The sequence below is a fragment of the Mercenaria mercenaria genome, chromosome 4 (genome assembly GCF_021730395.1).
Source record: "Mercenaria mercenaria strain notata chromosome 4, MADL_Memer_1, whole genome shotgun sequence".
NCBI classification, from domain to species: domain Eukaryota; kingdom Metazoa; phylum Mollusca; class Bivalvia; order Venerida; family Veneridae; genus Mercenaria; species Mercenaria mercenaria.
Genome location: NC_069364.1, coordinates 89,718,369 through 89,790,457, shown reverse-complemented (window position 1 = coordinate 89,790,457; position 72,089 = coordinate 89,718,369). Strand labels below are relative to the sequence as shown.

General features: G+C 34.9%; 2 protein-coding genes across 2 annotated transcripts; both read left to right on the top strand.

The window, feature by feature from the left end:
- Positions 1–13,605: 13,605 nt before the first annotated feature.
- On the top strand, positions 13,606–15,090 carry LOC128556693 (adhesion G-protein coupled receptor G2-like). Its single transcript, XM_053542324.1, has one exon. The coding sequence runs from the start codon at positions 13,606–13,608 to the stop codon at positions 15,088–15,090; it is 1,485 nt and encodes a 494-aa protein (XP_053398299.1).
- A 19,369-nt stretch (positions 15,091–34,459) lies between these two features.
- LOC128556506 (uncharacterized) lies at positions 34,460–66,251 on the top strand. Its single transcript, XM_053541918.1, has 5 exons — positions 34,460–34,509; positions 48,940–48,998; positions 52,348–52,451; positions 55,044–55,177; positions 64,412–66,251. Exons 2-5 carry the CDS (start codon positions 48,945–48,947, stop codon positions 65,899–65,901), a joined length of 1,782 nt encoding a protein of 593 aa, XP_053397893.1. The 5' UTR covers positions 34,460–34,509; positions 48,940–48,944; the 3' UTR covers positions 65,902–66,251.
- The last annotated feature ends 5,838 nt before the right edge of the window (positions 66,252–72,089 follow it).

Below are 72,089 nucleotides of genomic sequence, written 5' to 3'. Positions count from 1 at the left end.
AAGTCTAATTTGTAAAAATACCTTGCCTTTCTCGTTACACTTAGTACATTGTATGAGTGGAATCTGTATTGATCAAACCAGTGACAGGACAGATAACATGTAAAATGAAATTTCTCTTAAAAAAAGAAAAATTGTAGAAACTCACATTTTCAAAATTGTTTAGGTAAAACATTTGGCATGCTTCAATTAATTTAATCAATCAACTGAAGTAATCATTAAGCTGAAATAGCTTAAAAGTTACGTAATTCTGTTATGAATAGAAATGACTTTGCGGACACCATTGGCGTTTTTGACATTTTCAGAAATTCTTTTGTTATAAGACAGCCGAAAAAATACCTGCTTAAGGACGTTAAACATAGTCTACATACACTTTGGTATGACAACCTGTTGTCAAAAGACAAAAAATGATCAGCTACTGAATTGCGTTATTTTCTCTTCAGCAAGTCTTGAAGGAAAACAGTTCAAGATCATTACCGAAGGTAATAAAAACTTTTGGCATTTTAACGGACACGACACAAGGCTTGTTACATCTTTTTTCCAATCAGACGATGATTTTGTCAAATTTGTGTTTGAAAAACAAGTGGATGGATCATATAAAATAAAGGTACAATTTCATATTTATGTCTTTTTAAAGGTAAAGTTGTACAATTGTTTTCGAATTGAAAAGCACGTCAAATACCCACAATAAAAACTATGCAGATTTTCATTTTAGGTAAATGATTTTGCAATGACTAAGAAATTATAGTTTTTGTTTAAAAACTATAGAAATAGATATATATATACATATATGTATATATTTTAGAGACTAAAAGAGTGTTATCAAACATCATTGTGTTCAATATGTATGCAATAGTTATGGTTACACACAATGCAGTTCCTTGATTGTTCTTTACCACATTCATAAAGTTTAAATATGTTCCCTTTGAAATTAACTAAATGCAAATAATTCAGTGATAAAGAAAATGAAAGAAAAGTAGAGTTATGGTTCTTGTTTACTGCACTTCCTCTAAACGTCTTCTGTAATAAAGAAAAAAGGGTTTGACACGTATTTATTACACCCGTATATCATGTTACGCCGCTTTTCATGTAATTACACAATAGTGAATCATTGAAGGTTCCACGTGTACCGCCGTATGAACACATCTGCGGTTTTCTTTGTACTTTTAACATGTGAAAATGAAGAGTTCCGCTCAACCCGGGGCTAGAGGGCGTGGACGGTAGCATGTATTTCCACTACCGACCTTGAACAGGCTAAATCAAACCGAATCTGCAATATTTTCATTTTTGTCGTGTTGAGCGGCCTGTGTATTATCGACTTTTTCTGCTTCATTTGCAAAATCCTTTCGATTGTTTTGGAGTTATTCAAACGTAAATCTAATAAAAGGAAATAATTCTAAAAGTAAGCAAAGTCGAGTTATAGTTCTTGTTCATTGATTTTTCTCAAAATATCCTCTGTCACTTTGTGAAGATTTAACAATATCCTGTCGATAGTTTTAGAGTCACGTTCCAGAAAAAAGTGTAATAGATAATTTCAAAAGGGGGATAATTACAAAGTTAGCAATGTAGATTTATTTTCTTGACAATTACACTTCCTCTCAATGGTATTTGTCATTGTGTCAAATGTTATCATTATTCTTTCAATAGGAGTTAAGTGCGACCAGAAACCATGATTTAAATCATAAAAGGGAAATAATTAAGATAGTAATCTACATAGAGTTATAGTTCTTGTACACTGCACTTTCACTCAGCGGTCTCAGCCTTTGTTTGAAGCTTCGTTGGTATATCTTCGTGGGTGTAGAGTTATTTTCAACAAAATCAGAGTTTGGGAAAATCATATAAAAGAAGATTATTCAAAATAAAAAGCAGTAAAAGAGTTATGGCTCCTGTACACTCCACTTCCTCGTAATGGCTTCTGTCATTTTTGTGGAATTAAGAAAACCTCTTAACTAGATTTGGAGTTATGCCCGGAACAAAAAGTGTTACGGACGGACGCATGCACACACGGACGCGCGCACGGGCGTTGACCATTACCATATCAAGTTGCATGGTATATTTATATTTATATAATTTGTTTCATTTTTAACACTGACGACGATCACATGCGTTACCTCGTCACCATGGAGACGCAGAACCTTTACAGGATACAAACAAAAGCAACTGGTCGATATGTTCGTTTAGACTCCGACAGATATGTTTCATCTAGATTCAACATAAAGGATGACAGATCCTTATTCATGTTGGCAGAATAGACCATATTATGTAACAGTCATTTAAACTATAAGGGAGTTGGGAAAGTCTGCAAGGAAGGATTTTTCTGATGATTGACATCCTAGTAATATTTTCATACAAGTATGAAAGTTGTTGCAATATGCAGCAAAAGGAAACTACGCGCCAAACAAAGCAGTGTATGTAGTACTGATAGAACAGGAGGTGGTATAACGATACTTGTGTTTTTGTTGTAGACCATAGGCAAACAGGTATTCTGATGGGGTTTCAGGAATATTGGAGAAAAATCACTGTCTTTATAGTAGTTTTGCGCGGAGTTTCCTTTTGCTGCATTTTGCATTTTGCATCATTTTTCGTACTTGTCTTATGTATTTATTAGCCAGAATAATTGCAAACTATGTAATCTAAGACTTGTACATGTGACTTGATAAAGGCCCTGGGCCAAAAGTTATTTATATATACAGAAGTAGTTGTATAAATCGTATTTATATACAGTACTAATAAAAGTAACACAATCAAAAAAGGTTAGCATAAATTAACTTAAAAAAGTAGTATCCGGAATTTCGTTGGAATAAAAGGCCTATACCCCCTATCATACTAAATAAATGTTGCAAATAATCATGCCTACAATATAATAAATCAATACTTTAAGTAAAATAAAAATATTACACACAAAAAAGGTTACCTTCTTTTTGGGGCATTCATCAAACTTAAAACGAAAGGAATTTACGAAGTGATGTCCGACACAAATTGCTTACTTTTTTGCTCTTTAATTTCTATCCTGTTTCTTATTTCTAGTGAAAACTATTTTCCCCGTTTGTGTTGTTTAATCTGATGCTATTATCATTGGCCAGATCAGACATTAAAACTAAAAATATGAAATTTTGGAACTCGAAAGGAAAAAACTTCATTTACGACATACACTGCATGCTGCACTCATAAAAAGCCATCACAAATGAATCATCGGTCATCAGTAAATGCAATTTCCAAGTGTGTATATCTATGTATATATGATACATACTGGCAAGGTAACCCCATTTGTATTTCTACACTATATATAGAACACAGTAATTGTTTTGTTTGTTTGCGTGTTTTTTTTTTTTTATTTTGTTTGTTTGTTATCCGTTTTTAACAACAAACTGTTGTAAGAATTTATTAATCTTTTATCAAAAAATAAATGAGGCAAAATTGTCACCTCAACATTTACTCTCATTCAAAAAGGAAACTTCTAGAATAACATCGGAAAGACCGATTTTCTGTTCATGTATATGGGCCCGATAGTATATAAAAACTTAAACGTTCAAGATAGTCACATCAACATTTACTCTCAGTCAAAGAGGAAGCTTCTAGAATAACATCGGAAAGACCGATTTCTGTTCATGTATATGGGCCCGATAGTATATAAAAAACTTAAACGTTCAAGATAGCATATGTAAGGAAATAAACTGATGTCATTAAATACTATGCCGTATGCAAAGATATTTTGTCTATTTTTAGCTCAACTGTTCAAAGAATAGATAGAGCTATTGGACTCACTCATGCGTCGGCGTCCGCGTCTGCGTCGGCGTCCGCGTCCCGATTTGGTTAAGTTTTTTATGTAAGATGGTATCTCAGTAACTACTTCTGGGAATGGATTGAAACTTCACACACTTATTCACTGTGATAAACTGACTTACATTGCACAGGTTCCATAACTCAATTTTGCCTTTTTACAAAAGTATGCCCCTTTTTCGACTTAGACATTTTTGGTTAAAATTTTATATGTAAGCTGGTATCTCAGTTCCCAGTAATGGGAATGGATTGAAACATCACACACTTGTTCACTGTCATAATTTGACATGCAGTGCACAGATTCCGTAACTCTTCTTTGCATTTTTACAAAATTATGTGCCCCATGTGGTTCTGGAACGATCTGTGTATGAAATGAATTGGATCCACTGCCTTACCCTTGCATGATCGTAAGAGGCGACTAATAGGGTCTTAACACTTGGTTTTGCAGTAACTCTGTGATTCAAGCAGGTATGCAAATTTTGATTCCATACCTCATCTTTTTATTTCGATGTAAATGAGATGTGGAACCATAATTTGTAGTCCTGTTTGGCGCCATATAACCTATATTGTGTTAATGCACCGTAAAACCCAAATAAATAAATAAATACAAAATTATGTCCCTTTTTGACTTAACAGTTTTCGGTTAAGTTTTTTATGTAAGCTAGTATCTCAGTTACTACTTATGGGAATGAATTGAAACTTTTTAATATTTCTTTATAGTGTCGAGGCCAATGTCGGCTTTGTTTCTTCTACATATACTATATATAGTAAACAGACTATTAAACACCTGTTGTCTTAAGAGGCCATTAAGGGTCATATTGCCTTTGTTTACAAGATGGCTACCACATGTTTATGAGTCCTCTGTTTTACAATTATTTTCTTATATTCTTTTCAAAAATTTAAATATTTGATTAAAACCTAGACATTACATTTAATCTAGTGTTTTTATTACCATATACGTCATGTGCACTATTGAAAGTGGTGTTTTTCTTCAAATGTAATTATGCAAACTGTCTCTTTCTGGACGGCTGGTTCATCTGTGTTTTGTTGTTGTTGTTTTTGTTGTTGTTGTTGTTTTCATGAACTGACTCAGTCAAACCTAGCCTGCCATTATTCTGCTTGGTTGCATTCTTTGCTTCCAAAGGATCTTTTTGCAGATTTTATTCTTTGTAAAATTCAAAGCCTATTTTCGCGAACCGTGCATCATTCTTAAGGTGTCCGAGCGTCTTAGAAGATCTTTAATTAAGTCGACTTTCGGCAAAAAATGTATTTTCCATAATAAAGGTAAGAATCGTGCAAACTCGCAGGTTCGGAAACATCCTTTTAGAAAGTTTACAAAAATGGCATGGAAATGATACTGTTATGTTCAATAACTTATCCTGAAAGTTTATGATGGTCAACTTACAAAGAAAAGTACCGAGTCAAAATTGTTTTGACAACAAATTCAAAGGTAGTCAAGGTACAATCTTATATGTTAATAAAAGTAAAGTGAAAAAGCTTTATAAGAAAAAAGTAGACCGCACAGTAATGTTGTAATTGTTGTCATAATAAAAATATTGTTTTTTATGATATCGCCTGTATTTGTTCGTCTTCTGCTACATGTATATGTACATTTATAAAGTAACGATTGGTTAAATATCGATTCGTCTGAACTATTAAGGTTTAGCAATACATGTTTTGTATATCACAAAACAACAGAAATAATTAGTAAACGAACAACATCTTTAAAAACAACTTATCTGTCCAATACATGTTATACTGTTCTGTCCTATAGAATATGATACCCCCTTTAAAAAGGAATGCCATTTGTAAAGAAATAAATGTAAACAATTGTCAAAAACGATGTTTTACCTAGTTATGTTAAGTTTAAACACTGGTACATTGTTGCAAATGCATCAACACGAAGACATGTAACAGCTTTTTAAAAATGGTGAGATTTTAAAGACGCTGAACTGTCCAGAAGTGTGGCCCCTTCATGCAGTCTCTTTCCAGAATTCAATACATGTATGAGTAAATTGACAATGGTTTTGTAGTATAATATACATTTTTTATAATTATGCTGTTTAATTTTCATGTAAAACAATGTTTTCTTTCTATGTTTTGGTGATGTTCAAACTTTTTTCTCTGAAACATGGACCTCAGTCTTAAAACCATTTTAGTTTCTCTTTTAGCTCACATGTCACGTAGTGACAAGGTGAGCTTTTGTGATCGCCCTTCGTCCGCCGTCCGTCCGTCCACAATTTCTTGTGAACACGATAGAGAACACATTTTGCAATTAATTTTAATCAAACTTGCACACAACTTGTATTGACATAATAATCTGGATATTTTCGAAAACTGGCCAGATCCTATCGTGGGTTCAAGAGTTATGGCCCCATTAAAAGGCCAATATTTGCTATTTTGGCTTCTGAACACAATAGACACCACATTTTGCAATCAATTTTAATTAAACTTGCACACAACTTGTATTGGCATAATATCTCAGTTCCTTTTGAAAACTGGTTAGATCCCATTATGGGTTCTAGAGTTATGGTCCCTTAAAGGGCCAAAATTTGCTATTTTTGACTTGTGAACACGATAGAGACACATTTTATAATTGATTTTAATCAAACTTGCACACAACTTGTATTGGCATAATATCTCGACTTCTTTTGATAACTGGACAGATCCCAGCATGGGTTCCTGAGTTATGGTCCCTTAAAGGGCCAAAATATGCTATTCTGGCTTTTGCAGCAATATAGAGACTTCGTTTATAGTTTGATTTGATACAAACTTGGAAAAAAATCTTTAATTACAGTAGATCTTGGATTCCATGATGAATCCGGCAGATCCAATCATTCGATTATAACCACACTTACACACAAATTAAGTCACAATAAGATCTCGGTTCTTTTCGAAAATCGGCTATATTTCACCATGGGTTTTATAGTTACTGCCCCTGAAAAGGGCAAACTTTTCTATTTTTGTCCTTTCAGCCATATAGAGGTTTTATTTATGTTTTGATCTGATACAAACTTGTACAGAATGTTGATCTTGATGATCTCTAGGCCAAGTTCGAAAGTGCGTCAGGTAGAGTCAAAAACTATGTCACCATGAAAATCAAAGGAAAAGTTTGTTAATACCATAGAGGCCACATTTAAGACCCTATCTGCATGAAACTTGGTCAGAATATTTATCTTAATGATTCCTATACCAAGTTAAAAAAACTGGGTCATATGGGTTCAAAAGCTAGGGCACCAGGTCAAATCAAAGGAAAAACTTTTTAACACTGTAGAGGCCACATTTATGACCATATCTTCATGAAACTTGGTCAGAATGTTTATATTGATGATTCTAAGGCCACGTTTTACAGGTGAGCGATACAGGCATCATGACCCTCTTGTTTATCTTTTTTATACGCCCAAAGGGACGTATTATGTAATACCCCCGGTATCCGTGTGTCTGTCTGTCTGTCCGTCCGTCCGTTAGCAATTTCGTGTACGCTCTGTAACTCTTGAACCCCTTGAAGGATTTCAAAGAAACTTGACACAATTGTTCACCACATCAAGTCGACTTGCAGAGCGCATGTTTTGGATGGCTCGCTTCAAGATCAAGGTCACCCTTAGGGATCAATAGTCATATGAGTGTGTTTCGTGTCCGCTCTGTAACTCTTGACCCCCATGAAGGATTTTAAAGAAACTTGGCACAAATGTTCACCACATTGAGACGACATGCAGAGCGCATGTTTTGGATTGCTCGCTTCAAGGTCAAGGTCACCCTTAGGGATCAATAGTCATATGAGTGTGTTTCGTGTCCGCTCTGTAATTATTGAACTGCTTGCAGGATTGTAAAGAAACTTTGCGAAATCATTCATCACATAGAGACGTCGTGCAGAGCGCATGTTCTGAATGTCTCGCTTCCAGGCCAAGGCCACACTTAGGGGTCAAAGGTCATACCTTCGGGTGTATATTGCTCAGGGGTCAAAGGTCATTGTTGTGTAACTCTTGAACCCAATGAAGGATTTCGAGGAGACTGGATACAAATGTTCACCACATGGAGACGATCTGAAGAGCACATGTTCTTGATGGCTAGCTACAAGATTCAGGTCGAACTTAAGGGTCAAAGGTCATACCTTCGGGTGTTTATTGCTCCGCATTCCGTGCTCTAGTTTAATTGTTTATCTATTGTTTCTGTTTTTCTTTTTTTATATTGATATTGATGTTCTGGTGAAAATGATAAAGCTACTTTAATTCATTACCTTTTATTTGTCTTGTTAAAACAATAAAGCTTTTTTCCTTGAATAATTTTGTTTTCTATGAATCTTGTCTAGTTAACAAATATGTGCAGTTCTAGGCCTGACATATCAACTGAACCAGAGTCTAACAATCTAACCGTATTAAGTGTCGATGCCGACAAGGTAACTGGAGGTTGGAGTCTCGACGAGGGAGTGATATTTGTCGTAGAAAATGTCGCAATTTTTGGTCAAAACATTCAGAAATATGATTAAAAATTTGAAACATGTGTTGTCGGATGACTAATTCAGAGAATGTAAAACTGTTAAATCCTCTTTAAAGGTTTGTTTGAATAAGATTCTAGTGTACTTGATGATACAACTATTTTATTTCATATCCTCCGTTAAAAAATTACCATCTTCTTTTCATGATAATTGGTATCAAGCTGAATGTATATTCAATAATATTAGCTGATTTACTATGTAATCATGTTTAAATTTAATTCAGATGTTAAATGATTACTGTAATGTATTACTTAAAATGTGATATAAGAATACTCCAGTGTGTAAGAACACTACTTTCGAAAGATCAAATGTAATTAGAATACGATTTCAAAATATACCTGATGATAAACGAGAATTCAGATGAAACATCAATTAAAAGATGGAATATACATCCAGAGATCAAGAAAGAAATGTAAAAAGATATAAATTAATTTGTTTAGTTAGTACGAAAGTGTCGGGACAAGACCCATAATATCCTTTTCTGTTAACTTTTAGAAACTGATAATCGTATACAATATCTATTATTTGGATATCTTTGTATTTACATACCTTGATAAGCGTGATTTTTTCTTTCGCTCTAATACTCATTTAGGAATGAGCGAGGCACCTTGGCGGCATCGTGGAAATCAGTATTCAGGTGGCAATAATGATCAGAATTTAAAACTGCAGTCTGATCGTTTATTCGTAGACGTTATTCTGCAAAACTATACGGTGTGAATAAGCAACGTGTTTCAATGAATGAATGCGACATTTTTATGGTGCTGAGAAGTGACTTGCTGACATAGTTGTATAAAGGAAAACCATTATGAAATTTGAATGTAAGAGGGAATACTCTTAACACCGCTACATCTGGATAAATTAATGATGAATAATCGAAGAATGTTTGCAGTATATTTCTTTAAGAAATTTAATCATCAATGGATCATCCTATCTAACAAAAAGTGTGAAAATTTTATTAAAATCTACACAAGTGACAAAAATCTAGATATATTTTATAATACGGTTTGCCATGTAAATTCATTAACATATTTATTTAACTTTTATTAAAGAAAAACATTGTGTACTCATCTTTATTGACTTTGTTTCTGTAATGTAGTCATTGTTATACTGTTTGATAAATAAAAGCAACGGTCTATTAAACCGGAAGACATGCAGCCGTTGTTGAATAACAGTAACTACATCATATAAGCAAGGCCTTGTTTAAAATTGAAAGGTTTAAAAATGAATAAAATAAGAGGTTCAGCGATTCTGTTTCTATCGCGACACCGTCTTTCGGACGAAAGTCGTTTGACAATTAGTTATATTTGTGTGATAAGTTGAACAATATAAATGTATAATGAATGTTTGACTTCAACTTTATGATTTTTTATCTGGCTTGATTTAATTTCAACTCATAGAAATAGCAGAAATGTGCGTGCTTGATAAACGAGGACTTGTGAATAAAAAAGCAAACAACTAGCAATACGCGTAAGTAATCCAGTTTGACGGAGTATTTAAAACTTTAAAAAAAAAAAAAAACAAGGTCAAGCTGTAGTTTCCATCTTTCCATTTGGGGACTCAAAATGTTTTCATCATTTTATTTTCAATATTCTTATTTCATTATTATGGTAACTTGTGATGTATACACGACCGTAAGTTGCACTATGTAATTCTATGGAAATATTTCCCCTGCCGGCAAGTGGCATCTTGCGCAGTGAAATCTAAAAAAGGAGAAAAAATCTCATGTGTACAAATTCACATTCTTGAATAATGTTCGAACCTGGTTTCATGACTCCACATGAAATAAAGTTTTTAAGATATATGCATCAAAAACATTTTAGCACTTCATGTGTATGTTTCAGTAAGTCAAGACAAGGAACACCAGATGAACACCAGATGCACAACTTCACATGCTCTATAGCAATCCCCAAATGTTTTATGACTCTAGGTTAAATACTTTTTGAGATACATGCGGCACAGATATGCATACCATCAATGCATAATTTTGACTTTATCAAGAGCCTTGTCTGACTGGAGAAATCACAAATAAAATCCAAGCTTCACATGCTGAATAATATTTCCATTATGCTTGATGATCCTAGGTTAAAACATTTTAAGATACGTGCGACAAAAACTTTAATACCCTTTAATGCATATTTTGACTCAGTCAAGGGACATAACTTTGGTTTAGCTGAATGAAATCACAGACAAAACCCCAAGTGCACAACTTCACACGCTGAATAACATCCTGTAAGGCTTGATGACTCTGGGTCAAATACTTTTTGAAATATGTATGACACAAATCTGGAAGGACGGACGGATAAAAGAGGGACGGACGGTCTGGCATAAAAACTCTAAGTGCCTCCACTTCCGACAAAAAATGCATAAACCCTGTTGCAGACTGTTTATAACTTGAAGTAAGGTTTCCCTCCCTATTTGAAACAGGGCGTTCATGGTTCATTGTTGTATTAAAAATGCTGGATAAGATTTTGAAACTACACATACGTTTTTTTTTATTTTATTTTTGTTGTTGTTATTTTGGGTTTGACGCCGTTTCCCAACAGTACTTCAGTTATGTAACGGCGGGAAGTGTTCCTGGATTCTGTTTTAAAATACGGGCGACAAAAACTTTAATAACCTTTAATGCATATTTTGACTCTGTCAAGGGACATAACTTTGGTTTAGCTGAATGAAATCCCAGACAAAACCCAAAGTGCACAACTTGGACGGACGGACGGGCATAAAAAATTCTAAATGCCTCCACTTCCGACAACAAATGCATGAACCCTGTTGCAGACTGTTTATAACTTGAAGTAAGGTTTCCCTCCCTATTTGAAACAGGGCGTTCATGTTTCATTGTTTGATTGAAAATGCTGGATAAGATTTTTAAACTATACATACGTTTTATTTTATCATATTTTGTTTGTTTTGGATTTGACGCCGTTTTCCAACAATATTTCAGTTATGTAACGGCGGAAAGTTAACCTAAACAGTGTTTCTGGATTCTGTACCAGTACAAACCTGTTCTCCGCAAGTAACTGCCAACTTCCCCGCATGAAACAGAGGTGGAGGACGAATGATTTCAGATGCAATGTCTTTCATCAAATCATCACGGAGAAGATACGCCTCGCCCAGGGCTCGAAGTCCGAGATCCGTAGATCTACGCTCTCCCTGTTGTGTTAAGCGGGCGGGCTTACATACATTTAAGAATGTCTTCAGCTGGACACGTTATTGTATTAAATTATCTGATCTTTATAGCTTTCAAACTCAGCACGGACAAAACATGGTAACTACTAATGCACATATGATAAGGCCAAGTTAAATTTAAGTTTTGTAATGGCACTTCAAGACATTTAAATGGAAAAAAAAGCTTGATGATCTATTTCAAACCTTTCTAAAAATCAACACTGAACATCATCAATGTTAAAAAACTGTTAACTGCAATATATCTTAATATGAACTAGTTTATCTCCGTCTGAATTGTTAGTGCAGAGACACAGATCAATCAACTGTCTTTGCCTTCAAGAGGACAATAATTTAGAAATTTTATAATGTTACGACAATCTTGACACTTTCGTGAGAACCATATCGTAAATCAGAGAAAATCCTCAGTCTATCTGTTATCTGAACGAATAAAGAAACTCGGCGCTTTGCGCCTGGATCACATAATGACGCTGGACAGTTTCTGGCTTTCCTCCTTTACATAAACCAGACAGTCAAAACACATTTTTATTAACAGACAGATGATTCCTTAATCCATATACCCATCAGTATATAGCTAATAAACAAACAGCCATGAAGAGCAAAAGACGTTTTGACAAAATGCAAAACAATATTACTTAGAAATCGTTTCAAAGACATTCGTAATCTACCATTTTTTTTTTTTTTCTTTTTTTTTTTTTTGAATACCTAGAAAGTGGTTTATTTTCACAGTATTGTGAATATTCATTTGGAATGTAATAGTAGTTAATTCATACTGTAATCTCCATCTCTCCACGAGCGAATGTTTTAGCTTTATCACTCTTTTACAATGGTACTAAATCCTATGATGGTCCTCATCCATCACATTGTATACTCCCTGTTGCAACTGGATTACGTGAAAATGAAACTTGACGCTCGCTTAGTGTAATGATTAATAACACTGACAAAAACATTAATTCCATAACTATTTTGAGACACTTGGTGATTTTATATCGAGTCTTGTCAGCAATCAGAACTATGAAGTAGAAATTATCACTGTGAAACTATTAACATTACATCATTGAAATGCTACACTGAATCAACATGATCAGTAATTTACATGAAACGGCGGATGGATTTACAGTGGTAAAATCAGACATTTCAGAAATGTCCGGAAACGTTTGCTTTTATGTTATTACGGCTACATTTGTCAACATTTACAGTGATAAGATCAGGCATTTCAGAAAGGTTCGGAAATGTTTGCTTTTATGTTATTAATTAATGTATGTAAAACGATGACTATATATTTATCTTTAATTTGCTTTTTGTGGTAGTACAAGTTATACTGCTGTGCAAATGTGTAACTGAGCGCGAAAACGCCTGTTTTCAACCAGCGTATATATATATATATACTATTTATGATTTTTCGTTTGAGATACAATATGATATCTATTCTGATTTTTTAAAAACGTAACATGGACTATATAACAAAACGGAATGGAAACTTACTTTTTCTTTGTTTTTGGATTTTCTCAACATTTGGAATGTCACAATCAAAATTATCTTCTGAGAGGAGTTCAATTCCTATTAGGAGGATTAAAAGGGAAGACATTTACAATGAAACTGTTTATAATTTATCTGCGACATTCTATAATTATTCGCCTAGCGAAACCTATGGACTAACAACAGGATATTGCGTTAATAAAGGTCACTGTTGGAGCAATGTTACGAACAAGAACTGTCATTGCGATAATTTGTGCGGACAAGTTGGAGACTGTTGTAATGACATGGGTAAAACAAAAACAGTTTCGGAAAGAGTTTTCCTGAGACATCAGTTTCAATGTGTAAGTTTCAACACCCGGGACGGGTATACGTCAGCTTTAATGGTCTCTAAATGTCACGATTCTTGGGTTGAAAATAAAACTAAACAGTTGTGTGAAGATTCAGCCTCAACAAATAATATATTGCTGACTGTTCCTGTATATAGTACAGGTACCAACAATGTTATCTTCCGTAATATGTACTGTGCATACTGCAATGAAGTATCGGAATTCAAATTTTGGACGTTAGAAAGTTCATGTTTAGATCAAAACATAAGCGACAAATGTATTATTTTCGACTTTAAACCAAATAATACGAGCTTTTTTCCAGACCATTTTTGTTTAAACACAAACATGATCTCAACATGTTCTAGAATTGACAATTTAACTTCTCCTAGCAGTCAGATAACTGACCTTTGTGATTTGGGTTCAAATGTAATCGTTTATGACAAAAACAATACAGCATATAGAAATAAGTATTGTGTGATGTGTAATGAATTAGATGAACAATCACTGTTTTGTGAACCTATGCCTAAAATATATTACAGATTGAACACTGTACCTAGTTATCGTCTACTCGTAGATTTTAATTCGCACCAGTATAAAACAACAAAGGAAGGAAATGAAGTTACAGATTCATTCGAAGAATGCTCAAGTCAACATGAAGAAATATATGATCCGGTATCAAAAACATGTAGGAAATTGCACTGTCCATCAACTTTCACTGCAATTAAAGGAAAATGTGTCCGAAATAATAATTTTCCTAACAACACAAACACAATGAAAAGTCAATGTGCATTTATCAAACTGAAATCGGATGAATATGAAATACTGAATTTAACACACATTTTAGTGTTATCCTTAAACAAGACTGTCGGGTCATCTCTTCTTTTTAGAAACGGCTCTGAAATTTACGTTTGTGAAGAAATGTTTACAAGGCAAGCGATTAGACATATTTCAAGTTATTTTGGTGTTATTGAAAACTATGTCTCTTTCGGTGGCATAATTTGTTCAATAGCATCTTTAGTACTAACGCTTTTAGTTTACATAATGCTTTCAGAACTACGCAATATTCCTGGAAAGAATTTAATAAGTTTAATGATAGCACTGCTTTTAGCACAACTTCTTTTTTTATGTTCAAATCAGGCTGTTGACAATTACAAGGCGTGTAAGGCCTTAGCTATCATTATCCACTACTGTTTTCTGGCATCTTTCAGTTGGATGAATGTTATAGCCTACGATTTGTTCAGAACATTTTCACATTCATGTCAACTTGGCCGTTTGTGTACTCACATGTCGAAAGTGTTCTACCGTTACAGTGTGTACGGTTGGTTAATACCTGCAGCAATCGTTACACCTGCTGTTTTGTTGGACATTTTCAGTATCAATAATAACCAATTTAAACCAAGATATGGAGAAAATGTTTGCTGGATTTCTTCAAAGAATGCTTTAATTTTGTTCTTCGTAGGACCCCTAGCAGTCTTCAAACTGATTGATTTTGTAGGATTCATATGTACGTCGTTTTATATATCAAAGACAAGGCGACAAGGGTCGATGGCAAGACAGTATAATGTATGTTCCTGTTTGCTATACTTGAAATTGTCTCTTATCATGGGACTTACCTGGTTGTTTGCCTTTGTGGCTGTATTTTCTAATGATACAATAATGTGGTATCTTTTTATCATTTTTAATACACTACAGGGTGTTTTCATTGCTTTGAGCTTTCTGTGTACTAAGCGAGTTATAAAACTAATTTCTGGAAAGTTAGAAAGGAGGCAGAATGTCGATTCGTCATCTGGGACACTCATAATGCAGTTAAAAAGATCAAACATAGAATAAAGTCCAGATCCGGCAAATGTTTTTATTTTTATTTTATCATTTATTTTTTCACCTTCATGTACATCATACAAACAATAATAATGACGTTTACATAATGCATATACAATGTTACCAACATGTTTGATGTATGTGTCTATTGCTATTATTTCATTTCTATAGGTTGATGCTAATATACTATCACTTGTTAAATGTAAATCAAGAAATTATTTTGAAATCTCACATCAGTCTCACACCAACCTCTTAAAGACACATACTCAAACAACCTCCCACACAATCATACACGCACTCACACATATCCAGTTATACAGCAGATATAGTGTTTCATATCTACTTTTTGTATCCATTTGTCATAGTGTAATCTACAAGTTTTAGGGGGAGTTTTATAATATGTAGTTATTTATAGGAGAATCCATTCCATTTATTGTAATATTCATTTTTATATATATTTTTATCATGTTGTAACGCTATTAGCTTTTCCGTTTCCAATGTTATCTTTAAATAGTTTAAGAACTGTTCTAAATGTGAGACATTTTTATTTATTTTATTTTTGTAAATAAAATATTTTGCTGTTAAAGTGATACCATGTTTAGATTCGCTTTGTAGAACTGGTTATTAAAAAAGCCACTATTTCGTATTGAAGGCGAAATAACGAAATTTCAGAGGCGAACACACGAACCTTTTTATTAATCACTTTTCGTGTCGGCGGGTATCAAAACTTCGTGTTGTCGCCCTTCTTTTGTCGTGTCTTCGTGTATTTGCCTCGAAAGTCGAAAGGCAAACACACGAGAAACAAGCAGTTTTCGTTCTTTCGACCTTTCGTTACTTCGACCCGCCGACACGAACACACAACAAATGTGCAATTTCGTCCTTTCGTGTATTCGCCTTCCGGTAGGCATGCGCATAATAATTACACATATGCTGCTGAAATGAATATGCTATCTAAATAATGTGTTTTACCATTTATAAAATAATATTTGTCATAAAACGAAAGATAATGATTTATATTCCATGAAAGATGTCATTGTGTAGATATTTCATCACTAGTATTAAATTTGTACATACATTGAGCTTCTGTCAGTCTTACGGGGCATATCATTACGCCGACTTGAACTTTGAATGCTATCTAGATAATGTGTACCATTTATACAAAAAGTCTCCTCAATTTATGATAGAAAATGTTTCATATGCAATGAAACATGTCACTCTTTAAGTATTTTAGTTCTGGTACTAAATTCATACAACCCATTTTGCGCCATTATTATAGTGTATTAAGGCAGAACCTACACGAAACATTTGTCGTGTGTTCGTTTCGGCGGGTCGAAGTAACGATAGGTCGAAATTAGCTCAATATTTGTGTATTCGCTTTTCACCTTCCTAGCCGAATACACGAAGTAACGAAATATTGAAGGCGAAATAACGAAGTTTTAATACCCGCCGATACGAAAAGTGATTAATACAAAAGTTCATGTGTTCGCCTTTGAAATTTCGTTTATTTCGCCTTCAGTGTTTCGTTACTTCGTGTATTCGCCTCGAAAGTCGAAAGGCGAACACACGACAAATAAGCATTATTTCGACCTTTCGTGTTTTCGTTACTTCGACATTTCGCCTCGCCGACACGAAATGGCAGAAATCAGCCACCATACAAATCTCTCCAAAATGTTTGTATATGTGGACATTCCCAAAAAAAGATGTTCAATGGATTCCACATGAATCTGACATAAATCACAAAGATTTGATTCGATAAGTCATTGTTTGTGGGCCTACTTTGCAAATGTGTGGCTCTGAGGCTGTGTTTGTGCTGCTCTGTGCTTCCGAGAAATCTACCATTACCTATTAGCTTTAGTAGAAGTTTATCTGTCGCAATTATTCTGTGTATAAATTTGTACTGGACGTTTCTAAATGTACTATCTATCGTTGCTGTAAAGATATTCATATAATTATATTGATTTCCATACTAAATTTGTTTTTGAAGTAATATTCTCCCTCTTCGCTTCGGCTTTATTTGCGAGTGTTTCTTTTTTCATCTGATGTTCATATAAGAATTTATTTGCCTTTTATTGTGTCCGTAAACCTTTTCAGAATAATTTTGCTTTCTGAAGTTAAAGGTACATTTTATAGCTTGTTTTATATTCCGCTGGTATACTTTTTATTAAAGACATGTGTTTGAGACAGTCGTGTTCAGGAAGGCTGTACAAATTTTTAACGTCTTCATATGTATAGAATTTATTTCGCCGAAAATCATATAAGTGGTCGAGATACAACACACCTTCATCAAACCATGTTCTATTGAAAAATGTTTTGTCGTTGACTTTTATTTTCTTGTTATTCCATATTATCTCTTTACTTGAGTTTGTGCATTCGGACAGAATACCGATTTCATTCCACGCTATAATGATATCTTTTAAAAGAAGGATTTGTCTTAAAATAATTTAATATTTCTCTTTCATTTAAATTACGTTCAAATATCAAGTTCGCTCCTATTTTTTCTAGTTTATCCTTATAGATAGCTTTTATAATTGATTTGTTATTATTATCTTTCTAACTCAGCTGACCTTTAATGCTCTGTTAAACGTAATAAGGTCTATCATTTTTATACCCCCATTTAAATCGTTTTTCATTATTGTTTCTTTTTTATTTTGCCCGGATTTTTATCCCATAAGAATAGGTTTATTGTTTGTTTTGTTGGGATTTGTAATACAGATCATAGTAAATCAATTTTGGTAGAGCAAAACTTTTTATAACAGTAACTTTTCCCAGTAACATCAGTTTCCTATGCTGCCACTGTTTAAGGCAATTTTTAAAGGTCTAAAAAAATTATTGGTATTTACGTGTATCTGTATAAAAGGTAATTCCAAGAGATTGCACAGAATCTGATGCCCATCTGATTTTTTTGTCTGTACAGTATCTAACATTTGTATTGCTTATTGAACCAGCTTTTAATACTTGACACTTTTTAGCACACTTGAGCCAAAGACTCATGGTGAGCTTTTGTGACCGCTCAATGTCCATCGTCGTCCGTCGTCAGTCGTCCGTCGTGCGTCGTCCGTCGTCCGTCCGTCAACATTTTCTAAAACAAATCTTCTTCTTCAAAAACCATTGGGCAGATTTACACCAAACTTCACAAGAATGATCCTTGGGTGGCCGTCTTTCAAAATTATTCAAAGAATTGAATTCCACACAGAAATGGCAACCGAGAGGAAAAACTTTAAAAATCTTCTTGTCCAAAACCGCAAGGCTTAGAGCCTCGATATTTGGCATGTGACATTATCCAATGGTCCTCTATGAAGATTGTTAAAATTATGTTCCTTTGGGTGAAAAGAGGCCCAGCCCCGGGGATCCCAAATTTTACATAGACTTTTATAGGAAAAAACTTTAATAATCTTCTTGTCTGAAACCACAAGGCCTACGCCTTTGATATTTGGTATGTAGCATTGCCTTGTAGTCCTCTACCAAGTTTGTTCAAATTATTACACTGGGATGAAAAGAGTTTTACATAGACTTATATAGGAAAAAACTTTAAAAATCTTCCTGTCTGAAACTGCAAGGCCTAGGCTTTTGAAATTTGGTATTTTGTCTGAAAGTTCAAGGCCTATGCCTTTGATATTTGGTTTGTAGCATTGCCTTATGGTCCTCCACCAAGTGTTCAAATTATTACCCCAGGGCGGAAAGAGGTCCCGTCCCAGGGGTCCAAAGTTTTACATAGACTTATAAACGAAACAAATTTAAAAATCTTCTTGTCTGAAAGTTCAAGGCCTAGGCCTTTGATATTTGGTATGTAGCATTGCCTAGTGGTTCTCTAACAAGATTGTTCAAATTATGCGCATGGGGTGAAAGAGGCCCCGACGCGGGGGTCACTTATGTGAGTTATATAGGAAAAAATAATTAGAAATTATCTGATCAAATTTCCTAGACTGTTTAATTATAATTACCTGATGACCAAGTAATCAGGAGTCACTTGACTGTGACCTTGACCTACTGACTTACTTTCTTGTTTTTTAAGATACAACCTTGAAATTTGTATGACATATACAGTTTTGCACACCGATCTTAAAACTCACTTACAGTGACCATGAATGTGACTTACTGATCTACGTTCTTAATATTTTAGCATCAGTTTGACATTTGAAACATGTAGCTCATATTACTCATGTGAGCGACCCTCTTGTTTCGTTTAGTTTAAGCCCGGAAATATTTTTAATATTGTCTAATATACTTATTAACGTTTCAAAAGACTTACTTGATCCATCGGTTATAAAAGTGGCATCATCTGCAAATAATACATTTTTAATTCCAATATTATTGATATGTATGCCTTTTATAACATTAATTTTAGAATACTATTTGATAATATCTCTATACAAATAATAAACAGGTAAGGGGAAAAGGGACATCCTTGTCGTACCTCTTTCGACAAAACATTCTGACATATGACCGTTATTTATAATGCAACTTTTTTTTTCTGACATTTTTCTTCAAGAATATGTATGTTAGGACCCTGGTAAGTTATGCAGCCTCGGTCACCGTGTATATGCCTCAACCAACACTGTGCTGCTGTTTCACTTTAAGTCAAAAAAATATTTGACAAAAATCCAACAACTGCCTTTATTATGTCTTATGGGTTGTTACTTTATATGAGTGCCTATTTAAGCTATATCACATAACTTTAAATGATGATATCGGAATGATTTTCATGTAAGCGTCCTTTGCCTTATAAAGAAAATGTATATGTAGACATATAAATACAAACCTTATGTAAAGTGATAAAGGAACGAAATATCGAGAAGATTAAAACTTAACTGTTTTCCACTTTTTTATTTTATTTTTATTTTATTACGAATGGGAATGGTGATATAGTTTAATTAAGATTAATAACTTCATGAAATTTTAATAAATATAATTTAAAAATTAGTAATAGTTTCGGTCAGATTTACTCTTTGTTATAGTAGAAATTCTATTTGTTATTTTGAATATGATTTCGTTGCCTGAGGATGTCCTGAAATCAATCTAATCCTGTATGAATATTGATGGTTTGGCAGTTCTTAACTATGTCTGTTATCTTTCATATGTGTCAGTCTATCCACGTGTTGATATAAAGATTGTTCCTACACCTATGATTATGTTCCTGTTTGACTTTGACTTTGACCGCTGTTCTTGTGTCTTTCGAGATACTGTCGTTAAAAGCACCGGCCTTTAGAACGTAAACACAAGAAATTGTTTATATATCAGAAAATTATTGCTTTTATTAAGAAGGCATTGAAACTTAGTTAGTGACAGATTATAAGTTATTAAAACATATAAGAATTAGTTGTTTTTACTACTTTTTTCCATTTAAAATTGAAAAGCGTTTGTGACGGGATGCCTTAATTATAAAGGTTTATATTAACGCCCGTTATATACATATTCCTCTGTGGTGTATTGGCAAGACAGGAGGAAACTTTTTATTGCGGCGGAGACACGGGATCGATTTCCGACTTGGACATGTTTTTGTCTTGATTTGGCAGTTAAGATAGATCGTTTAGAAACAAAAACTTATGTTCTAAAATTCATAATATGACTAAACTTCAATTTTTAACAAGAACGATAATATTTAGCCAAACCCTGGAGGACAATGCCTTTTACGACGCGATTTTCTAATTATTTATATAATGTAATTTTCTCTTAACCAACCAATATTACTTTGTTACATTTCGATTGTGATCGCAATTTCTTGTCATATTAATATTCATAGAGATATTGTTGTTTGCAGACGCAAGGTTCCAATTAAGCATAGTAAATCAGATAACTGGATTGAATTGCAAATGAGATCAAACCGGCAGATGAACTATGATCAAAGTACTTTAGAAACGTTCCGTAGTTCCCAACCATCAAAGCAGAATTTTAGATTACTATAGCACTGTGCTTAATCATTATCTACTTTTCATTTTGCCAAGAAATCTAAATAATATTTATCTAGAATCTCTGAATAAATTCAAACGTTCTAAAAATCTAGGAATTAAATCATTCGTATTACAAAAATATGGTAAAACAAAATATTTAGGTCTAAATGAAAGACAACATTGAGCAAATGCAACGTTATATGCCATGACATTTTAGCTAGATTATTTTCTTCCACATTATATAATTTCGAAATAAACCAGTGTGTTCATGTATTTTACATTAAATCTGTTTTTCTGTACTTTCTATAACAAACAGACGTTTCGATATCTAGTTTATTGTGGTAAGTATAGAAATATCATAATTATAGTATGTACTGTTCTTTAAATGCTATTTCATAGTGAATCAAATAGCGAGAGGTTGCTGTTTTGATGTTAGGGAAAATGAATTCATAGTTGAGAATAAATATACGGACAACTGGTTACAATACATGTGTTGTTCATGTTAGTTACTCATTCTAGTTCATGAAGTACAATAAGATCAGTGAAATGATGACAAGTGTTGTTAGTTTTCATATCTCCTACTACTGCAACGATTGGAGTAAAGCTTTCGTTAAATGACAGAATATGGTTCTTACAACTATTTTGCCATACTTTCGGATCGAGAATTATCTCTCTCCAATATCTACCGGACAAAAACCCGCATATATGTCTATATTGTATTTATGTTATTGTACACTTTTAAAATTAGTGATTATTTCAATAAACTTATTTTCCCAATTATGTTATTTTTTTTTCAATAAATGTGTAGACCCTTAACGTATTTAGGTATAATAAAATAAGTATTGCATTCCTGAGATGATTACATTTTATAATATTGTATCCCTGAGAGGGTGAAATTAAAAATGTTCACCTCCAGATATATGAATATCGACAGAGGCGAAAGTCTCTGCAAAAATATCAGGGTCAAGCTGTGTTTTTATTTTAAAACTTAAATCATGTTTTGCCTCCTGTTTTGACCTTATTTTGAATCTAATGAAGATGCACATGATAAGGTCAGCATCAGACCGAAATGACATGATAAGCATAATATAAATCTACGCCCAATCGGACTTAAAGGTCACCTAGAGAAGAAATAAAATAGAGCAGTACATTAATGGACTTTAACAGCTAGACCCATGATGGATAAAAAAGAGATTATACACATGCATCATATAATTAGCCTGCAAATATTTTCACTATCGATTTATACATTATTACAAATTTTACAACGCAAAATGAAAAATTATAGTTTGATTTGACGTTTGTGAATTCTATCAATGTATAGACCCTTTCGTCGATTAGGGTAATAGGCATAGTTAGCTTCACCTCATATATATATTAGAAACACTAGCTGTTTGAATAGCTACGAATGGCGTAGTGGTTGCGCGCTGGCCTATCATATAGGTTGCTGGGGTTCAATAGTCTTACGATGCTATTTTTTCCATTGAAGACATAAAGATGTAATTATATTCATAGAATGGTTTCCATGTTATTTTTTTTTTATTTCATCTTTATAATGCCACCCTTCGAAGAAGGAGGGGTATATTGTTTAATGTCGGTCGGTGTCCGTAGACCAATCGGTTTCCGGACGATAACTCAAAAACTCTTAGGCCAAGGATCATGAAAGTTGATCCGGAGGTTGGTCATGACCAGCAAATTATCCCTATTGATTTTAAGATCAGTAGATTAAAGGTTAAGGTCACGGTGATCTGGAACAGTTAAACCGTTTCCGGACGATAACTTGAGAACGCTTTTGGGCCTATGATCATGAAATTTAACAGGGAGGTTGATCGTGACCAACAGATAATTTTTATTGTTTTTGAAATCAGTAGGTCAAAGGTCAAGGTCACAATGACCCGGAACAGTTAAACCGTTTCTGGACATTAACTTGAGAACGCTTGGGCGTAGGATCACGAAACTTAATAGGGAGGTTAACATGACCAGCAGATGACCCCTATTGATTTTGAGATCAGTAGATCAAAGGTCAAGGTCACAGTGACCCGGAACGCTTAAACCGTTTACGGACGATATCTTGAGAACGCTTGGGAGTAGGATCACGAAACTATAGTAACTACAAGGTAACAGTGACCCGGAACAGTAGAACATTTTTTGCCAAATTACTAGAGAATGCTTTGGTCTAAGATCACATCTGATACGGAGGTCACTTAAAGTTATGTCTGGTAAATGACCCATAATTATTGAGTTGAGGTCAGTACGTTTGACATTATGCATTGTGTAGTGGCCTTCTATCAAGTTTGTTCAAATGATGTGCCTTTGGTCAAAATTGGTCATGCCATGAGTTCACTTGTTTAACATAGACTTCTTTATGAAAAAAGTAAGTTTTCTTGTCTAAAACGGAAATGCCGGTAGTTTAGATATTTGGCTTATAGCAATGTATATCATGCTTGTTCAAATCATGACCCCATTTATTGTATCAAGGTCATATGCTTAGATATTTGGTATGTAGCATTGTGTAGAAGTTCTTTACCGCATTTGTTCAACTGTGCCTCTTGGGTCAAAATTTGCCTGACATCGGTGTTACTTGTTTATTTAAGGAAAACTTTAAAAGATCTTCTTTTCTAAAACCTGAAACCCCGGAGCTTTGATATTTGGCATGTAACATTGTGCAGTGGTCCTCTACCGAGTTTGTTCAACACCCTCCCCATGCCCCAATCCTGGGCTCAGAATTAGCCCTATCCTAATGTTCACTTGTTGTACGATTTATTTAGAAAATATCTTCTTGTTTACAACAATAATGCCATGAACGTATATATTTTGAACTTTTGCTCCTCGTACTTACATTTGTTGTTAATACAGTGTAAATAAAGTTTCTATTCAATTTATTTTTCATATTGTTTTGTCCAGAGCCATACCTAAGTCATGCTTTGGATTATTTCAATAAAACATGGTAGAAATGTTAACTGCAACAGAAAATACGGTCCTGCAAGTATCAGTTCGACTGCCAGATGAAAAGTTATTTCATTTACATATATGGAACTATACAGGCGGAATTTACGCCATTATTGTATTGTTTTAATTTATGCTACCCTTGAAAAAGGCTTTTTAAAAAGCCGAAAGCGTTCGACTTTTCACTGTTTCAACATATATTTTCTCTCATTTTGAACAAACAACTTTATTTAGCTTGAGTATCAGTAACGTTCACCAATGAATACGTTTACAAAACTCAATGTATATGATCCCCTGATTGTTCCTCAATGTGTATCGACACTTTATACAATGTATGAAGCTCAAACTAATTTTACCTGTTGTGTAATTTAAAATCATGTGTATTATTTAATTGGCACAATATATCCAAAAATATATTATTATTATTTATCTATTTTATTTCATTTTGAATATGAAGAAAGTAATATTCCGACGAATATTGTAGTGCCGTGTGCAGTCAGACAAATTAAATTAATGATGGTGTGCGATGCTTCTAGAAAAAGTAACAGTGTATCAGTGATAAAAAAGAATAATTGCTCTACACACCGACGATATCAGCTTGGAGTCGCATACAATTGTGTTGCTGTTGACTGGCTGTTTACGTTATACAAAAATAGCACTTTGCTTGTAAGCCTTAAAACACAACGGTACTTCATTGACCTTTTATCATGCAATATCATCCGATCAAAAGATACCTTACACAGTAAGCTTCCTAGTCTAAAAAATTATTGTCATTCAAACAACGATATTACTGGATATCAAGAGCTTGTCTACTTCCGAGCAAAAGCGAGCTTTGTACGTCTGTACAAGGTGAATAGAGGTGAATCAACAGGAGACATTTTATCATTCAATACTTGATTGTTTATCAATTTTCGAGATGCACTTTAATATGACATGAACGTATATAAAGAAAGGAAAAAATTAGACTTCTACCAGCTGAAATAGTGATCTGTCATCTTTTTTGTTGAATCTTGACGAAACGTTAAAATCGATATCTAATCGAACGTATCGACCAGTTGCTTTTGTTTGTATCCTGTAATAGCCAGTTGTTTCCATAGTAACGATGTAGCGCATGTGATCATCGTCGGTGCTGTCTTTCCCATTAAGGAACTGCAAATACGCACCAATGACGTCAGAACCGTCGTATATGTAACTTAGCACCCCAACAGACTTAAAAGTAAAGTGATACGCAATTGATAAAAAAAATAACATGTATAGTTTATATAATTATGTGGCTGTTTCAGTATTAGTAACATGATTTCTTAACCTTAGCTGCTAAATTTCTAAAATGGATTGATCCATTATTCAATTTGGGCAATACCACTTATTCGTTGAAGGGGTGTTCACGGAAAATTTACTGACCGAATAGCGAACAGTGCAGACCATGATCAGCTGTCTGCTTTGGTCTGCACTGGTCCCAAAGGCAGAATCACTTGCCGCCAGCAGGCCAAAGGTTAACATCGGTTAACTTCAAGGTTATAACAGGATTAAATTAACCTATGATTTTAATGTCACTGCAGCAACTGTAGTTAATAGTTTCATGAATAAATAACCAGTTCTTAACTTGGAAAAGTACATTTGATAATTCTGTAAGGAACGTAAACCAATCCCTCGGGATTCTGCTAATGGTATAATTTGAAAGTGAAAACTCCTTGTCATGTTTTTGGCATTCGAGTAACACCAGTGCAGTAGCAGTATTTCAAGTGTAAGAGACTTTGGTCGAATTGACTTCGTCTAACATTAGCATAAAAAGAAAGAAATTCAATATGTAGAAGAAAAAGCTTATGTGAAATTTAAAAAAAATGTTATGTGTGTCTCATAGCATAGAATTTATTAAACTCGTTGAAGGATATAATACTCTCATTTTGTCACAACTCGTTTCATGATTTCAATACGAAAAAACAATCGCTTGAAATTCCTTCTGCTGATCATTCAAATTTTGATAACTTCAAAATTATAGCGTTTCATTCATGACGTTTCAATGTATCCGTATTAAAGAGTTCTACAAAAGCCGGTGACAGTGGGAAGTGAAAGGTAACATATCTTATTACCTTTGACGAACAGATTCAATCTCTTTCCTTAGTAGTATTCTATGCGTTCAAATGAAATATTTAAATGGATGTTAGAATTGTTGTTTTTTCTTATAACTGACCTTTATTTTGTATGATCCGTCCATTTGTTTTTCAAACATGAATTTGACATAATCATCGTCCGGTTGCCACATAGCTGTAACAGGTCTATCAGAAAGAAATCCGTCACAATGCCAGTATCTACCGTTTTCTTTGGCGATAATTTTGAACTGTTTTCCTTCGAGATTTACTGAAAAACATTACAGCAGCGTTACTGATTAAACAATGTCTGAATACGTCTGAAGATACCGGGGGTACTTGACAATTTTAGCTTATCATTTTTAACATTTAGCCTACTAATTTTCTAAAATGGACTGGTCAATCATTCATGCAGAATCACTTGCCGCCAGCAAACTAAAGGTTAACAATATTTGCTTCTTAGCACTTACAAATCAATATTACTTTTACATAAAAGCGAAATTGTTAGGGACATTAAACTGTTAGTCACATGAGCACGAAGTGCTGAAAGGTAAGCTAATGTTAAATACGGCTTCACCCTGGTGGTCACATGGTTAATATAGACTTTTATAGAAAATTTTATTAAACTCTTCTTGTGCAAGACCATGTGCCTAGGGCTTTGATATTTGGTATGTAGCATCATCAAGTGGGCCTCTACCAAGATTGTACAAATTATTCCACAAGGGTTAAATATAGCCCCGCTATGGTGGTCAGATGTTTTATATAGACCTATCTAGGGAAAGAAATTGAAAATATTCTTTTCCAAAACCAAATCGCCTAGGGCTTTGATAGTTGGTATATAGCATCGTATAATAGTCCTTTACCAAGATTGTTCACATTTTCCCCCAGGGATTAAAAATGGTCACGCCCCGGGGAGCACATGCTTTGAACCGACTTGTCTTCAAACAATATCTCCTCTGAAACCATTGGATGGAAGTTGATGAAACTTTGGGTTGTCTTCTTTCAAAGTTGGTCAAATGGGTCTACTTAGTTGCACATAAGGGCCTCAAGAGCTGAAGATAGAAAAATATTCCAACAACAATTCTGAAAAAGGTATTATAAGTGTTATCAAATATTTGATACTTTTACAATTAGCCTGCCTTTGCGACCAGTGCAGACTAAGGTCCATGCAGACAGATCTTGGTCCGCACTATTTGCTATTCAGTCAGTAAGTTTTCAGTGTACACTCCTTTGAATAATAAGTGGTACTGCACAAATTGAATGATGGACCGGTCCATTCTAGAAATTTTGCAGGTAAAGGTTAAGCATTATTATTAACTAAGATGTTGATGTTATGTGTTCCGCTCTCCATGTTAGCAAAAACAAATCGCGATCTCTTTAGTAATACAAATAGCTTTTGTTCCACTGTTGACTAAATTTGATCTAGTTCCTTCAAATCTCTAAAGAAGATAAACAAAGTAAACATTGCAGAACAAGATACAGCTTTTTCGACAGACTGCTAAAAGAGTCATGTGGAGTTATTTTTTGCTTGGAGCTCAAGCTTTTCACATATGGATCAATGAAGTATCTGACACTTTACCATAACCTGAGGCCACTAAATTTTATAACCAATGCCTCGTTCACATTTGGCCTACGATGCGTCTGCGGAGCCCGTAGACAACCCGTATTCTCCTCTCCGTGCGGCTTCCGTGCGGAGGCAGGAGACAGCAGTGCGATTTTCGTACGGATTCCCGGGCTCCGCAGCCTCTACGATATTGTCTAGCGAAATGTTATACAAATTTGAAAAAATCGTTAGCCCGTAGACATGTCGCAGGTGGCACTGCAAAATCCCCGCACGGGCATCGTTAGTAAGCCGTGCGCTAATCGTGCAGCCAACGCACGATTTTCCGAGGGCATGGTGCCCCCCAAAAATCGTACGGAGATTGTAGACTCGTGGGATCTCCGCACAGCCCTCGCACAGCTGCCGCAAGGTTTCCGCTCACTGCCCGTTCAGTACCCGTGAAATTGCACGGATATTGAGTAATTACCGCGCGGCAACCCTACAGAGGCCGTCCCATTGCCGTGCAGGGGCCTTGATATAGGCAAAACATTTTCCAGATGGTTATATTTATTGGCCATCTCCAGCATGTTTTCATTTTCGTCTCTTCAGAGAAATGTTAGTACCAGAAATATGAATTTGTACACAACACACCTCTTTATACTAGGATGCTCAAAAATGTCAGGGCGGCTGCACGGAAACCCTACGGGCGTCGTACGATTTTCGTGGGAAGCTTTCGATGACTGCACGGCAACTGCACTGAAATTGCACGATTTCCATATAATCTCCGCACAGTGTCCGTACGGATTTCTCCCGGCCTTTCTCCGACAGCCTGTACGATGTTCGTATATAAAGTGAACACATACACCGTAGCCCGTAGCCACCTACGATGCCCCAAAAACCGCAAGGAAAATCGTAGACTGATTTATTGCACGGCGCCCGGGTTAAATGTGAATTAGGCACAAGTTAGCATTTTGTTCTGGTATGTAACGTTGAAATTTAATAAAAATGTTCACACAGACTGGATTGGCTGGATGCTTTATTTCTATCTGATATTTGTTTGTTTTGAGGAAATATGGAATATATCTCACTGAGAAGTGAGAAAATTTCAAATATTTTCATGAGCGCGTGGTGAGATATTCTATATTCACGAAAAACAAACAAATTTTCTTTTTATGTTATGCTTAATTACGTTGAGATATGCATTTTGCAACAAATTTTAATCTCAGCGCGGGAAACAGACGCACGTAAACGAACATGACGTCAGACGTGTTGTGACGTTAGAAAGATGCACACGACATAAAGTTCCATTTTAATTTATTTCTTGCTACATAACGTTATGAAATACTCATTAAATAAAATAATTTGAATCGAGAAATATACTATAAAGAACAAAGTGCGGCTACAATTTTCATCCTGTTTTAAGCAAATAATTTAAAATTTATACACAATGTACAAGTAGATCGGCAAAGCATTATCATTTGCAGTGAGTGATATGCAGTGAGTGATATGGATTATATCTCACTGATAAAACACAGTATTTCATCAGTTAGCATAAAATAAAAGTTCATATCTCAATGCTCTAAAATATCCGCACACGTTTTCATCTCAGTTTTATTGTTTAGGAATATTCTTACTTATGTTGGAAATGAAAGTCTTAATTAAATGGCGTTTGAATTAAGGTTTTTTTTGGTAAATTGTTGATCATGTGGATTGTTTGTAAATGCCAAAGCGATGAATGGAAGCCTATTATTCAACATATCAAAATATAACTTGCTCTACAAACAATACTTCTTTTAACCAAATATTTTTCAGTGTTACTAAAAGAACGGATAAGAAAATATGAGTTCGATGTTGTCAAATTATAATATTACATATTTCAGAAATTATAGCTCATCCTTCAACGTCTACAATAACTCTACTGTTGTTCTTTTTTATTAAATACTAGTAAAGCGAGGAAGATGGTACTTTCTTACATGTACTTGGTTTAGCGAGGCAGATAGTTCCTGGTTGTTCCTTTACATTGTTATATCCTTTGCAGGCAGTGCAGCTCCTCGTAGCAGCGTTGTAAAATACACTGGTACATGCCGAATCTTCGTCGCAAATTTTGGAACAATATATTTTACTTTTCGCTAATAATTGAACAGTTCTTTCTGATTCTACGCATATTTTACCGTTCATACTTGATTCCGTGTAGAAGGTCGACGTCTGAATGGTGCAGCGTACAGGTATGAAAACGTCATACAATAATAACAAAAATAAAAGTCTATGAAAGAAGTGATCTTTCTCCATTTTGAAAACACAGATGACAGTTAAATCACTAAAATATATTTATTTCTGTAAGAATTATATTCAATTTTCAATATTTATTGCAGTGCCGAGCGGTTTAGGCCAGTAACAAAGCAATAGATATGAGGTAAAAGTCCTTAAATACATTTTAGCTCACCTGAGCAATGCTTTGTCTTCTACCTGTCCGTCAACATTTAGCTTGTGTATGCGATAGAGGCTGTATTTTTCAACTGATCTTCATGAAATTTGGTCAGAATGATTACCTTTGAATAAATCTAGGCCGAATTTGAAAATGGGTCATCTGGGATCAAAAACTAGGTCTCAAGGTCAAATCAAAGAAAAACCTTGTGTATGCGATAGAGGCTGTATTTTTCAATTGATCTTCATGAAATTTGGTCAGAATGATAGCCCTTGATGAAATCTAGGTCAAGTTCGAATATGGGTCATCTGGGATCAAAAACTAGGTCACTAGGTCAAATCAAAGAAAATACTTGTTTTTGCTCCAATTTTAATGATAATTGGTCAGAATATTTTTTCCATGAAATCACTAGGTCAAACATGTTTACACTGTTATGGTGTATTATGGTGTGTTTCTCAGGTGAGCGACCTAGGGCCATCTTGGCCCTCTTGTTTTGTAAGCTGAATTTTTATATTTGATTCAAACAAATCATGTTCGTGAGTTAATAGAGCCCTGTAATTATCGAAGACAACATTGCTTCCGGTGACGGTGAATGCCGACAGGAAATCATTGAAGGCGTTTTTAAGTACTTGTCCTTTTAAGAAACAGCGTAACAAAGAAAATGTCCATCATGTCCATTTAGACATCGTAAAAGTAAACAAAAATACACATAAAATAAAACTAAATATATCTTATTGAATATCTAATGTTCTGATCCATTATACTACAGGAGAGGAATGTATGCCGTCAGAGGCAACACTGTCAATAAGCCCTTCCGCTTAGTTTCAATAAAAATATACACAATCAATTAAAGCACTTTCGGCAGTGTCAACATTGTCATTAAAGAAGTATCGACAGTTGTTACAGGCAACAAATCTGCAGTGCGTAAATGAGACTCTCCACACAAACTTGGATGGGTTTAAACCATTTATGAATAGTGATAATCCGTGTATATCTGGTAATATAAAACTGGTTTTCAGTTTTGTGAAGAAAAATCAATAACTGTGAGTCCTTGTTTCAGTGCTATAACACAGAAGGTGAGTAAAAGGTTACAACTTGCGTTACAATTCACCAAACTGTGTGAATTTCCTTTTATAAATATCAAAAGACTTGTCACGATGAATTATTGTCATTTTTTTTTATCTTATATTATTTATATGCTTTTTTAATCGAGAATAAGATTTAGGTGTAAGTGTAAAACATCTAAAGAAAAAATATTTTATCTTTGAAGTCAATATCATTAACCCTTATGATGCTTGACACGATTGATTCTGCCTTTGCGAGCAGCGTATATTATGATCAGCATGCATATTCGTGCAGTCTGATCATGATCTGCACTGTTTGCAATTCAGTCAGTATCTTTTTGGTAAGCACCCCTTTTAACAGTTAATGGTACTGTCCATATTGAATGGACAAATTCATTTTAGAAATTGAGCAGGGTAATGGTTGGTATCAAAATCTCAACCTAAACATCAAGGACACTGTTTCTTCTAAGGTCAACAAAACCGACCATTCAATGCCAGTTTAATTTTGTTGTAAAATGAGTACGTATATCTTTCTTGTGCTAGTAACATTTGTTTTTGAAATAATATTTCGTAATTACTTTGAACAATATATAGTCTTAGGTCTATATGGTATTTTAAACACAAACAAATATTAATAGTTAGCATCGATGGCGAAAAGCAAAATATTTCAGGATATCTTAACAACAAACAAATATTTTCAAGCAGAAATTTCGTAAAATTTCTATACAAATATATTCTGTGATTATATTGTAAAGTACCCGATTCGTACAGTGGGAAAAATGTTTTTGACCGGTAAATTGATATTCTTAGAGGGTTTTTTTGTTCTTTTTAAATCTTCTAAACAATCTTTCTACCCTCATAGACATTTACTAGACTGATCTTGCTGAAAAATAAGTAACAGTTTGTAAAAAAAAACAAAAAAAAACACGAATAAGAGGAATAAATGCGCAGCAACGAACTTCAAACACCATGTATGATTCTTTAAAAGAATTTCTTTTCAACTGTATAGAACACAAAACTGAGTAATTTTGGACGACAGTATATCAATTGAGATCACTTTCCATTACAAAACTTAATAATTAATGGGCTTTTGGACTTTTCTACCTACATGTATTTGAACGTGTGATATTTTGATAGAAATCTTTAAATCATACATTTTATATTTACTTAATCTGATTTTTTTATTGTTTTTTTGTTTCTACATTGTGGTGGTACAAATCAATACAACAGGGATATGCCTTTGTTGCACTAATCGCTAAAATGGCAACATTTTAAAAGAATATAAGAATGTCAATGTTGGCGCTTTAATCTTGAATTTATACATTGTATAATTGCTACTCAAATATTTTGTTATAGTTTGAAACTAAATACTTGAAAATTGATGTAGGCAGTAGCAGTTATAAAAATGTGAAACTGGCAGTAGCAGTAGCAGCAGTCACGGTAGAGGAAAGTTAAATCGCCAGTAGCAGTAGCAACAGTAGCCGTAGCAAAAACGTGAAATTGGCAGCAGCAGTAGTAGTAGCAATAGCAATAGCAATAGCAATAGCAGTAGCAATAGCAGTAGCAGTAGTAGCATTCGTAGTAGCAGCAGTAGCAGTAGCAAAAACTTGAAATCGGCAGAAGCAGTAGCAGTAGCAAAAACGTGGAATTGGTAGTAGCAGTAGCAGCAGCACAAGCATGAAATCTGCATTAGCAGTAGCAGTAGTAGCGGTAGCCGCAGTAGCAGTAGTAGCTGTAGCAGCAATAGCAGCGGCTAAAACGTGTAATTGGCAGTAGCAGTAGCAGAAGTACAGGTAGCAGTAACTGTAGCAGAAGCAGTAACAGTGGCAGCAGCAGCAGTAGCAGCAGTAGTAGCTGCAGTAGCAGCAGCAAAACATGAAATTGACAGTAGCAGTAGCAGTAGCAAAAGCATTAAATCAGCAGTAACAGTAGCAACAGTAACAGCAATATCAGTAGCAACATTAGCCATAGCAAAAACATGAAATTGACAGTAGCAGTAGAAGTATCAGCAGTAGCAGTAGCGAAAACGTAAAACTGGCAGAATCAATGGCAGCAGTAACTGCAGCAAAAACGACAAATTGCCAGTAGCAGTAGCATAAACAGTAGCAGTAGTAGCAGTAGCAGTAGGAAAACGTGAAATTGGCAGTAGCAGTAGCAGCAGTAGTTAAAACGTGACATATGCGGAAGCAGTAGCAGCACTAGCAGTAGTAAAAATGTAAAATTGACAGTAGCAGTATCAGGAGTAGCAGTAGCCGTAGCAAAAACGTAAATTTGGCAGTAGCAGTAGTAGTAGAAGCAGCAACAATAGCAGCAATAGCAGTAGCAGTAGTAGCAAAAGCAACAGCAGCAGCAGTAACAGCAGCAGTAACAGTAGCACAAACGTGCAATTAGCAGTAGCGGTAGCAAAATCATGAAATGAGCAGCCGCACCAGTAGCAGTAGTAGACACGTAAAATTTGCAGTAGCAGTAGCAGAAACGTGAGGTGGGCAGTAGCGGTAGCAGCAGTAGCAGTAGCTGAAATGTGAATTTGGTTAAAGCAGTAGCAGCAGTAGCAGTAACAAAAATGTGAAATTTGCAGCAGCAGTAGCGGTAGCAAAATCGTGAAATGGGCAGCAGCAGTAGCAACAGCAAAAACCTAAAATTCATTGTAGCAGAAGCAAAATTAGAAAATTTAAAATTTAATAAGGAATAGTAGCTGCAGCAGTAAAGTAGCAAAAACGTGAAATTGACAGTATCAGTTGCAGAAGAATCAGTATGTACTGGCAGTCGCGGTTTTCCGAGTGTTCTCAATATATCAGAGTGTTCTATGAATTCACCTCACATGTCGGAGAAAAAGGCGGAAGAGACTTTCTTAATGACTGTTCTAAACAAATAACAAATTCACCAGTGTTTACACTAGATTAAGTTACTTGTCTTTAACGCGGCAGGGTAAATAAAGAAAATGTAACACTAAAAGGGGTAATGGTCGGCCCCATCCATATATTGTGTTACCTTATTTTAAAATGAGACAATTTTAGGTAAAGGGGAAAAGCCGAAAACTGTCCATTATGTGAAAGAATGGACAAATCGAGGCGCAACGCGTCTTTCACATAATAGACTGTTGACTTAAAACATGCATGGTTCTCACGAAAATGTCAAGATTGTCGTGATATTATATAATTTCTCTTTACGGCAAAGACAATACATTGATTTGTGTCTCTGTACTAAACAAAAAAAAATCAAAATTAGATTGCTTAATTATAAAGATTTATTGCAATTAAAAGCTGTTTTAAAATTAACGATATTCAGTGCTGATTCTTAGAAAAGTTTAAAATAGATCTCCTTTTGTTATATTTGAATGTTTTGAAGCACCTTCACAAAACTAAAATTTAACTTGGCCTTATGATATGTGCATGAATAGTTGTCCATGCTTTTTTCGTGCTGAGTTTGCAGTTTTATATACATTGTAAATCAACGGGTCCAGGTGAGGACATTGTAAAATGTATGTATATATTTTTCATTATATTTATTAGTATTGATATTTCTCGTATATGCTTCACGTGTATATTTTAAATTTTCTCATGTAGACATGTTGGGTTTTATTTTTCCTCTGCTTCATATTGAAGAAATATGTATTTTAGATAAATACCCGCCGTATGATTATGATCCCTATCTAGTACAATAATACAACTATAACTATTTGCGCTTTTTGTCACGTTGGTGTTGCCATCCAAACGGACGTGACGTCTTCGTATTGTACGTTGTTATTTCTGACGAAGACATAAAAGTCGGAACTAAAGTAATAATGTAGGGATAACGCATGTTTTTTCGTGTTATAACATCTGCAGAATTCCCGAGGGATTCTGAAGATGTTATAACACGAAAAGAACATGCGCTAACGCTATTCTAGCCTAAAACGCGTTAAAAATAGGAAAATGAATATATTGTCGGAATTGTTGGTACCCTCGCCCTAACGGGCTCGGGTGCCAACCAATCCCTCGGGATTCTGCAGATGTTATAACACGAAAAAACATGCGTTATCCCTACATAATAACTTTTACATGCAAATTTTCATAAAATTAAAAGATGAGTAAGTGGTAACAATAAAATCATTAATTCTGTCATAATTATGGTCTAAATATCTATGTGAACATATGCAAATAAAAGGATGTGCCTTTTACTACCTGTATTATGCCTTTATTCGATATTTTTCTCTGGCCAAAATGACAAAATTTTGCAATTTTACGTGCAGTCAAACTCAATATATATTCAATACATTTAAAAGATAATTACAGCCAATTGTAATGCAGACCGTGAAGAACAAAGTGTAAGAAAATTATTTTAAAATTTTACCTGGTTACTGAATTATACACAAAAATCCCAACACCATCAATTTATCCAATTTGTGTTACCTGTTCACACATAATTTAGATGTATATAAACAGGTGATATTATAGGTTATATTTTCTTTCATTTCATTCAGCCAAATATAAATTATTTAATTTACTAATCTTTTACCATTTATAGTAAACGGGAAAATACATAAAACAAACGACTGAATAGGAGTGGTGAAACAGGCATAGTTTTATTTCATTTTTTCATTCATACTCAAACACACCGTGGTTCCAAACAAAAAAGAAAAAATGATTGCCATTTTATAACATGGCATATTATAGTGTCTAAGCACTTATAACATCGATAAATTGAAAACATTGATTGCAACTGAAAAACACTAGTGTTGCAATATTTAACTGTCTTTGGAACCAACGTCTCACATCCACAAATACAGAACACTTTCTGAATTTTTACATTGTCAATCGGCGGATAACGACAGAAAATCGTTACTATCTGAAATATATAACAAAGTTAGACACTGGAAAACTAACACAAAGTGAAAACTGTTTTGTTATAACATACGTTAGAAAACTGGGTGGGAGGGAGGGTAATCTTGTTGTCACTATGCCCGTTAGACCTCGAATAGCGTAAATCCCGTGCGGAGCGGCTTTTATATCAAGCCGCAATCAATCGAGGCGTAAAATTTCTACATTTAGGAACGTTTCCTAATAAGGAAACTAGATAAAAAAGTAACATGTAACTGAAACGAAAATAAATAAATACATTGTGTATAGGTTTACCTAGCTAGCTGTGGTCAGTAATGCATGTACAAACAACGTTTTGAATTAAATTTACATGGGGTTGTCTTTTTGTGTCTAATGCAATAACCAGGAAAAATTTCGACAAAATTCCGTAAGAGTTTGCAGTATACATATTGTACTTTAAAATGAACTAAATTTTGTCTTTGTAATATTTTTTATATTGGAGTTTGACTGCACGTGAGATTTCAATATTTTGGGGTAAACTTTCGGTCTAAACGAGACTCAAACATTTTACAAGCGGCATATGTACTGCAAATCATCATATGCTTCTATGTTGATGATAATTTCACCAACTGGTAAGGTTTTAGTGCAATTTTCAAGAGAAAAATACTCGGCCTTAAAATATGAACTGATATTGAGTTGTGACTGTGGCGGTGCCTTGAAGAAGGTAACACATAAAGATATAGTTTCAATGTGGCCTTCTGTAAAATTAATACAACAGTTCAACACACAAAAAATAGATAAAAACCAATTATCTAATTATAAAAATGACAGAATTTAAATGATAAACATTTAAATACAACTTTCACTCTTGAAAACACTCTATTTATTTAGAAAAATATATGTACACTTGTATATCAATCATAAAATAAATTGTACAGCAGTAATCGAAAACAGATAAAATACATGGCATTGTAGAATAATTTTTAGTACTAAGAATGTGCTGTCTTGGTAATTTTAAATCCTTTTGATCTGTCACATATTACTCAGCATTTTTAGCTCGACTGTGCAAAACATGGAGAGCTGTCCTACTTGACCCGGCGTCGGCGTCCTTCCGCGTCCGCACCTTGGTTAAAGTTTTGATGCACTTTCTCTTTATCTCTGTAATTACTTGATGGATTGTTTCAAACTTAACATATTATTCCTCATTATTACCCACATCATATGCATATGACACAAGGGCCATAACTCTCACACCAACGTTTCATGAATTACCCCACCCCCGTTCTACTTAGAATTTCAGGTTTTGATGCACTTTCACTCTATCTCAATTGTTACTAAGTGGATTTGATTCAAACTGAAAGTAGTTGTTCCATATCATCTCCCACATCATATGACCCAAGGGCCATAACTCTTGCACCAATATTTAAGGATTATCCCCACTTTTATTTAGAATTTCAGGTTAAAGTTTTGATGCACTTTCACTCTATCTCAGTTATTACTAAATGGATTTGATTCAAACTGAAAGTAGTTGTTCCATATCATCTCCCAAATCATATGACACAAGGGCCATAACTCTTGCACCAATATTTAAAGAATTATCCCCGCTTTTAGTTAGAATTTCAGGTTAAAGTTTTGATGCACTTTCACTCTATCTCAGTTATTACTAAATGAATTTGATTCAAACTGAAAGTAGTTGTTCCACCTTATCACCCACATCTTATGTCACACGGTGCATAACTCTGGCACTAATTTTTCATGAATTATGCCCCCTTTTACTTAGAATTTAAGGTGAATGCATAAGGTTTTGATGCATTTTCGCTATATCTCAGTTATTACTAAATGGATTTGATTCAAACTTGATTCAAAGTTGTTGTTCCACATCATTACCCACATCATATGACACAAGGGGCATAACTCTTGCACCAATATTTTATTAATTATGCCCCTTTTTGCTTATAATTATACCTATTTTGTGTTTTGATACACTTTATCTCTCTTATTACTTAATATTTTTGACACAAATTTAACTTAAGCTATTGTCCATGGCAATATCTTCATCCGCCATCGGAATCATTAAACACTCCAGTGACAGCTCCGGCTTCCTCAGATGTGCCCCGTTTCACTATACAGTCGAGCGCATATGCGATCTGTTACGAATGTGGTCCTACATTGCTATATCCAAGATCAAGGTCACAGCTCCTCATTGAACTTAGATTTGTTTTGTTATTTTATTGTAATATATATGTTTGTGTCCGGACCATAAGTCGTTTAGTCAGATTTCCAAATACTTTGGTACAAATAACCACCATATATAGACAATCTGTAGTGATCATAAACCATAACTCCGAGACAAATGGCGCGATATCTGTTTTAAAAGGAAGTGAGATCCTATATAAGTTTAATAAAAATCAAATAATAAATGTAGACTCCATTGTGTTGACAAGGATAAAATCAGCATTTATTTTGCCAATTCAGGGGCCGTAACTCCAAGTCAAATGATGCAATACGGTTGTTTTTGAAAGGAACCGAGATCTCATAGATACATAAGTTGTGTGCAAGTTTAGTCAAAATAAACAAAAATGTGGTCTCTATCGCGTTCACAAGGCTAATATCAGTAATTATTGCCATCTCAGGGGTCATAACTCCAAGACGAATAAGGTGATATTGCTGGTTTTCGGAAGGAACCGAGATATCATAGATATATATAAGTTCTGTGCAAGTTTTGTCAAAATCAAATAATAAATGTTGTCTCTATCGTATTCACAAGAAAAATGTGTCGGACGGACGGTCGGACGACGGAACGACGTTACAAAAGGTGATCACAATAGTTACTTTGTCACTTCGCACAAGTGAGCTTAAAACTGTTACAAATGTGTTTTCAGATGTAACAATGCACTTTTTTGTTCATTTTTCCGATCGAAAATGACATGTGACAAATGTGATCAGATGTCACATCAAAAATCGGCATCGGTCACATTCGTCTCAAAAATTGTTACATATGTGCTTGTTTTCTGTTACATATGCGATCTCATTTGTAACACCTGTTACATATGCGATCGCATTTGTAACACTCGTTACAAATGCGATCTGATACGAATGTGGTCCTACATAGCAACATGGATCATGATCGCAACACACCCTCTATCCATGCTGACCATTTGTACCAAATTATTTGAAAATCTGACTATGCATGGGCAAGTTATACCAAGGACAAGAACCTATATATAACTGCACGAACGCACAAACTCCGCTATTTCACGGCGGGATTATAATAAAAGAAGGCCTATTACCTCACAGGCGGGCTCAGTGGGATGAGGGTAATTAAAACATAAGGTGTATTTTCTTAAAATCTCATAGACATTAGGTCGCAGCACAAGGCCGGGCCCTCCTAGACTTTAGGCTAACGACTCCGTCCATGACAAGTTGTATATAATTTGTCCCAGGACATGGCAACTTCCTGTTTGTCACCCAACTTGAAACAGCTCTGTATGACGAAAGATAGCTACAAATGTATGTCGCCACCTGGTTCGAACCAGTGACCTTAGCATGTGGGTTTACATTTCAGCTAGTTGAGGTAACAGTAGAAGTAGCTGATGTTGTAAGCATAATTATTATAGTGATAGTGGCAGTGGATGCAGAAATGATAATAAAAATTGAGCCACGTCACGGGAAAAGTGGCATTCAGACATTTTGGTGAATTTCCGGAAAGTGTATATTTAGGCTGACCTGTGCATTTATGCATCTGAATTAGGGTCAGAAAATTTCATATTCAGGTAGAATAATCATTTTTTGAAATAACAGCGAATGGTGTGGACCCTGATCAGACTGCGCGGATGCGCAGGCTGATCTTGGCCCACACTGGTCGCAAAGCCTCGAAGATTCCCGAAGGCCCATTTTCTCATGATGCGGCTCAAATAATTTATGACGTCATTGACGTCGACGAGACGACGCTAACTTGTGATGGTGCTTATGGCAGTCATTTAATGATGTTGCGATGACAACCAACTGATTGAACATTTGCAGTATAAAACTCAACATGATACATATGTGCTTCTCATGTCAATCCCCATGTTGGACAAACACATTCGTAACACATTTTACTTGTTACGAATGCGATCGCATACGTACGAAATCTGTTACAAATGCGATCTGTTACGAATGTGGTCCTACAGCGCTGTCTCCTGTGACAGCTCTTGTTAATCAACTATTGGAACAGACATGCCAAGAAAAGCTATTTTTCCACAAATATCTTTTTTTTTCTATAAGTATTAACTTATGAAAATAAGATTTAATTCATTTTGAAATTCTGTTTTAATAAGCCGTGAACAAAACCTTACTGCTTGATTTAGAAATTCTACAACAATGTTTATGCATTTCTTCAAGAACCAAATAAAAAGATGCGTCATTCTAAAGGTCTCCATGGGTAAAAAGGGAAGTTCGTGAATTTTGAAGACATCTTTAATCATAATAATAATATTAAAAGCTAATGTAGTTTTTTTAAAGGAAATCTCATGAAAAACATGCTAAATTATGCTTTACAAAAACATTGCAAATGTTTTACTTGTACATTTCAATTTAATGGCTGGTATGAGAAACCCTAACATCAAACATGAAAAATGCAATTTTAATGCATCATTTTGTGTACAAAACAGAAAATGGAATTTCTCCAACTTACAAAAGTCGAAAAGATTCATTCGTAAAAAAATGACATTCTTATCCCATAATGAATTATTACAAGAAAATTAAACATATCACATAATATCTTTTTTAATGGAAATATTTCGTTATTACAATAAATAATATCGTTATTACAAAATATTTACATTCGCCCTATTCTTTTCCATTGAAACATTTGACGTTCATTTCGTATGAACAGCAAAAGGAAAGCGCGAAATTTACGTCATCGCTGCTTAGTGATAACCGACCGCTGTTTCGACGACGTCCGCGTATAGCCTTAGATGACGTCGCAGTTGTTCCGTCTGGTGAACAGAATGGCCGGGAAGCTGATTTTAATTAATGTTAAATGCTACAAATTATATGCAATTCATAATGTTATATAGTTTACAAATGGAAAGTAAATATAATGTAAATATAAGAAATGAACTATTTTTTTCGGTGTTCATGCGAAATGAACAACAGAATAGGATCGGCAAATTAAACATGAATCGCGCTAAATCGCTAGCGCCATTCATGGATTTGCCCATCCTATTCCGTCGTTCATTTTGCATGAACACCGAAAAAAATCATTTCATTTCTTAAATATAACTCTTATCCCGTAAGTACCAGATATTCTATCATTTTTACAAGAACGGGGCCTCCGTGGCTGAGTGGTTAACGTCACTGATTTCAAATCCGCCAGAGCTAAGATCCGTCTTCCACAGCCAGATTTCGACGAAACTTCACAGGAGTGATCAGCCGACACGTTCCGCTTCGCTGCACAAAATGACCGCCGGAGCTAAAGATAGAAAAATCTTGTCCGGCTTTCACAGGTCAAACTGCTGGCTGGATTTCGACGAAACTTCACAGGAGTGATCAGTACCAACCATAGTTGTGCATATCACTGGTACGTTCCGTTTCACTGCAAAAAATGGCCACTAGAGCTAAAAATAGAAAAATCATGTCTGGCTTTCACAGATTTCGACGAAACTTCACAGTAGTGTGTACATATGTAGCCTAGTTAAAGGTACCAGACGGGGATTTCCGGTATTTTTACTGGTGCTGGAAAAATCCATCTTACACTACGGGGTGTAAGATGACTCTCGTGCTGTAAATGACGTATTGCGAACTATATATATGTAGAAGATTTATGTAGTAATTTATATTTTATTTCAAAAAACGGAATAAAAATCCAATACCTTGACAGTTCCTCTTTGTTCCTTATAGTATATTTCTCGATTCAAAACACGTTATTTTATCAAAAACTCATAACGTTACGCTGCAACTGATAAAACAAAACCGGAACTAAACATTGTTATTTGTCTTTCAAACGTCATGACGTCTTTCCTGTTTACGGACGTTGGTTTCCCGCGCTTTGATTAAATACGCTGCTATAAGAAATAGTTCTAAAAAGAAAGCTGATTTATGGCGCGATCCGAACAAATTATTTAAACGCACATCAAGAATATAAATTATGTAAACTATAAAATATATAACAGAGTATTTATTTGATCAGTCTATGTGTAACACATCTAAAAAACTTTTGTTCTCACAAAACATCTCATTTACTTTATCATCACTATTCGTTCATCACCAATTTGATGGCACCTATTTCACCTCCAAATCTTCGCAAGAAACAATGTTTCTCAATTTAATCTTACTCATTTCTTCTCTTTTATGCTTTTTCTCACGGACGAACACGCACAATTTTCATATTGGGCCACTTCGTTTCACTCAACCCGGGGCACGCTGGTCACGTGGGCGGCAAGAAAAAAATCTCGCCGGTTTATTAATAATACGAACGTTTCGGCGTACGCCAGCCACGAGAGCTGCAAAAAAATAAATAAATAAATAAATGTCCAGTTTATTATGATTTTCTCTTGCGGCCTTTTCCAAATAAGTTAGCAAATAGTTCTTGCAGCATGTTTCTACATTTACTGGTACTAACCCAAATATTCAAATGTTTACTCGATTTTGTATCGCGAAAATATATGATTTGCCGGTTAGCCTATCTCGCAAGACCGGCGCACATCGGCGTACGCCGGATAGACCCGGGCAGAGCTGGCAAGCCAAACGAACGCCTAGCCGGTTGTACGCGGCGAAACGGCGTACGCCGCAAAACGAATTGACCCATTCATTGCTGGATCTCTTCATGTAACTTGCAACTACTATGTTCTCTCATATTGGTTATTTTCAAATTCCTGTGCCTACTGTCAACTATAACATGAGACTGATTAAGCAGTCTTCCTCAGCCAATATGAGAGTTTTTCGTATTCACTTCATGTTTAGATTTCTTATTTTACAAATATTATTATTCATATCCACCTACATCACCTATGTCCCAGTTTGCATTAGACTGTGTATTTATGACAACGACTTGACTTTCAAAACAATATCTTTACCTATTCACCGCCGTTTACATCCACCTAGTAAGAATCAACATTTAAATGTTATCTTTTCGCTCTGTCTTGTCTGTTCAATCATATTGCCTTTTGCCTTTGTTCAATTCTGGAACATTTCTGCTATAATCCTTCTGTCAGGGGATGTCCACAAAAACCCAGGACCTGTATCCAGTAACTGTAGTACGTCACCTACATCATCTGTCTCATCTGATAGTGAATATATTGATCTTTCTAGGAACCTTTCTTTTGTTCACTACAACGTTCAGAGTTTGTTTCCAAAATTCGATACGCTCTACACCGAACTGAGGGATTTTGACATCCTCTCTTTCTCAGAAACTTGGCTTGGCCCACATATTCCAACTTCTGATCTAATTCTTCACTCGTTTGCAAATCCCGAAAGAAGAGATCGCACAGACAACTACGGTGAAGTAATACTTTGTTAAAGAATATATTCATTATAAAAGGCGCCATGATCTTGATATTAATGGTACTGAATGTATCTGGATTGAAATTGTACTTTCCAACAAGCATATTCTATTTGGACTTTTTTACAGACCACCTAATACTGACCCTGTTCATCACGCCTTGATTGTTGATTCTATGCATCTAGCTATTGATACGAGGATTGAAAATATCTTGATTATGGGCGATTTTAACTTGAACGTAATGAATACTGCTGCCTTGAGAAAAGTTCATGATATATGTTCTCAATTGTCTCTGCATCAGGTTATAGATTTGCCTACGCATTATACTGAGTCATCTACCTCCATAATCGACCTCATTTTCACCTCAAGCAAACACCTTATCCATTCTAGTGGTGTTGGCGATCCTTTTCTTCCTCAAGATGTACGTTACCATTGTCCCATCTTTTGCTTATTCAACCTAAAAAAGCCAAAGAGGTTATGTTTTTATCGTCACGTTTGGATTTTTGAAAAGGGGAATTATGGTCTTCTTAGACAATTAGCCTCAGAAACTGACTGGGAATCTAAAAAAGATGATGATATTAATGTTTATGCTAACTATATCACGAGTGAAATTACAAACATAGCAAAACAATGTATTCCAAATAGAAAAGTTCTAATACGAGAAAATGAACCACCTTGGTTTAAAAATGAATTGCGATTGCTTATTAGAAAAAGAAAACGTCTTTATCGAAAAGCAAAGCACACCGATTCGCCATTTCACTGGGAAAGATTTCGAAATTTGAGAAACCAAATTACCTCTAAAATTCGCGAGGCAAAAAACCAGCACATTGACAACCTAGCCGCAAAGTTAAAACAAGAAAATCGGAACGCTAAGAGTTGGTGGACCTGTCTTAAATCCTTCACTAAACCTTCTTCATTAGTCTCTATACCCCCACTTTCCTCTGGCGATAACATTATATTCAATGACACTGATAAGGCAAATCTCTTAAAAGACTTTTTCGTTACCCAGACTCGAATTGATGAAAGACGAGCCCCCATTCTCCCTGATTTGCCTGATATTTCTGACCAAACTCTGGATGACATTACTATTACACCCAGCGAGGTGGAATTGGTACTAAAGTCACTTCCTTTAGGGAAAGCAGCTGGTCCAGACGGAATTAACAATCGTATACTTCGTGAACTTTCACATGAACTGAGTAGTCCTCCCAGCTCTCTCTTCAACTATTCAATTCAGATCTCTCAGGTTCCTGACACATGGAAGGAAGCAAATGTTTCTCCTCTTTTCAAATCTGGCGACCCTTCATTAGTTAGTAACTATCGCCCTATATCCCTTATCAGTACTGTCAATAAAGTATTTGAGAGAATTGTATTCAAACAGACTTTCAACTTTCTTCGAGAACATGATATTCTTACTCCTTTGCAATCCGGTTTTGTTCCTGGTGACTCTACTGTCAACCAACTAACATATATCTATAACTTATTTGCACAGGCTATTGACTCCGGTAAAGAGGTCAGAGCTGTATTTTGTGACATAAGTAAGGCCTTCGATCGTGTCTGGCACAAAGGACTTATTTTCAAACTGAATTCTGTAGGTATTTCCGGACGTGTTTCTTCTTGGTTCTCTTTTTACCTTAATAATAGAAAACAAAGAGTTGTTCTTCCTGGTTGTAAATCGTCTGAAAAGTTCATTACAGCTGGTGTTCCACAAGGGTCAATTCTCGGGCCTTTACTTTTTCTTATATATATAAACGATATAATACTAGATATCCAAGCGAATATTAGGCTCTTCGCTGATGATACTAACCTTTTCATTGTAGTAGAAGATCCTATCACTGCTTCAACTATTTTAAACTCGGACCTGCAGAATATAACTTCATGGGCAGAAAAATGGTTGGTAAAATTCAATCCTTCGAAAACTGAATCCTTACTGATATCACGTAAAACTCACAGAAATATTAATCATCAGCCAATCAGAATGCAAGGCATACAAATAAATGAAGTCCGTAATCAGAAACACTTGGGTATCAATCTCTCGCATGATCTGCGATGGTCCACACACATAGAATACATTAAAAGTAAGGCTTGGAAAAGAATCAATATTATGAAAAAACTAAAATTTCAGCTTGATAGAAAATCACTTGAAGTCATATATATATCTTTTATAAGACCAATTCTAGAGTATGGAGATGTATTATTTGATAACTGTACACAAAATGAAAAACATGAACTTGAGCAAATTCAACAGGAAGCGGCAAGAATAATTACTGGAACAACAAAACTTGTATCCATTGATAAACTCATGACAGAGGTTGGTTTAGAATCCTTGGAGAAACGGCGATACAAACACAAACTTATTCTTTTTTTAAAATGAAAAACAATCTTACCCCACAGTATCTTTCAGATCTTGTCCCTTCGTCAGTTGGCAGTGAGCATCGCTATCCACTCAGGAATGCAAACGACACGCAAAACATCTTCACACGTACTGACTTTTATTACAAATCATTTTTGCCTTCTGTTATCAGAGATTTCAATGCGCTCCCACTTCAGACACAAAACGCGCCAACGGTTGCATCATTCAAGCGAGTGCTAAATAACGACCTACCAAATGTCCCCAGCTTCTTCTTTTCTGGTGACCGTAAACTGCAGATCCTTCACACAAGATTACGCACTCACTGCAGCTCTCTTTCCTCTGATTTATTTGAGAAAAATATTATCGACTCTCCTTTGTGTGACTGCGAGGAAATAGAAAATTCTTACCATTATTTCCTAATTTGTCCAAAATACACAGATCTCCGACCTGAACTATTTACTACGATCTCCCAACATTGTAACCCCTCTATTAATGTTATCTTAAACGGTGATATTTCACTATCTCTCGATTCCAATATAACAATTTTTAATGCCGTTCAAAAATTCATTAGAGAAACAAAACGATTTTAGCAATAGCTAGTTAAGATGTAATGTTGCATAAAATACAACTGCATCTATATATGTATACATGTCATATCTAAACATGTTGATTATTTGATTGATTCAGCTATTTTCTTCACACTTTATCCTTATCGTTCATCCGTTTATCTATTTTTCTTTTACGTGTTTAAGTTTTTTACTACTCTAAATTTAGTTTGGTGTTTAACTTACATTTTACACTTACCATTTAAATCAGTATTAAATATCTCTTTAAATGAGATTTGCTTGTTATTTCATATCAAGTGTTTCTGAATTCTACTATTCAAATTCATTGCTATATGTCTGAAATATGTTTTCATATTTAAACTATAATTGTACTTTACAAAAGCACTTTTTGGTTTATTGAAATGTGTCATCTTTTCATGTATTATATATAATAATGTATTAACTGGTAAATAATTGTGCCATGAATAAACATGTAATTTTATGTAATAAGGAGAGGACAACTGTAAGCTAATATAGCTTTCTGTCCAATTCCTGGAATGTTTTATTGTAAATATTTCATGCTTTTCGGAATAAAAATATGTTTAAACTAAACTAAAATTTTATTTTTATTATTATTATTATTATTATTTTGAAATCGGTGTGCAAGAAAACGATTCTGTCACTGGTTATAGGTGCAGATGGGAGTATCCGGCTTTCGGGTAACTGTTTAGGCGGTAACTCGGCAGGAGCCTCGTTACCGCCTAAACAGTTACCCTCGAGGCCGGAAATTCCCATCTGCACCTACAACCAGTGAAAGAATCTTATAATCTTGTCCAGCTTTCACAAGTCGAACTGCTGGCTGGATTTCGACGAAACTTCACAGGAGTAATCAGTACCAACCCCAGTTGTGCTTATCGCTGGCACGTTCCGCTTCGCTGCACAAAATGGATGCCAGAGCTAAATATAAAATACATAAAGGGGAGACATGTTTTTGTGAAAAATACATAGAGGATATTTGTTTGTTTTGAGTGAATATGGAATATATCTCACTGAGAAGTGAGAAAATTTCAAATATTTGTGAAAATGAGAAAATTTTCTCACTTCGAGGTGAAATATATTCAATATTCACAAAAAAAAAAAAAAAAAAAAATCTTTTTATTTTATGCTCAATTACGTTGAGATGTGCATTTTGCAACTATTTTAATCTCAGCGCGGGAAACAGACGCGCGTAAACAGACATGACGTCAGACGTGCTGTGACGTTATAAAGACGCATGCAACATAAAGTTCCATTTTGTTTTATTTTTTGCTGCATAACGGTATGAAATTCTCTTTAAGTAAAATAATTTGATTCGAGAAATATACTATAATGAACAAAGTGCGATTACAATTTTCATTCTGTTTTAAGCAAATAATTTAAAATTCATACACAATGTAATGAGGGGGCGGAGCTATATCTCTCACAGTGTGAAAATATAAATTTCATATTTTCACAGTGTGAGTGATGAGATATGAAAATATTTAACTGATAGAATACAGTATTTCATTAGTTAGCATAAAATAAAATGCAATATTTTTATGAGTGAAATATATTTCGATCTTACACTGAAACAATGTATATATTTATAATCCTGTTAGTATTTTATACATCTATAACTTTACTGAAGTTTGAAACAGTGAAAATATCAATTTTATATAGTTTACAAATGGAAAGGAATTATAACGTAAATACAATAAATGAAACTATTTTTTTTCGGTGTTCATGCGAAATGAACGACAGAATAGGATCGACAAATTAAACATGAATCGCTAGCGCGATTCGTGGATTTGCCGATCCAATTCTGTCGTTCGTTTCGCATGAACACCAAAAAATCATTTCATTTCTTAAATAAATCATTTCGCTTTATACTGCAAGTACTTATTGTTGTGTTAAACGGCTTCACATTTAGCTGCATGGTATGTTTTGTTGGATGATTTAACATTTAGGTTTACAATGCATCGTTTCATGCTTAAATGGGCAGCATGAAGTTATGTATTAAATCGGTTCAAAATATAATATTTACATTTGCCCTATACATTTCCATTGAAAATTATGACGTTCATTTCGTATGAACAGCAAAAGCAATGGCGCGAAATTTACGTCATCGCTGCTAAGTGATGACCGACCGTTGTTTTGACGACGTCCGCGTATAGTCGGTGAGAACGTTCCTAAGATGACGTCGCAGTTGTTCCTTCTGGTGAACAGAATGGCCGGGAAGCTGACTTTAATGTTAAATACCACAAAATGTGTGCAATTAATATTATCTATTTTACAATTGGAAAGGATATTTGACGTAAATATAAGAAATGAAACTTTTTTTTTTCGGTGTTCATGCGAAATGAATCCTATTCTGTCGTTCATTTTGCATGAACACCGAAAAATTCATTTAATTTCTTAAATGCATTGAATGCAAATATAGACGGCGTTGAAATGCACTGCACTGACTGACTTGTAAATGGGTGGAGTGTATATTTGCTACCTTTGGCGGTAACCGCCGCTCATATATACACTTTGTAATGCTTTTAGAACGTGGATTTCCCTCTTTGATATGCTTCCTTGTTTTTGTACGGCTCCAAAATTTGCAAACCACTTTGACAGATTGTAAAATAATAGAATTGTATAATTTATTGTGAGTAGTTTTTACATGCTTGGAATTCTGAAGTTTATGATCTGACTAATGTTGTTTTGTTTCCAGAGACAATGGAAACAGTTGAAACAACGGGAACAGTTGAAAGCAACAAGAAAAGACCCAAGGTATTTGTTATTCGGTCATTGTTTTAAGTTTACATTCACAGGCTAGTTTTTTGAGATCCGTCTCAAACACATTTTATACTATGTTTAACCAACCAGATTCGGTCATTTGACCTTATGAATTAAGTAGTAACTTTTGTATATACTGATGAATCGATAGGCGAAATTAGTTTGTATATTTTTTGTGATTAAATACTGTAGGAAGGGCATGTAAAGCCGTTGTATTTACTTAATTTATAGACTTCCATCTCGTACCGAGTCTTTTCATTGTCCGGTGTATATAAATATAACTTTTACTGTTGAAATATATACGTACAGCTGAGATATTAACACATTCAAACTAATGCAATGATAATGACAACTTGTGGTAGAGTAAAAACCAGACACAAATGAGGACGAAACACAGCAGGGGATCGCCTCGAAACGGTCAGTGGTTCTCTATGGGGCGCCGTTTTACTATTTTATAGGCATTTCTTGATATCAGAAAACCATTTCTTGGTATCAAAAAATCAGTCACCTTTTTTGATGTCAGGAAATCGATTTCTTGATATCAAGAATTCATTTTCTGATATCAAGAAATCGATTTTCTGATATCAAAAATTCGATTTTTTGATATCAGGAATTCATTTTCTGATATCAAGAAATGCTGTCCATTTTCTGATATCAAAAAATAGAATCAGGAAATGAATTTTTGATACCAAAAAATCGTGTTATTTCTTGATATCAAGAAATCGAATTCTTGGTATCAATAAATGATTTTCTGATATCAAAAATTCGACTTCTTGATATCAAGAAATCAATTTTTTGATATCAAGAAATCAAGCTATTTTTTGATATCAAAAATTCGGCACTTCCCGATCTAAATATAGATGGATTGAACAGGATCATATAGAATTGTATAATACCCGCTATGGAACGCCTAGACTGTCTTGACATGATGATTATTACTTCACCATGTGCATTTCCCATATATATTTGGTACAAATTATAATCTTTCTTGTAGATAAAAAAGTTACCGGACAAACTAGTAAATGTACATAACAAATTGTTTAATCTACAAGACAAATTATAATTTGTACCGAATATATTGGAAAATGCACATGACGAACTATCAATTGTACAGCACAAACTGGTGAATGCACAACATAAACTAAGAAATGTACCGGACAAACTAGTAAATCTACATAACAAACTGCTTTATTTACAAAAAAGATTATGATTTGTACCGAATATATTGGAAAAAGCACATGACAAACTGATAATCATTATGTCAAGACAGTCTAGGCGTTCCATACCCCGCACTGAATGAATTAATTAGGGGTTATCCCTAATTGCATGTCTATTTTTAGAATAGCGGGAATTTTTGATATCAAGAAATACTGGCCATTTTTTGATATCAAGAAATCGGATTTTTGATATCAAGAAATCGAATTCTTGATATCCAAAAATGATTTCTTGATATCCAGAAATCGAATTCATGATATCAAAAAATAGTCCGTATTTCTAGATATCAAGAAATGATTTCTTGATATCATGAATTCTATTTCCTGATATCAAAAAACATAACTAATTTTTGATATCAAGAAATGATTTTCTGATATCAAGAAATCGAATTCCTGATATCAAGATTTTTTTATATAAAAAAATGGACAGCATTTCTTGATATCAAAAAATTAATTCCTGATATCAAAAATTCGATTTCTTGATATCAAGAATCATTTCTGGATATAAAAAAAAATAATTCTTGATATCAAGAAATCGAATTTTTGATATCAAGAAATCATTTCTTGATATCAAAAAATGCCTAGAAAATAGTAAAACGGCGCCCCATAGTTCTCTGTTGTATAGGAGGCGTGTTACGCCGTATAGAGGTTGCGCCGTATTAGCTCACGCATGGGTTGACAACTTATACAGTTTACGATGAGCTGTATCCGTGGGTATGCAACGAATACGGCTTACGTAAGCTGTACGCGTTGGATATACATATGCTTTTCGCTTACATGGTCAGTATTAAACGTATTTGTTATCAGCATTATCGTCGTCGTCGTTGTCGTAACAGTAATGCTAGCAGCAGCAGTAGTAAAATAAGTGGGAGTTGTAGGAGCAACAATAATAAGAGCAGTAGTAGCAGTAGCAGTATGATACACATATCACGATTATTTAGAGGATGGCGTTCTGTTTCATATTTTATGAGGACTTAAACTCACACAGGATAATGATTTTGATTTTTTTATGTCTCGCAAATTGATGATGTTATGTTTCACGTAATTATGATGATGATGATGATGTTGTGTTTCACAGGTGATGGAGGTGATGATGATGTTATGTTTCATATATGATGATGATGATTATTATTATTATTATTATTATTATTATGACGATGATGATGTTTCACATAGCTAGGATGATTTTGACGATGGCTTTATGTTTCGCTTACGTTGGTTTTGATTATTACGTTACACATTTGGTGTTTTGGTTTGAAACTATGTTTCTAACATGATAATGTATTTGATAATCACGTGTTCTGGTTTAAAGTTTGAAGAAATCAGTAAACTTGTTGCCATGGCCCACCCTGTCGTCTGTGTGCTTGCTTTACAATGTCCTAAGATATTTATGTCTGCAAATATGCTAGCAAACATTTTGCAAAAGCAATTCTGATAATTAATATAATGATTGGTGATGACTATTAGCGATGACTACGATGATGATGATGATTATGCTGATGCTCTGCTGATGAAGTTGGTGATGAACATGATACGTATGGTGGTATTGATAATTGCGATGATCGTTAAATAAATAACGATGATTATGGTGGTGGTTGTGGATGCTGTAGTGGTGGTGGTGATCATGCTGCGGCTGCTACTGTTGTTGCTGCTTCTGATGCTGATGGTTGTAATGCCGACGAATATGATAATGATGATTATAATGATGACGATGTTGACGACTAAGGTGATAACGTAATTTTCAATAATCTTAATTACAATTTACACCTTATCAAAATGAGTTATATATACGGGGACATGCAGCATCTTGACGTATACAGTTTACGGTGAGCTGTATTCAGTGTAAGCTATATATACGGTTTTATAGTCAACGAATACAGCTCACATGTGAGCTGTATACGGCGCAAGCTCGGTACGGCGTAACAGATGTGCACAGAACACTCTGTGTGTGTGTGTGTGGGGGGGGGGGGGGGGGGGGGGGGGGGGTGGGGGAGGGGTTGACTACAGGTTATCAATGACTGCTAACAGTACTTACATTTTATTTCCAGGTTGCCTTTATCGGGTATGGTAAAATGCAATTTGTTAATGCAGTATTCATAAAATACTTGCTTATTTTTTTTTTTTGTTAGAAATGGTTTGATCGAAAGATGAAAATATTGGTGTTCATCGCTGGTTTTGCAGTTGTAGTTGCATGTCTCGTTTTCCTTGGCTTCTACATGACGAAAGTGAACGGGTAAGATTTACATGTACTTTGGATTCGAATATGAAAATTCAACTTCCTTTTAATGAAACGGAGCAATGCAATTACGTTTTTTGTATTCAATTCAATTGTTTGATAGTTCGTTAAGTAATATTCCGAGTATTCAAGAATGCAATATCAGTACTGGCTTGTTCCTCGCAAGTACCTAACAACTTTCCCATATGGAATAGAGGTTGAGGAAGAATTCAGAAACTTTTTACAGAAATGTTTACTGAAGATATTGAGTTGTTATTTCTGTTCCTTTTTAGCTCCACTATTTGGAGAATAGGGTTGCTATCCTACTCGCACCGGCGTCGGCGTCGGCATGAGCTTTCTTGGTTAAAGTTTTTCAACAACCTTTGCTTATATCTTACTGTGACATCACATTAACATTGTTCAGCATGCAAACAAAGTATTGTAGGGGCTGGGCCCATTATACCCAAGGTCAAGGTCACCAAAGTGTTATACTGAGGTTATTTGTAAGGTTAAATTTTTCGGCAACCTTTGTTTTTCTGTCATATCTTTGTTACTATTGCTTATATCTTACTGTAAGACTTGTAAGTTCACATAAACATTGTCCAGCATACAAACAAAGTATGTGCAGGTGCTGGGCCCATTATACATCAGGTCAAGGCCAAGGTGTTATACTTAGGTTATTTTTAAGGTTATAGTTTTTTGTCAACCTTTGTTTTTCTGTCATATCTTTGTTACTGTTGCTTATACTAATAAACTTTGATAATGTGGCAGTTGAGTCCAATAAGTCCAGGGGTGTCCAAAGATAATCCGTCTTAGATCTGTTGTAAAGCAAATATTAGATTTACCTGTATTGAAAAATAAACAGTGTCGATTAGATTGAGGTCAACTGCCACATTATCAAAGTTTATTAATATCTTACTGTAAGATCACATAAACATTGTCCAGCATACAAGCAAACTATGTGCAGGGGCTGGGCCCATTATACCGAAGGTCAAGATCACCAAGGTGTTATACTGAGGTTATTTTTAAGGTTAAAGTTTTTGACAACCTTTGTTTTTCTGTCATATCTTTGTTACTATTGCTTATGTCTTACTGTAAGATCACATAAACATTATCCAGCATACAAGCAAAGTGGGCTTGGCCCATTATACCCAAGGTCAAGGTCACCAAGTTGTTATACTTGGAATTATTTTCATGTTATTTTTTTCGTTTATAGACATATCATTGGTACTTCGAAAGATAATGACGTGAAATTAAAAATATTTCTTTATAATCAAAATCTGCGTGTGTGGTTATAATCCCCATAACTATAATTGCATTTTGGACAGAATTATGCCCCTTACATACTTAAAGTTTTAAGGCAATCTTCGTTTTCTGGACATAACTTTGGTACTATATAAGATAATGACTTGAAACTAAAGTATATCTTTACCATAATACAATTTGAATTCAGCACAGTCTTTATACTTTATGTGCATGTAGTTTCTTGGACTGTTTTTTCTGACATAATTTTATTCCATCAAAAAAAAGAGTGTCAGTACCCTTCCCATACTTGACCTTTAACCTCCCTGAGTAGTAGGGTCTTTTTATATCTTGGTGTATCTTCCTTTTAAAGAAGAGGTCTCTTATTGAGACATAAATTCATTTTACTGTCAAATAAATCGTCGAATAGTGGAGCGCGCTGTCTTACGGACAGCTCTTGTTTCCTGTATGTTGGCTTGTACTCTTGTTAGACTACAGTGAAAAGTTCTTGTTCAATTACGTATGTAACACAAAGTCTACACCAGGGAAAGCCAAACTCCTTTTTTATTTGCAGGTTTTCATTATTCATAAATTAATATGCACTGCAGTTATTTAACTGGTAATGCAACTAGTGATTTTTAGAACCAGGTGCGCTCTGTTCAAAGTTTTCACTGTACAGTCAAATAAGATGAAAACTAATAGGCTACATACGCGTCTGAAGATGAGGTGGTAGTACATTACACGTATTTAAGTATAAAAATGGGAAAAGCCACATTCAATACAGCAGCAAGTTAACTTCCGCACGGAAAAAAGGGGAACGTGTAAATTCGTACACCTGCATGAACATCATGATAGAAGCACAGAAGTAGTCATGCACAAATAAATATGCATGAAGGAGGAAATTGGAATGTAGATCTATCAGTGTGAAATCACTTCATGGTGGGTTCAACTAGGTTAATGGCGCCAACCCACACTCTACCACCCACCAATCAAAAATGCTTCTTAAAGGTAAGACGGTTAAATTTGTTCCCCGCTAGGTGAATGATATAAATCAGGTTGTGAATTACTTTCTCACTCTGCTATTTCCTTTATGGCGTGTTGGTGCGTTTGAAGAGCTCGAATACGCCAGAACGACACACTAGCTCGTCAATATGACATATACCTTATTTTCGTATCGGTGCACTAACGTGTCGTTTGGGCATTCAAAAGCGCCAAATCGCTAATACACCTGCAACGACAAATTCGTGCGCAACACGACAAATACGTGGCGTGTTAGCGTATTTGCGTCTTTCAAACGCGCCAGCTCGCCAGAAGGACAAATTAGAGTGCCGATGTGACAAATATAGCAAAGAACTCTTTTCATTACAGAGATTTGGTTGACTCGATAAGATCTAAACTGGCGTCCGACAGCGTACATGCTTCTGGCTTATCTGGTGGGTTTCCAGCCTCAGTTATTGGTCAGTCATCTGCAGGGGACATTCAGGAATATAATTTTAATATAGGTATTATAACAGTCATGTTTTATAAATATCTATAAACGTATCTATAAACGAATAAGTTACTGAAGATTTACTATTATTTTTTGGTACTTGTACTTGAATGACCGAGCTATAAACTGCTCTCCTTAATCATAACATACAAATACACGGATATACATGTATTTCATACATACGCTTTGGGTCTTTCTAAAGACATTATTCATAAACATTCATTGTGTACTATAAGACTCTTTCACTGTTCGAAGTGGAGCGAATTGAAATCCGAGTTACTATACAATAGTTACCCAGGAACCGGATATTTCCATCCACACCTACAGCCAGTAGTAGATTCTTTTTCTTGTATAACGAATGTTTCAAATGTTAGAAGATATAAAATGGAAAAAAAATATTTCAAGCACTATTTGATTATAGAAGCGTACGAATTTAGGTATTCGCTCATAAATTAAAGCACGTGAGTACCCCGAGATGTTAAACGAGTTTTGTCAGCACCGGAAAAAAACGGGGAAAAATCCTTTGGTATGCAAAAGTTGTGTCTGATTGAACAAAAAAAAGTGCTGTTTTACAGAATAATGTAGTTTGGGCATACTTACACCATCAGTATACACAACGAGTGCAAGTTCTAAACCGCCATCCAGAGCTGTATCTCTTAGAAAACGGAAATAATATGCCTTTGTTACTTTGGAAATTGCTTCATTTTTGTCACACAACCATTTTTAAAGCCCGAAGGGACGTATTATGTAATACCTCCGGTGTCCGTCCGTCCGTACGTTAGCAATTTCGTGTCCGCTCTTGAACCCCTTGAAGGATTTCAAAGAAACTTGACACAAATGTTCACCAAAAACGACGTGCAGAGCGCATGTTAGGATGCCTCACTGCAAGGTCAAGGTCACACTTAGGGGTCAAACGTCATATCACTTTGTTTCGTGTCCACTCTGTAAATTCGCTTCAAGGTCAAGGTCACACTTAGGGGTCAAAGGTCATATATGACTTTGCTTTGTGTATATTGCTCTGCATTGCAGTGCTCTTGTTTTTATTTGGCAGATTACTTTTTTGTTCACTTACTATATTTTTTTAATTACTTCCCTTTTATGTTACTATAAATAGCTTATTTTAAAACTTTTTTATTATTGGCCGTAGGGAAAATCCGAGACCACTTTTCTGTGGTACAGCATGGATGGTACCTCCAATTTTTAGGTGTATTTTGACATACCTGTACCTGGTAATGATTTTTTGTGGACTTAGAATAGTTTTTGTGGACTTTTGAATTTTTTGGGAATTTCTTCCCTTTGTTGTTCCTGTCATTTGGGCTTCAATAGGCAAGTTCTTTAAATTTTGCTGCCATCCTCTGATGTAACCCTTCGGGCGTATATTGCCCTGCTTGGCGGAGCTCTTGTTTATGAAAATCTACGGAAATATTTCGTAAAATTAAGTAATTTAAGGAAATTTATCCTACGTTTTGTCTATTTAGAAATGTGCAAAAAGATAAAATATAAATGTTTACTTTTCGTGACATTAAAAATACAAATCTTTGCCAAGAGGTAAGGGTTTTGAAAATGGCTGAAACGGATTGATTTTAAATTTATAGTATTTTGTTACAATTGTCGTCATATAATTAATTAATCTAAGAAAACAGTTTGGACTGAGACCATCAGGCGATACAGCATATATTTTGACTCGGTTTAGTTACAAGGCCCATTATCTTTAGATAAGGATCCGCTACATGTCTAAGTAGATACAGTTACAATTATTGAATTACAAACATATTCATCAAAATATAATCCAGTTTTAAATATTCTTATATAAGTGATAAATAAAGTCACAAAAGTGTATCTCTATTTTATTTAATTGCACGGGTCGTACGCTGGTATACACTAAAGAAGATAACTTTTATGCAAATATTTTGATTTTAATTTTATTCTGCAAATCAATTTTTAGGTTGAAACCACGAAGTGGTTGAGACCTATAATTACCGTATTCCAGAGCTTGCAAAAATATCAGACTAACCATTTTCACTGAAAGACAGATTAATCCGCTGTAAGGTTTTTGCCCGTTTTTTCGGGCTAATCGACAGATATTATTATTGATATAAACTGTTTTCTGAACATTGTTCTACAGTCGGTTGATATTTTCATGCATATGTAAATACAATAAGGTTAAAGAACGCGTCATTTCGTATTAAAATTATGTTTTTAAGTCTGTTGATCCATCGAGCATGGGCTAAGTTGAAAAGCGAAGGTGTATTCCTTTAAAGCACTTCAGAAAAACCCCAGACGTGACCGAAGCGCATGAAAATATGCCGTGAAAAAATAGTTCAAAACGTATAATAAATATTTCTCTAGTTTAGCCTTAATACATAATGCACTCGTCAGTAATAAAACAGCATGTGATCTGAATCATTTTTTCTAGTTGTATAGGATATAGATCTGCATGCGATTCTTTCTACCTGTCCTGATTCAAATGACAAGGGAGATCACTGTGTAGGAGTAAGCTAAATGATAAACTGCTTTATTTCATTAAAAATAGATTTGATTTCTGAATTGCTTCCCTTTATTCTTATTTTATCCTTATTTTTGTACAGCTTTTATAATGGCCGATTCATATTATTTATTATTTAACATTTTATTTTATCGTTTTAATATCTTTGTACGATTTATGTAAAATTGAGTCAAAATATTTGTTTAAGATTTCCTTTTTATAAATAATTATAACTGTACTATATTAATTACTATAATATTGTAGTAGTCTATACTCTACGGGGCATTAATATGCCTCATTGTGTCTGAAAGGGCGGATGGACCGTTCTTAAACTCAAACATACATACCACCGTAACACGGAAAGCTACACGTTAAAGGTTAAGCAAATGGTCGTGCTGCATGTGCACGTCTAGTTAATTTACATATTTGTCTCAATACTTAATGTAACAACCTATTTCAGTACTTACAAGATAAATAATTGACATTCCTTGCAAATCCTGAATATATTTAGATATAAGCGGTACTTTACTATGACTTTTAAGGGGCAATACATGTTATTTTCTGAAACCCCTCGAAAATGAATGGAAATGCCATTAATCTATTCTTTATGATGTAAAACGGTAACAAATGGCTGAAAACGCTTAAATTTCTTGAGTTTTTGGAATTTAGATCGAATTTTCGACCAGGTGGCACTATTTTGGTTCGTTTTAGGACCTAGTAAATGTCTTTTCTCGCATTTTAGCACTTCAGTTGTCTAAATAATATTGAAATTAGCATGTTTCTGAATGAAAATGACAAACATCGTAACGATTAAATGGATGTTAAATGTAAATTCCACGAATAAGGTAAAATTAATTGGAATATTGCTTGCACAGGGCTAAATTTTGCATATTTTTGGGGATGGGGGTGACCTGTAATGAATTGTCATTTCTCTATATTTTCTCAATATTTTGCACCAAAACAAAGCAGAATCATTGTGAAATAGGTGTACATTGAGAATGAATGCAAATTCATGGAAAAATCAAACAAAAAATTTCTCTTATAGGCTGATCACTACCAAATAGAATGTAAGCCTCCGCAGGTCTAGTCACAAGTAGTCCAAATATAAATAGTACTAATCTTTTTTTCTTTCCTAGTGCATTTTCTCGGCAGCAACGTGCTTACTTTTACCCTACCGCGTTTCAGTATGTATCACTTTGCATTCTAATGAAATCGGCATGTGCCTATCGCATGCTAGATAAAAATGGCGGCGTAAGAATTTAATGTCACGAAAAGAGAAATTGAAAGAAGCGAAAAGTAGTAAATTCAGCGGGTTGTATTTAACGAACTGTAGTTTTCTTATATAAAAGTTAACACCCCCTTTTCTTTTTGTTTTTCTAAAGTAGCGATCTAGTTCTTTATGGGAATATAAGTGTCTGAAAATCTGATATGCTAGAAAATGTCGAAACACCGTTATAAAGTGAGTGGATTTTATATGAAATAAAGAACAGCTGGATTTAGTGGTGTTCAGCCTTAACAACATTACATCAGTTCCGGATTTGTATTTTAATTGTTGTTGAATTGAAAAATTCACATGAAAGTTGTCATTTTGATAGACGTTAATAAAACAGAGTAAAAGCTACAGAGATTTTAAAATAGATTGTTAAGCAAAACAGAATCAAAGTAGTACATAACGAGAATTTACAGTCGGTTAAAAATCTCATCAGAGCTTATGTTACTTGTAATTTTCTTTCCGACTCAATTGATAAATCTTATCTTAGAATATCAAATGTGGGTTTTGCCTGATGTAAAGTTTCTCGATGTTGGCCTGCATATGTGTCCCCGATAAATGAAACTGTTTGATTTCATTTAAGCAAAATTGAATCAAAGCATAGCAATGGGGCATTTGCGTCTTCTCCCGACGATTTTCATGTGTATAGTTCTTTTTCTTATCTCAAAACTGCATGGAAGTCGAAACAGCAGGGTCTTGGGGTAGATACAGGTCTAGTTTCTAGCTTGGTGGATCCCACTGACTTCTACTGTTGTTTTAACAGGGTCGGTCGTTTGTACAAACATTTTTAACAAGGTAGCGGACTTTAAAGACAACAACCCATGAATTAAAGAAGTAGGGTTGCAACATTTTTGATGTTTTGGTGTCACGATTACTTAAGTCGTGACGTCAATACATTTTATTTCTAGGGTCGGCTAAACATGAAGTTGATTTCGCAGAAATGTGTAGAATTATACAACCCTTGCTCCAAGAATTGTGAAAGTTGGTGTATTATGTGATATCGTGTTAAATTTTGAAAAATAATTAGATTTTTCTATTCTACTCGATACTTTGAACCTAGCTACATAGAAATACTTTTTAAAGTATGTCTTCTAGCTTATAGACTAAGTTAAGAATAAGATTCTTATTTGTCAAAACGTTATTCTATATATCTGAAAATTGTGTTTTTGATATGTGGAAGTCGACAAAATGGCTCTTCTTAATAAGTAGCCTTATTTTTTAATACATAACGATTTGTCAAGAAAACATTCACTCAAACATTATATGTACAATAGCCTGGTGAACATAGAAAGTAGTATTGATTAGGTCAAGAATGTGTATTATTTGTTGTTGCCTGCTGCCAACTGCAGATTTGTTCTTTAGTTTTCGAAACGCTATAACATACTGTAATCCAAAGACACGCAGAGGTGCATCCAAGATGGTATACATGTGTAGCTTTTGAATTCTGAACCTTTGTAGAACAGTTCTCACTTATATGCCAATCCTGCTAGAACAAATCATAATTCTCGTTTAATTTGTCTATTAATCCTCACAATTTAGCAACAGTACAAAAACAAAAGAACTTGAAACCTAGCAAACAGTCATGGGAGGTGAGCAAATTTGAAATCGTGGCGATCTGATTACTTGGAGAATGATCTTGGTGTTTAATTTTTAAGGTGTTGAATGTTTGGAGTTGAACTTTTTTGTATGTTGTGCCTGCAGTATGTGCATTCTGATACTGTACGATGTGCATTGCCTGTAGTCGTCTGATTTTACAATATTATTTTCATATCCTTCTAAGTTACGCTTGATAATTCTTTTGATTTACTAATTTATCACCACAATTTAGCAATTCTTGGAAATATGCTTCAACTTACAATTATAGAAAAAAAACTTGACACATAGCAAACATAGATAATATTGGTGTTGAACTATTGGATATCTGATTACTTAGAGAATAACATTTGATACCCTGGCGAGCAGTAGGACCACAATAACACTTTTGTTTGTTTTATCTTTCTTGAATGATAAGCGCAGTTTGGAAACAAGGGAAGCGCATTTATGTACACAATGACTTTGTAGTTTCTGTTGAATAAACATTGTTTGGAAACGCAAATATGGTATAGGTAGACAGCAGGAAATACAAACTTTACTTTAACTTTACCAAACAGCTTCGACTAACTTTTTGAAGCATATAACGTAGCTTAAAACATCAGCAGACATTCTTCTTACAAACAAGCATAAATAAAGCTGATATTTGACATGAAAATAGGTTTTACTAGTCGGGAAAAATCTATTTATATGGACTAAACTCGAGTAGACCATGGTGGCATATCCGGCGAATAACTACCTTCATGCCTTAAATACCAGCTCCTGTGAAAGTGAAGGTTACATACACACTTCTTACTAGTTCGATAAGTAAACGTCGGACTTCAATATTTTACGATTTTGACATTTCATATAGTCCGATGTTTTATCGAAGTTTTTATAAATTTCCCGGTAGACCTTTCCGCAAAATATCTTGCGGAAGGTTTTACAAGTTCATGGTGGAAGTGACTAAAATGTGATAGGTAAATACCAACAACGGACAAAGAAAACCTATTTTACACATCCATTGAACATACTGTCTTACTGAAATTAGCGAAGACCTGTCCTCACTTTGAAAGTGAAATTTACATCCATTCGCTTTTGCATCACAACACGAAACTGTCCAATTTTCTTTATTATAAAAAATGATTTTAGACGCAAAGTATTCTCATGGTCGGATTTTATAAAAAAAAAAAAAATGCGCCCGTTACTAAGGTATTGTCTGTGTAGTGTGCATATTATTACAGTTGATGGGTGTAACCAGCATTTATTGGTTGTGTTAAATTAAAATTTATTTCATTAAGTTATGAGTTCATATAAAAGCAGTTTAAAAATCTAGTCTACATGCATTTGACGGTACAAGTGCGTTAAATAATGGCCGCAGATTTTTTCCTAGTGCATTGTATTGTTCATGGTATTTAATTAAATTACGCTAGAATAGTCTGTGCTATGTGTCGGGGAAGTAATTCCTGGCGCAGTTTAAATTATGGTAAACCAATATATCACGTGTTTGAGAGTTTTCCTACATTACACTTCAATAAAATAAGGCTGGAATTTTTGCTATGTAAATGGCTGTCATTCAATTAAACTTGACACAGGGACATGTTGAACGTCCAAATATTAAAAGGCGCCCTGTGCAAATTTAATGTTATTGAACTAACTTCTTACCAGAACCACATGTTTTTCGAAAGGTTTCAACCTTTCTGTGCTTTCAGCGCTTTGATTTTACTGGTTGTAGGTGCAAATGGGAATTTCCGGCCTCGAGCGTAACTGTCTGGGCGGTAACGAGGCTGTTTTATCAGTTGCAGCGTAACGTTATGATTTTTTGATAAAATAACGTTTTTTAATTTAGAAATTTACTATCAGGAACAAACAGGAACTGTCAAGGTATTTGATTTTTATTCCGTTTTATGAAATAAAGTACAAATTACTACATAAATTTTGTACATACATGTATATGTAGTTCATATAAATGCGTCATTTAATACAGTGGAATTTATGAACTTCTGAAAACCGGACCTTCCAAAAACCGGGAACCTTTGAAAACTGCACGAAACTCAAATCCCGTTTTTAGCTCACCTGAGCAATGCTCATGTGAGTTATTGTGATCGCTCGATGTCCGGCGTCCATCGTCTTTCGTCTGTCTGTCTGTCGTCTGTCAACATTTAGCTTGTGTATGCAATAGAGGCTGTATTTTTCAATTGATCTTCATGAAATTTTATCAGAATAAGTGCTTTGATGAAATCTAAGCCAGGTTCGAAAATGGGTCATCTGGGATCAAAAACTAGGTCACTAGGTCAAATAAAATAAGAATATTGTGTATGCAATAGGGACTGCATTTTACATTGGATTTTCATGAAATTTGATAACAATATATGTCTAAATAAAATCTAGGTCAGTTTCGAATATGGGTTATCTGGGATCAAAAACTAGGTCACCCAGTTAAATCAAAGAAAAATCTTGCATATACGATAGAGGCTGTATTTTTCAATTGATTTTCATTAAATTTGGTCAGAATAATTGCCTTGAAATCTAGGTAAAGTTTGAATATGGGTTATCTGGGGTCAAAAACTCGGTCCCCCGGTCTAATCAAAGAAAAGCCTTCTGTGCAACAGTGGTTGCATTTTACATTGGATATTCATTAAATTTGATCAGAATAGTTGTCTTGGTGAAATCTAGGTCAAGTTCAAATATAAGTCATCTGGGGTCAAAAACTAGGTCACCCAGTAAAAGAAAATCTTTGTGAATGCAATATGGGCTACATTTCAGACAGGATGTTCCAGAAATTTGATCAAAATGTTTGTTGAAATCTAGGTCAAGTTCAAATATGGGTTATCTGGGGTCAAAAACTAGGTCACCTGGTCAAATCAAAGAATAACCTTGTGTATGCAATAGGGGCTGCAATAGGGGCTGCATGTTTCAGTGGATCTTCATGAAATTTAATCAGAATGTTTGTCTAGAAAAATCTAGATTGAGTTCAAATAGGGGTTATCTGGGATCAAGAACTAGGTCACCCGGTCAAATCAAAGAAAAACTTTGTGAATGCAATAGGGGCTGTATTTTAGGCATGATGTACATGAAATTTGATGACAATGTTTGCTTTGGTAAAATTTAGGTCAAGTTCAAATATGGGTCATGTTGGATAAAAAAATTAGGCCACCTTGTGTATGCATTAGGGGCTGATTTTTTCAGTGGATCTTCATGAAATTTGATCGGAATATTTGTCTTGATAAAAGCTATGTCGAGTTTAAATATGGGTCATGTTGGTTCAAAAACCAGACAGCCAGTTCAAATCAAGGAAATACCTTGCCGATTCAAAAGAGGTCGCATTTTAAGCAGGATATTCATTAAATTTGATCAAGCTGTTCTCAGGTGAGCAACCTAGGACCATTTGGTCTTCTTGTTTTTATTCTTATTTCTATATATTTTTAACTTCATTTACAGCACGAGAGTCATTTTACACCCCGAGGTGTAAGATGGATTTTTTCCAGCACCGGTAAAAATACCGGAAATCCCCGTCTGGTATGCAAGAAAAGCTAATACTTAAAAATTGTCTTGCGTACAAATTTGTTGCAGCGCACTTCATATAGTAAAACTCTCCAGCTTCTCCGTTCAGTTCTGTAAATATTACTGATATTACTGAGAGGTGTTTACTGACATTATGTAAATATCACTGATATTACAGAGTGATATAATGATATCTTGAAGAAGATCACTTTATTTAATCACTTGCAACTGGAAGATCATTTGTTAAAGCTTAGGTCCCGTGCAGCCTGTTCAATTTCCAAAATGGCTTCCGTTCCCCTCTTTAAAACTGGAAACTAGCTGTTACTAGTATATAAAATCACACAAACCAAAGCGGTGTATCTTAATATATATTCGTAGAAAAAGTACATGTACAATGTATTTTCTATTTATTGTATCAGGAATGCGCCAAGACTTTCAACTGCAAGAATGTCAGGGAACGAATTACAAGATGTCTTTCCCAGATATTGACTACGCATTAATGGGCTACAACGTATTGCGAGGCTACCCTCTAGCAACAGGACATGACCCCGGATTCACATACCCAATCTTTTCTGCAGACTATGGAAAGGGAAAGCACACCGCAGATTGCCGTTTTAGTGTACCGGAGGGTTTGGTTGTTGTTCCTGACGTGTCGTGTGTCACGTCGTTTACGTCAGAGATTGTTCAAACAAAATATGAATTCGAGAATGCATTATCGTTTTCTGCTAGCGCGAGTGGCGGCGGGTGGGGTGCAAGTTTTTCTGCTAGTGCTGGCTACAAGAAATCCTCATCACAAATGGCAACTGGAGAGTCGGTTTACATCTTATCATCTGCTTATTGCCATTATTACTTCAGCAAGTTAGTGAAGCGTTCGTCTCCTCCATTCGAACCCGTTTTCCTGAGTTGGATTGAGAGGCTAAATAGCACAAATTTAAAGGACATTTATTTAGAATTCTTTGACACTTATGGTACACACTTTGCCACCGAAGTCACGTTTGGCGCGAGATTCACGTACGTACATAAAATGTCATCGGAAGAATATGAAACCCAAAGTGTAAAAGGTGTTAATGTTGCAGCTGAGGCGAGCTACTCTGGTTTGTTTAGTGTGGGAGGTGGATTTCAAATGGATTCTTCACAAAGAGAAGCGGCTGCCGAATTCTCTAAGTCCGTTGAAACAAAAACTATAACTGTAGGAGCAGCGCCACCTGCAAACGGCGATGCAATGACTTGGGCATCAACTGTGAAAGATAGTCCCGTTCCTTCTAAATACAAACTTTCATCCATAGAGGAACTGTTTACCGAAAAGTACATGAATCCGACCGAATTACATGTCAACCTCGATCTTATTTCCCAAAATATCAACGCGTATAAGTACGAGTACTGTAGATATCTAATGTTAAAAGGTGAAGTTGATTCATGTGAGTCACTCTCCCCGGGAATGGTGCTCGATAAAACAAGACTTGTAAATCATTATTACGCGTGGAAATTATCACATAAAGAGTGTATCGACCTCTGTTTGAAAGAAATAAAATGCAGCGCAATTACTTACTGCGTCAAATGTGACAGCTCGAAGGCCAATTACCACTCATGTTTCCTTTTTAATGCCGAGTCGCAAATCGGAGGTACAAATGAAGACGAGTGGAACTCTATAGTTTTCGTTGGTAAAATGAATGCGGAACTTGTACTGGAGAACACAGCGGTTATAGGAACAGAAAGGGGATTTGAAAGAGAAGAAGATAAGAAAGCGGATGCCACCAGGTGTGATGAACTGTGTGCTGAAGATGTCCACTGTATTGTATATAGTTATTGCGAATGCCCGGATGTTGAACAAAAATGCAGACTTTATAGTTTTGAAAACGTTTTAGGATTCAAAGTGGAAGCAGGAACAAAGTCTGTCGTCACTGCTTAAAATGAAAACGAGCCGCACCATGAGAAAACCAACATAGTGCATTTGCGACCAGCATGGATCCAGACATGCCTGCGCAGTCTGGTCAAGATCCATGCTGTTCGCTAACGGATTCTCTTATTGCAATAGTCTTTGAAAGCGAACAGCATTGATCCTGACCAGACTGCGCAAATGCACTATGTTGGTTTTCTCATGGTGCGGCTCAAATTAATATGAACTTCAAATTCTAGAACAGCGTTGATGTGGTTGTGTGATTTCGTACTATGATTACGTTCTTTATGTTGATATTCATTGTTTGTGTGCACATTTATGATTTGTACTATTAAAAAAGAATATATGATATTTGCCACCAACATAGAAATTTGTTGTACTTGTAGAAATTGACTGAAAATACCTTGTAATTATAGGTTAAAGCATATTGAATTTCATCAACTATATATATGCATATTATCAATCTACATTTTAGGGAAAATATTGGCCAGTAAATGAAATGAGAAATACAAAAAAAAATCAATCGTGTTCAGTATTAATAAAAACTTTCAAATTAGACAAAACAAGAAAGGAAAGAAATTCTCATGTAAGTTGATTCTGACGTTTTTTAAGACCGATGAATCATTAAATTGAAAATCATTCTGACATAAATCTACATAATATAAGTAGTTCTACACAGTTGATTAACCGGAAGTAATGGCGTAACGTCATTTATCCGGATGACGTAGGACAAAGCCTGGGCTCTGCATACGGAAATGAAATTCATCTTATGAATAAATGTTAACTTGTGAGTAAAATTATTGAAACGGCAAGGTAACTATTCCAGAATAAAATATGATATTAAAAAGCTTGAGACGTTAAATAAGTCCAAATAATGTCTTAAAATCAGCCGGCGATTATAAACTGATATATGGCGTATATAATATGGTGGAATTTTTTTAAATGTATAGGTCAGTGCTTGTTTTAATATATTTGACCATATTATAGGCCATATGTCAGTTTATAATCACCAGTGAGTAGTTTTATAAAAATCTACATTGTAGAAACAATTCCATTCGCAAAACTGTCACCAAAATTATGATTTTCTCATAGACTCCCATTATGAAAACTTGTATGGGTCCATTTACTTTTACAAATCCTTTTTCATTTGCCTAATTTTCTAAATACTTCTGAAGTTTAAAAAAATCAGGAATTAATCAAATTCTACATTATAGAAAATTTTATCCAAATATTTTGCCCCCCTCCCCCCACCCCCCCCCCACCCCACGCCTTTTCCGAAGAAAAAAAAGGGGATATAAATATAAATATAGAAATAGACAGCGTCCTTCCGTCCGTACTTCTGTCCTTCCGTCCTTCCTTCCGTCCGTCAAACTTCGTGTCCGGTCCATAACTCTGCCATCTATGAAGGGATTTTGAAATATCTCGGCATATATGTTCCCAATAACAAGACGGCGTGTCACGCGCAAGACTTGAGACCCCTAGCTCCAAGGTCAAAGGTTATCATGGCCTGTTTCAAGTCCGGTCCATTACTCTGCCACCCATAAAGGAGTTTTGAAATAACTTGGCATACATTTTCACCATAATGAGACAATCATGCGCAAGACCCAGACCCCTAGCTCCAAGGTCAAGGTCACATTTAGAAATCAGAGATTAACAGGATCTGTTTTGTGTCCGGTTCCTAACTCTGCCATTTATCAATAAATGTTCCCCATAATGAGACGACGTATCGTGAGCAAAATCCAGGCCCCTAGCTCCAAGGTCAAGGTAACACTTAGAAGTCAAAGGTTAACACGGTCTGTTTCCTAACTGCCATTTATAAATGGATTTTGAAATTACTTGGTACAAATGTTGCCTATAATGAGACGACGTGTCATGCGCAAGATTCAGACTCCTAGCTCTAAGGTCAAGGTCACACTTAGAGGCCAAAGGTCAGATACAATAATGACTTTCTCCGGAGCATTTCTTTTTGATTTATGAAGGGATTTTGATGTAACTTGGCACATTTGTTCACCACCGTGAGGAGTGTTACGCACAAGAACCAAGTCACTAAATTAGAATTACTTCCTTTTGTTGTTACTATAAATAGCTTATCAACCATTTCACTAGGTTAAAGGTCAAGGTCACGGTCCTTGGTTGAACTTAGCCAATTTTCACTACATATATACTGATAATATGGTCTTCGTGTCCGGTCCATAACTTTGACATGCATGGTCCGATTCAAAAATAATTTGACACAAATAATAAGCATGGTTAGACAATGTGTGATGCGCAAAACCATTTCACTAGCTCAAAGGTCAAGGTCACATTCCCTGGTTGAACTTAGCCAATTTTCACTACATATACAGAATACTGAATTTTCTGGTTTTCCTACAATATTTTATTTTTGTAAATAAATAGGGCCAAGAGTCCTCCATTTAGTTTGTGAGCAGTACCATGCCTGTGACCTTTCACGTGTTGCGGGGGCATCCGTGTCTGTGACACATTTCAAGTTTATTACAGGCCGTAGGGAAAATTCGAGACCACTTTTCTTTGGAGCAACATGCATTTTACATCCAAGCTAGTTTTAGGTGTATTTTGACCTTTTGCTACCTGTTAAGGATTTTTGTGTGGACAGGATAGGAAGACTATTTGATATCCTTTCATTTAATTATTATACTTATTACATGACTGTAATTGAAGGTTAAGGTCAATTCAGACCTTTCTTGTTTTTTCTTGTTACTAGCCAGACTAGATTTTTAAACATGAAACTGTATCTCACCTCAGGCATCCCCTGTGTTTTGTTCACAGGAGATAACTCCTGAGGCTATTCAAATTTTGTATAATTATATCCCTTTTTTGTTCTCAAAACATTGGGTAATCAGAGCAAAGAAAGATCAGTCAGAATATATAAGCATGGAGCTAGTATAGAGATGGAGTGCGGACGAAAGCACTTCAAAGGTACACTGTGTGGCACCGCGGCTTTTAGGTGTTAATGCTTGACAATACGGAGTTTACCGAGTGAGACCTGATCAACAACCGGAGTGATCCTATACTGGGATTGGGATATTCCGGCATTTTCCGTTTACACTAAAACAATCTAACGATTCTGCACCACCAGTTGTTTTCCCATAGACTTACATTATGACATTATGGCGTGACTTCCTTCCATAATACATTTTATCAACACAACTATCTTAGTTCAACCAAAATATCGCATGAAAAACATATGAATAGCGATACTTTAAGTAATTTTCGTGTGAATGAGATTACCCCCTGTTCACATCGTTGGCGTGGCGGGAGAAATGTGTTTGATAAAACTTTTTTCAATACACATAAAATGAAGCAAATTTTATCAAAATACTTAATAATAAACTGTAAATGCAGTAAAAATCTCAATTTAAAAAAAAAAAAAAAACAAAAAAAAAAACTTTTTAGGTTTGTTTACATGACTGACCAATCAGAACACATAGACGTTACCTCATTCTCATTCTCAATAAGTTCCCTTTACCTTTTATCTCGACTATTCGAAGAATTAGAAGTTCTGTCCTACTCACCACGGTGTCGGTGTCGGAGTCGCCGTCACATCTTGGTTAGGTTTTTGCACTAGTCCACATTTTGACAAAGTCTTTTGAGATAAAACTTTCAAACTTCCAAGACTTGTTTACCATTACCATGTCCAATATTAGGCAAGAGTACATAATTTCATCAAGGATTTTGGCTGAATTATGGCCCCTTTTAACTTACAAATCTTGGTTAAGGGTTTTGACCTGGTTCATATTTTGTGTAAAGCGGTCGACATATGGCGTTGAAACTTTTAATACTTGTTTATTATAACAGTCTCCATCTGTATAATTCAACGACAATTAGTGAGGCGTGACTTATCCGTTATTCTCGACGTTTACCACAGTATTGTTATGAGCTAAAAGTACAGACACGCCTCGATGCATAAAGTTGATCTATAGGCAAGAGTACATAACTCTGTCAGCTATTTTGGCTGAATTATGTCCCTTTTTCGACCTGTATAATTGGTATAATTTTCGTACAAGTCCGTGTTTTGCCAAAACTATTTGACATGTGGCTTTGAAACTTTGAACACTTGTGGTTCAGAGTTCAGATGCGTAGGAATTGAACAGCCCGAGTGATTAAATACTGAAGCTTCTGAACGATGAACCGTCGTAAATTAGACGATAAATCTCAAAAAGGCCTCGATTGTTTTCATTCTGACATGCTCATTGACATATCTTAATAAATATTATGCTGGACTTCATTTACTCGAGGAGTAATTACCGGACGTAATGCGGCACTTTGACGTCATAATTGACATCATAATGCTCTCTTACCGGTTCGCGTGTCAACCGTTGTTTATCGAAGATTATATAGAGCTTGATCTTCTTTGTTTAACTGGCAGTCAAATCAAGTCATGTTAGAATTAACAAATAATCAAGATCTTCGAGTGGTTTATCGTCTGATTTACCAGGATTCAGATTTCAGATGCGTAGGAATTGAACCACGAGTGCGTTAGCCCGAGTGGTTAAATACTGAAGCATCTGAACAATGAACCGTGGTAAATCAGACGATAAATCACAAAAAGGCCTTGATTGTTTTCATTCTGATATGCTCATTGAAATATTTTAATAAATATTATGCTGGACTTCATTTACCCGAGAAGTAATGTATCGGACGTCGTTCGGCAATTTGACGTCATAATTGACGTCATAATGCTCTCTTACCGGTTGTTTATCGCAGATTATATATACAGAGCTTGATTTCCTTCTTTGATTAACTGGAAATCAAATCAATTCATGTTAGAAAATAAACAATCTGCTTCGAAACTGTTCATCTTGAAATCATTCTTATTAAGGTACTTCCGCCATCTTGAATTCAGAGTGACCTTCATTTGTGGTGTGAAAATATAGTGAACCAAATTTCAAATGCCGCTGTTCCATAGCACAAAAACAGCGCAGTTTGCAAGACCTTAACTAAAAGTAGCTGTATAAAAAGTAAAACTGAAATTTGGAAATAAACAAAGCAGATATTATACCTGTAATTTTCCAAATTTTCAGTTACATTTATAAATCATTTTCAATTACTTTATTAAAAATTCATGAATGACAAAAATTAGTTCAAAGTTTCAATTAATGCATAGGAGAATTGTCTTACTGAATAGAACTAAACTTATTACAAAAATTTTCAAATCTGACCACTGCATGTATTAAAACGAAATTTTCAGCATACATAAAAGTATTTCAGCAAACATAAAAGCAGTGCAATGTGTGAACAAGATTTTTTCTATGTATGATGTACCAATCTGCCTAAAATTGTAAGACTAATGTCAACAAGATTTAGCAACGATCCAAAATTCGTCTTAATGGTTGTGCAAGTTTAAGAAAGGTTTGATTTATTGTGCTGGAATTGATGTGCTTACGCGCTGCTCATCTCACGGAAAATTCGGTGGAAATGGAATTTTCGATACTTTCTGCGGTAACTACCGAAATTAATTAACGTAACTTTCTCACACATGCGTAATTGTATATAAATAAATTATATAAATAATCGAAATATTTGCTTTATCACTATATATGCAAATATTTTCAGACAATCTTGAAACATTGGGCCACTGCATTTCCGCATACTGGTCCGGGACAAGTTAGATATGTACAGTGATTCCTTTTTACATGTTTCATGCGTCGTAAACTAACCAATTTTGACATTTCGATGTTTTATACAATATGAGAATTTATGCAGGATGTTTTTAAAAACAAAATGAGAATAAATCGCAGAAAACAAATGTACAGACAATTTTGTTCGGAGGTAATACACCTTGTATATAATTGTAGATAACTACGAACCAAACAAAATGCAATCAGTTGAAGATTTCGTGCAAAATTCTGATGATTAAAATCAGAAATAATTCAAAAGTAACTTTTTTTGTATCTTGGCTCTTCGTTAAAGAATGATATTTTTCACAATTTCATAGATTTAAAACTGACAATAAATGTGTATTGCAATCCCGGCATAGAAATGGACACTGACTTTACATTACTGCGGTGTTGACAGTGGAAGCAGCGGTCCAGTACTAAGACTGTCAACGAAACCAAGGATCACGAGTTCTTAATCTGAAAATTACGAACATTGGGATCAGTGTCTAGTACACACCTGAAAATAATAGACTTGCTATTAGACCTTTATAACGGACACGGACAATGTAATCATACTATGTA

Coding starts and splice junctions, on each gene's coding strand:
- LOC128556506 (XM_053541918.1), top strand. CDS start 48,945: ATGGAAACAGTTGAAACAACGGGAACAGTTGAAAGCAACAAGAAAAGA. Junction 52,452..55,043: donor TACATGACGAAAGTGAACGG/GTAAGATTTACA, acceptor TTTTCATTACAG/AGATTTGGTTGACTCGATAA. Junction 55,178..64,411: donor GGAATATAATTTTAATATAG/GTATTATAACAG, acceptor TTATTGTATCAG/GAATGCGCCAAGACTTTCAA.
- LOC128556693 (XM_053542324.1), top strand. CDS start 13,606: ATGATCTCAACATGTTCTAGAATTGACAATTTAACTTCTCCTAGCAGT.